Below are 67,543 nucleotides of genomic sequence, written 5' to 3'. Positions count from 1 at the left end.
AAAAAATAATCCAGAAATTAGGATCCTTTGGTCTGTTTTTCTAACCACCTACTCGCTACATCCACAAAATATAATTTTTTTACTTAACTCTTTCATTTTCAACTCGTAGCAGCTAAGTAGTGCCATTACAAGCAGATCTCATGGCAAGAGACCTTATGCAAAAACTAAGAGGAATGGGAGTACCTGCATGGCTCAGTTGGTTAAGCATCTGCCTTCTGCTCAGGTGATGATTCCAGGGTCCTGGGATCGAGTCCTGCATCGGGTGCGCCCTGGTCAGCAGGGATTCTACTTCTCCATCTGACCCTCCCCTTCTTGTGCTCTCTCTCTCTCTCAAATACATAAATAAAATCTTTAAAAAAGAATTATTTTAAAAATAAATAAAGGGGAACAAATACTTGTAAATATCAGTAACTTCAGGAGCTGTGGGCAATTTCAGAGCTTTGTATGAATCTCTAGTTTTAATACTTGCCTGAACCAAAAATATTGTCCTTTCTCCCACTTGATATGCAGGTCCTTTCCTTCAGCAAGGGGAGAAGGCCATCAAACCACAAAAGAATGCCTTGGTCGGTTTTAGGGACTCCATCTTCCCACAATGCTAGGATCCATTAACCAGGTCTTAATGTTTGCATAATATTGCCTAACCTCATTTTCTAATGTCTCAACTTGACTGCATTTCATTTTAATTTATTAAACTCTACTGGCAAAGTCTCAGAGTAAAATGCTGTGCTATCTTATTTTTGAATCTACATGTTAATCACGTCTAATTGGCCTTCATTTCCATCTGCACAGATCTCTAGTCCTCATTTCTGGAATTAGCAGATCAACCAACCCAGTCATGACCTCAGATGTTCATCTGACTTTGCCTCAATATTCTATCAAAACCTCAAAATGTAAGCATGAGGAATACCAGGCAATTAAAAGATGATATTTATAATATTTCTTGTTTGGATTAGAGATGTCGAAAGACAAGAGTTAAAAGTACTAGGAGCCCCTTATCCTCAGGGCAAGACCAACATAAGCTATACACATTCTTCCTTTTGTAGACCTGTCCTACAGTTACTTAAGATGAACACTTGGGCCACTGTGGATGGACAATCCACATTTATAAGAGAGTGAAGAGAAACCTTCAACTCTGTCAACCTACGAGTTTTTGCCTTAAGAGTGACATGTTCAACCTAGATCTAAAAAGGGAAGGGGGACTGACTTTATATGTCAGTGCTGAATTAATTATAATCCTAATTAATATAAATGGGGACCGTTCCATCTAAAAAAATAAAATAAGTCTTCCATATCTGCTCATATTTAATCTCAAGAAGTAACCCTTAACCTGAGGGAAATAATTTTGAAAGTGTCACAAAGGAACCCTTTTGCAAAATAATTTTATCCATCCAACAACTGTGTTTCCTTTCCTAACCACTCTTCTCCTGATGAAATGTTAATAGCTTAAAAAGCCATAATATACAAAGTCTTATCAGTTGTTTATCCTATGGTGTGAATGAATGAACAGATTCTATGAGCATAGGGAAGAGACTGGAAAGGAAAGGCTAAAGGAACTCAGGGAAAATTACAACAAATTTTAGCTGGCCAGGTATTTTCTGAATAGCAATGCCTTCTTCTTTCTATTTTATGGCAGCTTCTCTTTTCTGTGGCTGAAATGTCACATAGAATCTTTTCTTTAAAGGCTGCGCAGGAATTCTGTGTCAGGTGAGTAAGAAGATGAAGAGGTGGAGGAGACAGACCCTGGGGTTACATCTTCCCTCTGTGCCCAGAAAGGCATTCTGCTAATAGCATAGAAGCTGGCTGAGACAGCAATGAAAACCTGCAGCAACCTGCCAGCGTCCAGGGTTCCAGACCAAGGCAGGAGGAGGGCGTGCAGAACATTTCATTCTAATTATGCTGGAAGTCTGAACTAAAAAATAAAAAATAAAATAAAACCTTAATAACTCTAGAAGATTGTATGTGGCAGTCTAAAATGATCTGGAACTACTAAAATTTAGAGATGGGACAGTGTTTCTAGTTCTCCAGATATAATAAACTCATGATTGTTTATTATTAACAGCTAAAAGTCAGTGTTTCTATAAAATGAAGACTAGAAACCCAAGACCCTTGGTTGGTGGAGAAGCCAACTGTCCTTAAAAATATTATCTTCCCCAATGTAAAGAGCAGTGGTCATTTCAAACACATTGTTAGCTCTGATTCCTTTTGAGGGTCACTCTGGTTGACCCCCCCTTTGATTTAGCAAACCATATGATGAGCTTTCAGGATATGCAAAGAAGCACATTGAACCTAATCTGTGAACTAAAATTTCCAAGTAATATTATAAAAACTGGGGGAAGGGGAAATATACCAGGGGGCTTTGGGTGCTGAGAGTAGACCACCCAAGGCAGGAGTTTTAGGGCAGGAAGATCTATCCTCAAGTTCAAGGTGGTCTCTTTTGTGTGCCTGGTGTTGGTGCTGCTCTGGGGAATGAGAGAAGATGGGTGGTGGCCTTGTGGTGAGCAACGGCCTTGTGAGGGTAAAGCAATGTAGACAGGAGCTAATGGACAGAGTCAGCAGGATGCAGGGAGTAAGGAGAGAATTCAGCAAGAACTCAAGGTAAGAGGTGATTATGGGGAAGATGGCACTGAGCTTAGGAATACTTACTAATCTCAGGTAGAGTACTAGGCTTCCCATAGCATTTGGTATGGATGGTTAAGTCATTTCATTTGAAAACAGAAAGAAAAGAGTAAAGCTATGACGCCAGAGGATATTTTTCATACCTAACTAGTTTGGTCTTGCTGTCTAAGGGGTGAAAATCATTGGAAGTCACAATCTCCTCTCTCCCAAAACATGCGTCTTCACTGCTTATATTCTCAGATTAAGTACCATGTGGAATGGTTGGATTCTAAATCTGGTATCTCCATATAATTTAGTCCGATGGTGTGCTGGTAAACCAGCTCTCTGGGAATGATCAAAAGAGCTGGCCAATTTCTGTGGTGTAAAAACACCCACGTCGGTCAATTTCAAGCTACAAACTTTCTATCACTATATGTAGAGTTAAGGAGAGACATGGAACCAGCTCTCAGAAGCTCGTCTGGCTTAATCCACGTGAGAGTAATTCATTCCATTCTGTCACAGAATCAGCCACCTGATCTTCTTTCAATTCTCTTTACTCGGTCTACTTCTTCCCGCCACAGGATTCTGCATTTTCTGTTCCTTCTGCCAAGGATGCACTCTCCTTCTTTTTCATCTAGTCAATGCCCACTCATCTGCCTGTTCTCAGCACAACTGTGACTTCTTTAGACAAGCTTTCTCTGGCCTCCCTGGCCAGGGAAAGTACCTTAAGTCTAGCCTCTCATTGTGCCACGTACCTTTCCCTCCTAAAATTGTTGGAGGTATAATTTTACGCTTGTTCGATGGATCATTTGATGGATGGCTGTCTGTCCTCCTTGATGGTAAACCTCAGGAGGTCAGGCCCCATCCACTTTGGTTCACATTGCAGAGCCTGGGAAGTAACAGGTGTGTTTTGACAATTAATTGAATGAATGAGCATCCCAGATCATCCCCCAATCCTAGTAAGTCACCAGTTGGTCACTTCTCACTTGATGTTAGAAAGTGTGGAGCACAAGGGAAGGATTAAAGCTTATCTCTCTTCACATCAACACCATACCAGAGGTGGCATTCACTAGCTCAGACTCCCATGAGTATCAGTCTGCAGCGACTTTTTCCTATCTGAAGATCCACATAATAAACCGGCAAAGGTTTAGAAATCATTTTGTGTAATCTCGAGATACATAACAATGTCTTGTGTGGTTGCCTGATAGTGACCACATCAAATTACTATATTGTAGTATTCTTTTCTATCTATTCATACTTACTCAATACACGTGGATATATTCAATTCAAATTCACTTAAGCTGGAAATAAGAAGAGAAACTGGAACTTTTAAGGATCTATGTCGTTTCCAGTCCTCAAAATACTAATGTTTCATCAATGAAAAATCATGTGAGCATAATTTTTTATGATGACGATCAAAATAATGTGATTTTTAAATAATGGAAACATTTAAATTGTGTAGCAAGCTAAAAGGGCTTACCAAACAATTGTTAAATAATAGCTAAAATGTATGGGGTACCTACATACCAACTCCTCACAACAACTCTTGGAGGCACAGAGAAGTTAAGCAAAGACTCAAGATCATACAGCCGAATTCCGGGGACTTGGAAAATAAGGACTCTGACCCTGGAGCCCCCACTTCTGGTTACTAAGCTCTGTGGGGTAAGGAGAAAAGATCAAATGCAAAGCAGGTACAATGACCCTTCAGTCAAGGAAGATGGGATATGAGTAAGTTCATGCAAATAGGCTTGGAAGAAGGCAAGAAGAAATTTCAACAGCCACGCTAGGTAAAAGGAGAGTATAATAGGTACACTTTTGTTTGTTCATTTTTAAAATTTCATTTTAAGATTATTGTAAAGCAGTTGTTGAGGGATAAAAACCAGCTAGCATCTTTTGACTTATGGAACACACCGACCAACACACGGTCATTAGTACCCTACTAAGGATTCTAGGAGGAAGAAAGTAGATTTCATTTCATTCCTCTGTAGCCCTATGAATTGTGCCCTCACCTAGTCATAGTAGTAGGGGCATATTTTGGCAGTAAAATCATAGTTAAATTTAGTTGAACTGCTTAGCTATGCACCAAAAGTCAAGTTGCCTATATGTAGTTCAATATAACTTTTTGTAAAGAACCCATCGGGGCTAAAACCAAGATTAAGTAAAAACTAAAAAGACACTGAGAGTACAATTCCCTTGACCAACAGTTCCATCTTTCACTGAGAACTTTCTGCGTGCAGGCACTAGGGCTCCATGCTGTCTGTGGTGGGCCATGTAGTATTGCATTTAATTCTCCCAAACCCCAGGGAGCTACTTGCTATGACTCTTCTCATTTTCCAGTTAAGAAGTGAAATAATCAGCTCAAACTGACACATTCAGTGAAAGGGGAACAGAATTGGGAACAGAAGTCTATCTCATTCACTGTACACATTTCATTGAAAAATACAAGATGTAAAAAAGGAACTGTTCATCTGAAAGCTCTGATGGGCCATTCATGAGAATTGATCATTTGGCCTATCAATTCACGGCAATTTCTATCTGAAAAACTTTTAGAAACATGTTACATGAAGGAGCTTCTGATTCAAAGAAGCCTGACAAAGCAGCCCCTTTGTCTCTTGAAAACAAAACAAAACAAAACAAAAAACAACCCAGCATTAAGAAGTAAGTAACATTCTATAGCAGCAACATCCTATAGCAGTAATTTTGAGTTCCGGCATATTCAAGTCATCTGAGCAGTTTAAAACAACAACAACAACAACAACTATGCTTGGGTCGATCCTAGACCAATTAAATCAGAATTTCTTGGGGTGCCTGACTGGCTCAGTCAGAAGGCATGCGACTCTTGATCACAGGCTTGTGAGTTCAAGTCCCACACTGGGCATAGAGCCTACTTAAAAAAAAAAAAAAATCAGAATTTCTTAGGTGGGGCCTGGGCCTTCACAGTTTTTAAAAAGTCTTCCTAAGCCCTTCATCCGCCTTCTCTAACGCCTCTACCCAGCCACACCGGCGAAAACAAAGGTCAGTGAGTAATGGAGACAACAGCAAAAGCTTTCGAAGCTTTTACACTCTTTTGCTAATAGGTCTGATTTGTAAATGTATACGACTGCTTGTAATTATAATTTCTAAATTTACCTAATTTCTGCCACTGGCGTTTCCTAGTTTCAAAAGTCATACCAAAAGGCAACAGTAGGTGGCCCACCTCTCTCAGAAAGAAAGATCAAAGATCTGACCTTGCATCCTAAATGGGTTCCCAGACTTTCCTCTCAAATTAGCTTGAGGTAGAGAGTGGCTGGGGAGATAAAAAAGTGATGAGGAAAATGGGAATTCAGTGTCTTTTCTCGAATTATCGAAGGATGGGCTACAAGAATCGCGCACACAAAACTCTAGGGATGGAAATGAGCAAAAGTGATTCCAGAGTGTGTAGTCTCTGACACGAAAATGAAAGTAGTAAAAGTTTGAACAGGGAAGTAGTTAAACCAGACAAGTTGAGTTCCAAAGTTCCCCCATTCATAGACATCTGCTTCCCTCCTTTTTTGGTGAAAGTGAGAATGGAAGATTTGGTTTTATATGGACAATATCTGTGAGGAAACTTGATTATGTCTTTCCTTTGACTGTCAAAGGAGGTGCCAAAAAGGCCAGGAACTTTCCATTGCACCATCTATTCTTAAAATTGTTCTTATTTTCACTTTGGCCATCTATATTATACCTCAGAGACACAAAGTAAGCATACCCACTCATTAGAAATTAATGAAAATTAAAGCCTAGTTAAAGGCTGACTTCTATGTGGTTAGTCTTCTGATGCAAAGTATTTGTTATAATTGAAGTAGTGTAAGGGGATTGCCTTTTCTTTTTTATACAAGTATAATTTTTCACTAATGAAATAATAATGTACTCTTTCTAGAATTTTTCTCCTGCAGAATTCAGTACATACTCAGGGATATACATTTCTATGGAGTAGGAAAGAACAGATTTTCTTTAAGATTTTATTTATTATTTGACAGAGAGAGAGAGAGAGCACGCACACAAGTAGGGGGAGTGACAGGAGAGGGAGAAGCAGGCTCCCCACTGAGCAGGGAGCTGTTGTGGGACTCGACCTCAAGACCTTGAGATCATGACCTGAGCTGAAAGCAGATCCTTTACCACCTGAGCCACCCAGGCACCTCAAAAAAAATAGTTTATTATCCCCATTTTACAAGCGGACCAACTGAAAAGATAGAAGAAAAAGCGATATGATGAACATCCTCAAATGAAACTAATCTCTCCTAGTCCAGAGTTCTGCTCTTATATGGCTTTTTTCACTTTAGCACCTCTGGGCAGGTAAGGGTTTGAGGTTACATTTTTTTTTTAAGATTTCATTTATTTATTTGACAGACAGAGATCACAAGTAGGCAGAGAGGCAGGCAGAGAGAGGTGGGGAAGCAGGCTCCCTGCTGAGCAGAGAGCCCCATGTGGGGCTCAATCCCAGGACTCTGGGATCATGACCCCAGCCAAAGGCAGGGGCTTTAACCCGCTGAGCCACCCAGGAGCCCCTGAGGTTACATTTTCACCATTAAGGATAGCTGTGTCCTGGTTCTAGGACCTCTCATGACTAAAAGCTCAGAGCCCAACGTTAGTCATCAGTTTCAACTTTTGACCCCAAACTCACCCGGGACCCATGTAAACCAGAGACCCTACTTAAAGCTGTAATGGGGGGGCCAAGAAAACACATCTTTGCCACAGTACTTAGAACCCAAGCCAGGACTGGCTGCCAGGAACATTAAACTCCATTAACAGTCAGACTTCTCCGTACTCATGACCATGCATCATCAGAGTCCCGTTCCGGTATGCCTTAAAAGAAAGTGTTGCACTTTAATTTAGGTCCAGAATCTGACAGTGTGGGCAGCTGTTGTGTACAACGCATTGACCTTGCCCTGAAGCGTTGATAGAGAGCAGAGATACTGTTCCTTCGAGTCCCTTCATTACCCCATCTCAGTGAGCACAGAAGGGGTGAGTGGGGGTGCTCTGGGATAGGCAGCTGTGGCTAAAGCAATGCCCATAGCCATGGCTGTGAGGGCAGGTAAAAAGCAGGTTACAGCTTAACCACATCCTTCTGGCATGAGGTCACCCTGACTTGGCCCAGCTCTGCATACAACTAGGAAAAGGTCTAAGGATGTGTTCCGATTTGTTTATTCTACCTGTGCATGTCAAGTTATTTTTAGCGAGACTGAATCCTATTTAATGCTCAGACTGGAAAGTCAGTGGCGGTCTTTTTAACAGTGCAGAAAGTTCCAGCCCAGTGCCCAATTTACACAATTACATCGGCAAACACATGTGGTGGTGGTAGTAATAGAGTTGTCCTATGGTTCATTTAATTCCTGAGTGCTTGATTAACTCGGATTGTAACTGCAAACAAGTATTGGATCTACTCCTGTGCACGCTATTTCTGTGAGAAGAACAAACTCCAGAATTTGTTTTAAATTGTTTATAAAAACCAAGGGTGCCTGAGTGGCCCAGTCAGTTTAAGGGTCTGAATCTTGGTTTCAGTTCAGGTCATGATGTCAGGGTTGTGAGATTAAGCCCCAGATCTGGCTCTGCTCAGAGTGAAGTCTGCTCGAGATTGTCTCTTTCCCTCTGCCCCTCTGGTTTATGCTCTTTCTCTCGCTCTCTCTGTCTCAAGTAAATAATAAATAAAATCCTTAAATTTAAAGTAACTTATTATGAATATTTTCAAGAAATGAAAATAAATCTAATAATCATGGCATTTTTCCTACATAAAACTGTTCTATTGTTCTCGGTTACATTTAGAATGGAGTCCAAACTTCCAAGATAAGGAATTAGAGAACTTTTATAAAATATCTCCAACCTGTCTGCCCTTCTTTATCTTTTACAATTCTCTACCATCTCAACAACCCCCCCCCACCCAAAAATCTGCCTGCTCTTGCTACCCAAAACCAACCAACTTTGGAGTGTATTATTTGCTACGCAGATTATTAGCAGGAGGCCTATCCTACAGACAGGTTTTGTTTGGGCCATACAGTATTTTAAAAATTGTTTGGACATTTCATAGGATTTCTATCTTCTTGTGAAAAGTGTAGAATTTGCTAACAGTGTCCACATTTCTGTATGGCAGTGACTTGCTGACCTAAGTAATGGCTTTCTGCTTTAGACGAGGCATAAAGTCTCTATCTCTCCATAGTCCTCACCCCTTTCCAGTGAGTCACCCCTAGCCCACTCATTCATGTTCTTTATCTGCCTGGTCCCCACAGAGCCATACCCTTTATACTTTATATTTCCATGTTGTTCCCTTATTCTTGCTCCTCTTTAGGAGATGTTCTTCTGTGTTTCTTTCTGGCAGACTTCTACCAATCCCAACTTAATATCTCCTCCACTGTGAAGTCTTTCATCTGTAATCCCTTATGCACACAGCTCTCATAGGCCTGATCACAATGTGATAATGTTCATTACAAGCATCAACCCCCTGACCACCTGTCCCTTCAAGTCCAAGAACCTGGATCCATTCACTTCTTCATCGCCAGTATTTAGCACAGGTGCCAATGGATGAATAAGTATCCAAAAGAGTCATGACATGTTATAGGTAAGAGTGAACTGATTGCCATAACATTGAAGTAAAGAATGACTTCTTTCTGAGTCAGGCATCGGCTGTGTTGACAGCGGTTGAAAGTGGGGCAAAAAAGTAGGGTAGCAAGAAAGTTAAGAGCACAAGCAAAATCCTTACTTAAGAACAAATTCAGAAAGCAGGACACGATAATTGCCCATGCCTTGCAAATGCATAAAGGTGATGAACAATAATCAGAGTAATAGTATAATTGAGGAAAATTGTAAAGGGCACATATAGACCCCAAAATTATCTGTAATTATAGTCTCTAATCATGTTGTTCTTTCAGTTAAGAAAGGACAATTTCTGGAATTATTTATAAAACTATTTTTCTACATTATCAAGGTAAGAGGTTCTACCTTTCTAAATGTGTTGTGGAAGAAAAGACAAAAACAAAGAGTAACTCATTTTTCTGAAACTTTCATTTAAAAACTGAAAAGAAAGGGGGAAAAATACTGAATTTGTTAACATCTTAAAGGTTTGAACAGTCGGCAGACCAGAGGTCAGCTCAATTTTTCCAAAGCAATATTTTCCATTACCTGGTCATTAGAGCTCTTGTGCTTGCATCTTAAATGAATTCAGGTAAGCAAAACAAAACAAAACAAAACAAAAACAACAACAACACATGGGGAAACAGTTGAGTAGTCATTGCCTGAATGAGCCATATGAAAAATAAAAATTATTTGTACACATCATAACAAGACTAATACCATGTGCTAATGAATAGCCGTAGTCTGATTTGTGTAAGGGTTTGTCTTCATTAGTCTAAGCGGGACACATGCTCTCTTGTAGAATTCTAGAGCACTTCCTTTAGCTTCCAGCTCAAGTACTCTGACCAAAGTGTGCTTGCACACATTTGAAGTTATCTTTTCTATTATCTACTATTAGTCTACTCCTACTTATTTTCCATTAGCTGCTTAAAAGGAAGAACGAAACGTATAGTAATTGGCCTAGAAAGACAAGTTGCCAATTATTTAAATGAAAGAAAGGAAGTGTAGTGTCTGTAAGGTGACAAGTTTATGTGGGAGTGTTACTCTGAATGACTTCAAGGAACCTCGTATTTTTCTGGTATAACACCAAGTTAGTGGCAGGCTCCTACTTTTTAAAAAAGTGTTCTCTCTCTCTTACAAAATCCTGTTGAAGAAATAAAACATCCACTTCTAGGTATAAGATACTAATTTCAAGTATCTTCTATGAAGTTACAAAACTCATGATGAAATAACAACCTCTTTAAACATGTGTTCAGTATCTCTGACTTCAGTTTATGCCGTTAGAAGGTCCCTGGCATCAGAGCTTCTGTTCTCAATCCCATGCCCCTCAACCCCTGCCTTATAAGTAAATAAGGAATAGAAATGTTAAGAGGGGAAGAACTGAAATGTCTTATTCTGGGAGGAAGAAATTATGCTTCCACGTTATCATTCTAAAACATCTATTATCTTGGTCAAATCCTTTCCCGTCACCAGCTTTCTAAATTAAATGTTTTATTTTACTTGAATGAACAGCAAAATGTGTCACCCTCACAGTCAATAAATACATTTAAAAAAAAGAAAAAAGGAACTGGCTTCTTGAATTCATTTGCTTGATCCTAAGGAGCTAAATGACTTCCATTAGAAAACTGACTAAACAAGCGGAGAAAGACAACTATCATATGATCTCCCTGATATGAGGAAGTGGAGATGCAACAGGGGGGTTAAGGGGGTAGGAGAAGAATAAATGAAACAAGATGGGATTGGGAGGGAGACAAACCATAAGTGACTCTTAATCTCACAAAACAAACTGAGGGTTGCTGGGGGGAGAGGGGTTGGAGAAGGGGGGTGGGATTATGGACATTGGGGAGGGTATGTGCTATGGTGAGTGCTGTGAAGTGTGTAAACCTGGTGATTCACAGACCTGTACCCCTGGGGAATAAAAATATATGTTTATAAAAAATAAAAAATTATTTAAAAAAAAAGAAAAGAAAACTGACTAAAATGTCACCTGGATATTTAAGACAAAATGACATTAGTTATAGTCTTGTTTTCTTCTATTTCCGTTCTTTAGCCTAGGAGAAATTGACCTTTGACTTTTTAAGAAAAATGTAAAGTTCATTATCTCTTTTTCAATAAATTAGTCAGCATGAGATCTTGCCTATCATTTTTCATTGAAATAAACAACCTTCTGAGTCCAGCAATGCCTACTATAATTCAAATTACTTAATTGAGCATATGTTTTTAAAAGAATGTTTTGTTTAGTTTCTGTAACTTTAATCTATATTTGGGCTCATTATGTTTCCTGGTAACATGTAGTCTAAATCATTTGCAAATCATCCCATTTTTACACATCTATACGAAATATACAAAATATAGATTATGGAAATTAGGGATGAGAGCCACCTGAGACCTTTGGCTCTACTACTTGCTCTCAGTATGACCTTGAGCAAATTTCTTAACCTCTTTAACTCTTCATTTCTCCAACTGTAAAGGAGGATAATATCTCCATTCTAGTTTTGCTGTAAAGATTAGATGGAATGCTATATGTCAAGCTGTTGGTCTAGTCCCTGGAACATAAAAGCATGGTCAGAAAGTGATGATGGTATCGTGATGATGATTAGAAAAAAGAGAAGGGAGGAGTCTGAGCTATTCCATACCCAGCCCATATGTACCAGATAAAATTCATGAATGCTTTACAGAGGAAATGTTGGGAAAGAAATGGAATTTTTGAAGCTGTTCAAATGATATGGAGAGATGAGAGACAGTTTATGACAGGTTGTGGCAAAGTCACTGTGTCTTCCTTATTCTCTCACTCGTTCGTTAAATATTTACTGTGTGCCCAATATATGCCAGGCACTTTTCCAGGCAAAGGGAATACAGCTGTGAAGAAGTAAAACAAGCAAACAAACAAAGAAACAAGTCTTTTCCTCTTGAGCTTATATTCTAGTTCAAAAAGAGGCAATTAGAAAGATAAATCTGAACATATTGTATATCAGATGTATTTAACTGCTAAGGAGAAAAATTCAGCAAGCAAGGGACATTAGGAACTTGGGAATGGGGAACTGAAATATTATATTAGATGGAGTACACAGGAAAGTCTCACTGAAAAGGGAAATTTTGATGAAGACCTAAAGGAAGGGAAGGAGCAAGTCATATGGATGGAAGGAAGAATATCCAGACAGATGAAAAAGCAGGCCCTAAAGTGGGAGTACGCCTAGCATATTCTGGGATCAGCCAAGTGGTCACAGTGATTGGAGTGTCCTGAGCAAGAACAATAGGAAGATATGATGACAAAGTTGGTACAGGAGGCAAGAAGGTGGTGAAATATATTTATGTCATTGTAGCATCTTGGGCTTTTACTCTAAATTGGAGAAACATCAGGGTTTAAGCAGAAGAGTAACATGGTCTGATATATCTTTTTAAAAGGATTTTTTGGGACATCTGCACCCTGATGTTTATAGCAGCATTATCAGCAATGGGCAAATTATTGAGGCACCTGGTGTCTCAGATGGTTAAGCATCTGCCTTTTGCTCAGGTCATGATCGCAGGGGTCCTAGAATCAAGTCCCGTGTTGGGCTCTTTGCTCAGCAAGGAACCCGTTTCTCCCTCTGACTGCTTCTCATTCTGCTTGCACGCCCTCTCTCGCGCGCTCTCTCTCTGACAAATAAATTAAAATCTTTTTTAAAAATAGGCAAATTATGGAAAGAGCCCAAATGTCCATTGACTGATGAATGGATAAAGAAGATGTGGTACACACACACACACACACACACACACACACACACTCACACTGGAATGTTACTCAGCCATCAAAAAGAATGAAATCTTGGGGCGCCTGGGTGGCTCAGTGGGTTAAAGCCTCTGCTTTCAGCTCAGGTCATGATCCCAGGGTCCTGGGATCGAGCCCCGCATCGGGCTCTCTGCTCAGCGGGGAGCCTGCTTCCCCCCCCTCCTCTGCCCGCCTCTCTGCCTACTTGTGATCTCTGTCTGTCAAATAAATGAATAAAATATTTTTAAAAAAATGAATGAAATCTTGCCATTTACAAGGACATGAGTTAGAATCTATTATGCTAAGCAAAATAAGTCTGTCAGATAAAGACAAATACTATGTGATATCACTAATCAAACATATGAACATAAAGGAAGGGAAAAGAGAGAGGGAAGCAAAGCCTAAGAGACACTTAATGATAGAAAACAAACTGAAGGTTGATGGAGGGCAGTGGGCGGGAAATGGGCTAGATGGGTGATAGGTATTGAGGAGGGTATTTGTGATGAGAAGTGGGTGTTCTGTGTAAGTGATGACTCACTAAACTCCACACCTGAAACCAATTTTACCATATATGTTAATTTACTAGAATTGAAATAAAAAATTGAAATTAAAAAATTGATTTTATCACTTAATAATTAAGCAGTGTATGAAAAATTCTCTCTCTAAGCCAGAGAAATATATTGAAGGAATACTCAATACCTCAGGAAAAGAGAAAAAAAAAAAAAAAAGGATCGGGCTGTTGTACCCAAACTAGACTGAGGGTATTTACTGAGAAAGGAAAGACTTGGAAGGATCCAGAGATGAGAACCAGGCATTTAGCTACATGAGTCTGGAGTTCAAGAGACAGATCCAGACTGGAGATAAAATTTCAGAATTATAATTATATAGAAGGTATTTAAAGCCATTTATGAGAAATTTTAAAGCAACAATGTAATAAACAATTAAAATAGACTTTGAATAAGCAAAACAGAGGATAGTGGAGAAAAAAAAAAGCCTATGAAAATGGAAGGGAATTTGGGTTTGCTGCAAGGGGCTTTGGGGTCAAGGGAGCCATGCACAGCTCACTGTAACAGGAAACTGGTCGTCGGGGCAGGGCTGTGAATAAGATGAGCAATTCTGTCTCGTCTTTGCCCACCAGTGGGTCCTGATGATCTCACTTCACTGTCAGTTCTTACACCTCAGCCTACTTTCCACACTCAGTTAAGGGACACCTGTTTCATTATTTAATCCTAACCCAATTTTCCTATTAAACAGGTAACAACTCACCAAAAGACTTACTCTGCACAGAAATAATGTAAGAAAAAGTTTAGAAAAGGAATGTTTATCCATTCACTTCATATGCAAAGAAAATGCCATGCTTAGACTGACATTTGGATGTGCTTAGTAGAAATCATCCCTGTTAAAAAAAAAAAGAAGAAAAAGAAAGAAAGAAAGAAAAGAAAAAGAAAAAAGAAAAGAAAAGAAATCATCCCTGTTGATTGCTTAAAGCAAGATCTGGGAATGGGCTATCCCCAATTCTCGTATCTCAGCCTGTGACACCTTGAGCTCCTGGGCCTCTTCTGCCCATACTCTGCTCTTGGTACAATTCCTCCCACTACCCTAGTGACTCTCCTTTTGGCCAATTCTCTTTCATGTCCTATTCTCTCTCTTTCTCTCTGAAAGCTGAACACCCTACACAACCCCACCATGGGCAGGTGATGTGGACATTTCTCATATTTCCATGTTCTGGTACTAAGTCAATCATACTTCACTGGGCACCCCCCATCTCTCCCATCTCTCACAGGCATTCCAAAGGCCCCCAAATGTTCTTTTCTCCTCAAACCTTGTCCTCCTTTTCCAGAATCACCTCTCTCACAAGATGCACCATCCTTTATGAAGGGCCAGAAACCTAGGAGCGACCTAGACCCCCTTCCCAACCCCCTTTTCAGCCCAACATTCAGTTGGTCTTGTTAATTCTATAATTTAAAGGTTATTTCCTTCCCCACACCACTTCTGTAATTCCTGCTACCTTTTTTTTTTAATTAGGATATGGTATTTTATTTTGTTTTGTTTTTTCTAATGTTCAACTTTGTATCTAAATTCTAGTTAATTAACATATGGTGTAATCTTAGTTTCAGGAATAGAATTTAGTGATTCATCATTACATATCACATCCAGGGCTCATCACAAGTGCCCTCTCAAAACTTATCTCCCACTTAGCCCAGTGCCTGCCCACCTCCCTCTAGAAGCCCTCACTTTGTTCTCTACAGTTAGGAGTCTTTATGGTTTGCCTCCCTCTCTCTCTCTCTTTTTATTTTTTTTTAGCTTTCCCTATATTCATCTGTTTTGTTTCTTATATATGAGTGAAATCATGGTATTTGTCTTTCTCTGCCTGACTTATTTTGCTTAGCATAATACACTCTAGCTCTACCCATGTTGCTGCAAATGGCAAGATTTCATTCTTTTTGATGGCTCAACCGTATTCCATCATGTATATATTTATATCTATCCATCTCTATGCCACATCTTATTTATCTATCTGCAATACTTTGATCATTGTAAGATTTAGCAATGATTTATCTCTATGTCTGCACCTCCTATTAGCCTGTGAATTACTCGAGGGAGGATACTGGATCCTGCTATGGAAAAGATTTAACTAATTGCACATCCGGCAGAGTGCACCTAACTGGTAAGGGTAAAGCTAGAGACATCAGTGACTACAGCAAGCAGCAGTGAGAAGAAAGGGCCCAACATGACAGTAAAAAGTATTACAAAGCTGATGTTCAGTGGTGCCCCCTAGCATTGTGCATACCCAGCCTGCACAGCCCCATGCAGATGAAACACACTTGATTATTACACTTGACTCATTCATGGGAATTCATTAAATGCCTTCTGTATTACCAACACTGTGTTAGGCCCCAGTGGGGCATAAAGAAGTATCAGACACAAGCCTCCTTCCTTCAAGAGGCTTCCATCCAACTGGAGAGAAGGGATGGATGCACGGTGCACAACAGTGCAGAATTAACTGATTTACATGCATAGACTGTGTCCTGGAGGAGAAAGAAATTGAGGCTAATAGTGAAGGGTTTCATGCAGAAGGTAAACTCAAGAAGGACCTCCAAAATGGGTAAAATCCAGTAGAAAAGGAAACTGAAAAGGAAAAAAAGAACACACACATAGGTTCTGGAAAGTGTTCACAGGACACTCAGGAGACTGGCAGGGCCATGGCAGAGGCTTCCTGAGCTGAGACAGTGGGAATGAGGCAGGTCAAGTAAAAGGCTGAGAACAGGCAGAGGGTGAAAGTGCAGAGCATATAAGAGTCACTTGTTGGAGCAAACTGTAATAAAATTTAACCCAATACACAACTTAAGGTTGATACTTCTTTTGGCTCAGTTGAATTTCCTTACATCTTCTTACCCAAGAAGGACCAGGACATGGGTCCCGCAGTAGGTCAAGACAAAGGCAGGGAGAGGGCGGACCCAGGATCAATCCATGGAAACACAGCAGCTGATTAAGGAGGGGCATTATTTCGCTTTAAAAGCAGGCTCCTGCTTCCTCTCATGGACTAAAAGACTGATCACTTCAGTAGGAAAGGCAACATCAAAAGGAATTGAGCCCTGGGCAAACCATAATTAGAACTGCACAGTAGAACATCAATGACAGACCCTCCAAGGATGTGTTTCCCTACAGACAGAGCTCTGAGATCCTGATCCAGAGAAATGTCTTTGTACATGAGTGTGATGGATGAAAACAGAAGATATCAGTTAAAGGACAAGAAAGGAAATGAAAAAGATGTGTGAGATCTGTCAACCTCTTCCCTAAGTACCCTTCCCATCCTCAGTGAGCGCAGGATGCAACCAACGTGACAGAAAACTCATCGTGAAACTCGAGCCAGTGGCAGAACAGAATGAGCAATTTCATAGAACAACAACGGACATGAGGTCTGCAACTGAACTACAAAAGGAAGAAAAGTTAACTGTTAAACCTCCACCAGTTATGTTCTGCCTGGTTTGGGAACAACAAAATATAGAGGCCATGTCGTCTTAACTCTAATCCCCAGATGTAAATATTTTCCTTTTCTAAGCTTGCTTGAAAATGAACATGCTAGACTCCAGGAGACTTTTTTTCTGTAATTTGTTGTGCATTATCAGCTATTTACATAATTACTCTAATTAAGCTAGTTACAGCAGTTCCTCTAAATATGTGAAAGATCACTGAAACATGTAATTATGTCCTTATATCATTAATTAAACTGTATCAGCTGGGAAAATTACGGTAAATATGTCTGGAGGTGTGATTAGTCTGTGTAATGGAGACATAGAATTCTTTATTGAACTACAATAATGTGCTCTGCACCCATAATACATTTAAAACACCACTTGTGATGCTTAAAGTCTAGAATATCAGGCATAAAAGAAAAATGCATCTTTCATAGCTGTGATAGTTTGAAAAACTGATACAGGTTTTAGATTTCCTTCATTACCAACTCAGGGAGAATACAAATTGACAGGTGGGCCCTATGCCCCAGTGGTCATTCCTGGAATTGCAGCAGGAGCTGGTGGTGCCCGAGCCCTGAGCTCTTTTCCTGGAAGAGGGCCCGCCAAGACCCCACCAAGGGCCCACCAAGACCCCGGTCCCCATGCTGCCTCCCATGCTGGACCAGCCCCCGTTTGTTCCCTCCTGGGTTCTCATGACCCTGCCAAACAATCTCTTTCCTTAGCGTTTAGTACCCTCATTCAGTCATGAAAAACTGCAGATAGCTCTGCCAGGGGGTGGCAAACGATGACCACGGTAGCCCTTAGTGGCCCAAAGGATGGTTGCTGTGAAGGAAAAGGTAACTAGGACTAAAGAGATGAGGGGATCCCCAGAGCTTCAGAAAGACACACAGGAAACCCCCTCCCTCAGAAAATAACAAACAGAGAAAGCTTTCAGTTCTTCAAGTGCAAAAAATAAGAGCTTATGACTAGAATTCTGACTCGCTTCAGTTTAATGTTTATTTCTGGGGAGAGGAAAAGGTTAACTCCGTTCTTATACTCAAATGTTACACAAGGGCTCATCTTTTTTGGAAATCAAAAAAAGGCCCAATTCTTTGAAATAGAAATTTTTTTCAAGTTTTGGAAGAAAGTACATGATTTTATTTTTAATGATTATAAAAATAATATTTCCTCTTGTCTCTCATCTGTGTATGTAGCAGATGACATACTTGACTATAGTTTCACCAAATTCACACTTATGGACTGAACAGTTATTTAAAAACTAGATTTGGATGACGATTTCTGCCTGCTTTCCAATCCATGCCCTGAGACAGAATTAAACTCATTCTATAAAACAACACATAATCATCTAGCTCACTTGTAGGGTCCACCAATGACTTTGTGAATCAAATAACTGTGGAAATTTCCCCTTAAAAATGAAATGAATATATTCGTTATAATTTACATGGAGTTTAATGTGTCCCTTCAAGTCTACCCCCAGACCCAGGTCTGAAGCCCCAAAATAAATTTTGAATGTTTAGTATTTACTAGATTGTAAGTATTCTCCACTAGGAGCTCTGAAGTAAGGTGAAAAAAAAAAAAATCAACCAAAAACCTTTCATGAAAGAAAGTCACGGCTGATAAAATTATGTAAGACAGCATACTGGTAGTATTTTAATATAAACACTGGTCAGGAAATTAGATTGTACACAAATACTATGCATACGGCTGGTTCTACTCCCCAAACCCTCCTTCCTTCAATGAATTTTCATATAGGCTCAGAATACTTTATACGGATAAGCTATCTGCCAACATACTCCTAAGGTAACATTGTCTTTCCAATCATGCTGGAGCGTCGCATGTGACCCCGAAGAGAAGCACCCTCCATGGATTTCTCAGTTGGTTCAGTGTTGTCAGCTTTCTGTCTTTGCCTCCGGAGTCACCTACCTTCAGATCACCCTGGTTTTCTCAAGGGGAAATATGCCTCCAAAGGCAGCTTCCTTTCCAAGTCAACCCCAGTCCAAACGCCAGGGCTGGGGAATGTGAAGAGAAAACAGGGCATAGGCGAGATCTTGCTAGGTTTCTGGATCCCTAGGAGCACCATCCCCAAAGCTGTAACTTGCTAACCAGAACAGCTCAGCAGGAGGGATATTGTGCCAACCCCAAAGACAAGACCAGAGTCCCCTAGAAATCCTTCTCTTCCTCCTGGTGACCGCCAAGCTATGATCTCATTGGAAAGCTCTCTATTAAACTGTTTGGTGCTACTTCCAAAATCAAGGTCCTTTTAGAGCTCCACTGAGATGGAAGAGCAATGTGAAAATGGCATTTTTCATATTGACCCAAAGTTTTATTCCTTCTGGCAAGTAATTGCAGAAGCTAATCTCTTGGTCAGCCAAAGTAAATAAGCCTTTGGGATCACATGCTTGGACATGGAGTTCATCCCAGAATATGGAACAACACAGAGAGGTCCTAATAACATCAGTGGTTTAATGTTCCTCACTTGGGTAGTAGTTGCTCTCACAAGGGGCATCGGCATGACTTCACAATGAGGAAAACAAGAATCCAATATGTAATTTTAAAGACGCCAATGATATCCCAAAAAAGCAATGTGTTTGAAGAAAATGGTTTTTAAATTTATTTTATTTTATTGTTTAATTTTTTTTTTTAAGATTTTCTTTATTTAAGAGGGAGAGACAGAGAGAATGGACTGGAGGGAGAGAGGGAGGATCTGAAGCAGACTCCACACCGAGCACAGAGCCCAACACCAGGCTTGATCTCACGGTCCCAAGATCATCATAGGAGTCGAAACCAAGAGCCGGTCACCCAACCGACTGTGCCACCCAGATGCTCCTGAAGAAAATGTTTTCTAAAACATTTTAAAATGTGCTATCATGTGCACATTCTGGTTACTACATTTATTGGAGGCAGACTAAGACCTAAGCAAACCCAAAAAGTCCAGGTTACCTCTAAGTTTCTTCCCACGTCCTCCCAGTGGGCTGCACTCACTCGGATTTATTTCCTACTCAATGAGGCTTTCCACTCCAATGTCTCACCTGGGCCTATTCTTTCCCAACCCCCCAAGTCAAAAACAAAAACACACTACAGGGCACTAGTTATAAATGGATCAATATGCTTATTTAATTCAAGGCAATAGTTGCAAAAGGAGTCTGATAGCACCCTAGGATTACAATGTGCAGGTGGACGGGGAAAGCATCTGAATGGGCCAGTCGACTGAAAACACATTAGACTGGGCTCTACGAGGCAAGACCTCTCCAACATCTCCTCTGGTTGTTTTATAATTATGTGTAACCTAAGCTCTCTCTCAGGAACAGAATGCACACGGTATGGTAATCACTGTGTGCTGGCCTCCCCTCGCTAAGCTCTGTCAGGGCAGAAACTTGTCCCATTCATCTTTGTCACTAATGCTGAAGAACTTGTTGGTGGCTGCTCCCTGCTGCTGATGTTGTCCCTGCTGAGAGTGAAGGAGGTCCTCAAGACTTTCCCACTGTGTTACCCTCTTGGCTGCCTGGGAAACAGCTGAGGTGAGGGGGAACAGTGGAGGCTGGCCTGCCTGGCACCCTGGAGAAGGAGCTAGGGCAATGGGGAGACTCTTTTCTGAAGAGGCGATAGACAGGGTGACCCTATCTACCACGGCCATCACAGAGTAAGCCCAACGTTTGCTGGCCTCTGATGAAGTGATAGGATGCTCTGTTTATTTGAACACAGCGTGGCTAACATGATACTCTGCTCACTGTGAAACTTGAAAAATCTTTTCAAACCCAGAAGAAAAAATTGACATATATGATTTATTTCTATACACAAAAGCAACATAAATTTTGTAAACCACACTACAAGAAATGCCTTACCTCCTTTTGGAAGCAAATAGGGGCTCAAAAGGGTGTCTAAACTATGTGGCTTATCAGAGCCTGGCCTTTTTCATTTTTGGAAGTAGCCCACTTCAGCACTGGTCACCTCTGATGGTTTGAATATTTACTGTTGATTCCCTTTCTTCTCTGAACATCATGTTATATATTCCATAAAGGACAAGCATTTAGATTTACATGAAACCTGACTGCAGTACTGCTGAAGCCCAGTTGTTTTCTTTAATGAGCATATGTCTAATCGCTGCCAACTAATTCCTATGGCTCCAGGCTTGGCTCAAAGCCAGAAATGCCAGTAATTACCAACCTCAGAAGGTCATGTATTCCTTCTCTGGGAAATTATCTGGAGTAAATCCTTATTCAAAAATCTCTGTTGAGTTATTCTTCATTCTGTTTGCTGCAATGGGCTAACCACTTGGATAGGCCTAAAATTCCACAACCACTCTCAAAATGAGTTATATTCTTAGCTCACTCATTATTTCCAAAAATCATCATTGGATTATCTTATTTTATCAATTGAAAAGAAATGTAGGGACCTGACCTTTCTTACTGGGGGTGAAGGGAGGGAGGGCAGTAGAGTTAAACTTTCTAGGAAAGCCCCCAGTGTTGGGATCAAAAATGCCTGGGTTAAAATTCTGGCTCTGAACTTTAAAGGTCATGTAAATTTGCACATGTACTTAAACTCTAAACTGCTCTGTTTCTTTTTCAGTCAAACAGAGATCATATCACCTACCTGGCAAGGATGCTTTGGGAATTAAGTTAGCCCACAAAATGCCTGCCATATAGCAATTGCTTAATAAATGGTAGCTACTAGCATAGTGTTTCAATTAAATGGTTGTGAACCATATTTGTGTTCTAAAAATAAGCTATCCAAAGTTTATGAAATACTTTGAAATATATTAACCACTTGATTCTCACTTTGATTCTGGAGGGTTGTGCATAAAATAGGTTATCACCTCCATTCTATAGATGAAGATACAGGCTTAAACATTAAGCATTTTGCCCGAACTTGTACAGTTTGTTTGGGAGTGTTGGGAAAACTCAGGGTCTCAAACTCTAAATCAGATATGTATTTCTGCCCTCCTGCTACCTTGCCTACTGTCCCTGACCCAGTCAGCCTATCAGTCTTTTAAGGTAAAATTTTAAGGATTTAAGTAAAAGTCTAATGTTGAATAATTAAATAGAACCTATTAGAAAAAGTGTTCTTGTTTTCATTATTCAAAATTCTGCAAATCTGACCCTTAAGGAAACAATGAAAGCAAGTGTGAATAGTTTGAAGATAGCTTATTGATAAGTATTTGACCTTGAACAATTCCATGCTCTGTAGCCATTAGCTACATACAGCCATTGAGCAATTGAACTGTGTCTTGTGTGATCAAGAAACTGCAGTTTAAAGTTTAGTCGTTCTTCATTAATTTAATATTAAATTTAAAATCTGACTTTTGCTTCAGCTACTAAAATATTTTTAAGTATGTTTGAAACAACTGGATGTGTAAATTTACTTTTTGAGTTGTACATTTTATGAAACCTGTAAACAGAGCAAATATTTCTGATGAAAATTAGCATTTGAGTTGAGATGTGCTGTAAATATAATATGCAAACCAGATTTCAAAGACTTAGTACCAAAACAACGCAAAATATCTTCTTAATAATTTTTAATGCTGATTTATGCATTAAAATGATAGTATTTTGGATATATCAGGTTAAATAAGATACATTATTACAATTAAGGATATCAGTTTCTGTTTACTTTCTTAAAGCATAGCCACAAAAATTTTTTAAAGCGGATCCATGGCTGGCATTAAATTTTATTTGGTGGCAATGTTCCACAGGAAACCCAATTATCTATGTAGCTGGGGAAAATCACAGATAATATCACATTTCATTTTATAGATAAATTTAATTGTTCACTGGCCTGAGTCTCAGTTTCTTAATTACTAAGATCTTTCAAGGTGCTCCTACTTTGGAGACAGCCAGAGAAAAGGCAGGAATTTTTTTGGTAGAGAGGCAAGCAAAGGCCCGCCCCCCAAATCCTGAAATTGACATAACCATTGAATTAAAAGCTATGTTGACTTGAATTCCATGCCTCAAATACTTACAGAATGTCTGTGAAATAAAAAGGACCTGTTACATAGAAGGTACTCGAACCCAGAACTGATCTCTGAGGTGCCTTTGTCTTAAACCACAGCATCAGCATCAGCATCACCTGATTCTTTCTGCCTATTAAAAACGCAGATTCCTGGATCCCAGCAAGGTCTCTTGAGTCGACTCTGAACGATGGTGATTTAGGAGTCTGCACACTGAAGGGCAGTTCTTAGGCTTCTAAACTGTGAGACCCACTGGTCCAGCGGATGAGGGAGAGACATGAAACCAAGTTTAAACCTCACATAAGCACTCTGCTAGAGGCACTGAGACATTCGCAGCATTCCGTGGAAGACGTTCTCGAGCCAAAGGCGTCTAAACGGAGGCTGGAATGACAAGCAGGAATTAGCCACTATAAGAAGGAAGCAGGGAGAGGGCTAGCAGAGGATCAGAATGAGCAAGGTATTGGAACACAGATCCCCACGGCACGTGGGGTGGCACAAACAGTGGTCTCTGACTGGGGTTTCAACGTCGTAGGGGGCTATGATTCCTCCCCTGTAGGCAGGTTGTGCTTTAGGGTGAATGAGACACTGGCAGAGGTAGTACGGGAGGCATGTGCCCTCTGAAAACAGTTTCTAGATGACCCTGATAGTCTGGTCCACAAGCAGGATTTCAAGCCAAGGATCAGGTTGTCCAGGTCTCTGTTTACAAATTTGTCTGCCTGACAACTGTGAACAGAATGACTTTTAAGGAAGTTAACTAAGCTTCAGGGGCTAGATAAATGTCTGGGCTGAAGTGGTGGTAGGAGGGATTAAAAGGAGAGAAATCACTGGCTAACTGTTAAAGACGTAAACTTGGCAGGAATTTGTGCTTGACTGGATCTTGTGGCAGAGAAAATTTAGGGTGACTCCCAAGTCCCTGCTTTGACTCACTGAAAGGGCAGCTGTGCCATTTGCTGCGAGAGGACACCAACAACCAGGCAGGGTCTAATTTCAAAACTTTGTCTGGCATGTTCTTCTGAATGAGTCATTCTATGCAAAACCTGTTGACAGTCTTCAAAAGGACACAATAAATCCATCACATGGCACAAGACTATAGACCAGCACACAGGAACTGTATTGGGTTTTACATGAAGAAAATCTGTTCCCATGCTCCGTTTTCAAAGGAATCTATTTACTCTTTGGGATTTGAATCAACATTACCATCATGAACATTCTGAAACTCACAGACTTAAAAGTACCCCTAAATACATTGTAATGAGGTGTTTTTTTTTTTTAATTTGAAACAATAGTAACACTTCCTTCATATACCCATACAAACCAAATTGTTAAATGAAAGTGCAGAAGTCTAAAGATTAAAAGTAACTTCTTTCTCAAGGCAGTTTGCTTTTGTAGTTGTTCTATGAAGATATCTTTAATTCTCAGGTATTTAAAAGAAAGAAAAAGCACCAACAGGGCTTTCAGAAAAGAAACTATATATAATCCCGACTAAAAAAGAAATTAAAACTTTTTAGGAGAACTTTGATGTACCTAATATTTTTCAACAAAATATTACCTTCATTACAAAAGCTCTCTCACTCAGGCTGACCCTAAAACAGGATCAGATGAGCTTCCCCACATTCGCAAAGAGCTATCACTTTGGAAATTTTTCAGAAGTTTAATCCAAAGGATTAGAAGCAATTGGACAAAATTTTTCTAAAGGATATTTTCTTTACGAAAAGTAAAATGTTTTGCTTAACACAAATATTTAAACCAAATTAAGACAATTCCAAGAATGGCTTTTTTCATAGGCCAGTTAACTATTTTTATTTATTTCCTAGAATTAACAATGAGAGGTAAATCAAAATGTGTAATCCTCATAGATGACACAACATCGTAGTATTGGTTTTACACTTCTACAAACTTTTTATATTTCTAGCAATACATTTAAATGGGAAGAGAAGAGTAATGATATACTTTATCCTAACAGGTTAACATTGGAAATTATGTAGTCCACTTGATGTGATGGGAATAACAGTAATAACTATCCTAAAGCTATTCCTTTCTTCCTTCCTCCCTTCCTTCCTCACTTCCTCCCTCCCTTCCTTAGACTACGGGTTCAGATAAGGAGGGGGGCAGGGGAAGAGAGAGGAAGGACGCTCTTCAATTTATTATCTGTGTGGTCTTGGGTAAATCATTTCACCTCTCTCAACTTGTTACCCCCACCCAAAAATGGAAAAAGTAGTATCTAGAGGGAAAACCAAAAAAAACAAAAACAAAAACAAAACAAAACAAAACAAACCATAGGCAGAAAGACAAGAACTGCTATAAGGATTGAGTGAGGTAATATATGTCAAAGCCTGTTGCAAATTCTAAAACCCAAAGGTAAGGCATTTTTAAGTGTATTTTAAACACACACACACACACACACACAACAGCTCCGACTAATTCCTCATTAATTGTTATTGCACAAAACATTTATGTGCGTATTTGCACGCAAGACCCAGTCCTAGAACTAAGCATATTGAAAGATAGAAGAGGGGTGGCTGGGTGACTCAGTGAGTTAAGCTGCTGCCTTCAGCTCAGGTCATGATCCCAGAGTCTTCGGATCAAGCCCTGCATCAGGCTCCTGCTCAGCAGGGAGTTTGCTTCTCCCTCTCCCTCTCACTCTGGCTGCCACCCTGCCAACTTGAGCTCTATCTCTGTCAAATAAACAAATAAAATCTTAAAAAAAAAAAAAGAAGAAGAAGAAAGAAAGAAAGAAAGAAGAAAAGAAAAGAAAGATGGAAGATACTGTCTCTCCACTCTAGCTGATATTCAAGACAAAAGATGAGATAAGGCACATCATAATAATTAAAGACATAGATAAAGGAAGTAAATAAATAACAAAGAAAGGTAATAGAGTCGGATGCTCAATAAAAGGCAGGCAAGGTGGGCAGTAACAGGACTCACAGGTGGGAGCAGTGATTGTGGAGCGGGAAGCCTAGGAGAACTTCAGAATGCAGTTTGGGCTTCAGTGGCGCCTGAAAGATGGGGGGCAAAGAAGGCATTGCAGGCGGGAGGCGTGGTGTAAATAAAGACCCCGAGATTGCCAATGGCTTCTTGGGGAGGAAGCAGAATGAACCCCGCCTGGTAGAAGATAAGGTTGGAAGGGAGCCTGCGCTGTACAGCAGAAAGACATTGAGCCCGTGTCCCCCGGTAGAGCTCTCCAGGCTGCCTGTGGCCGAAGCCCATTTTGATTGGTCCGTACCTGAGCCATCCCAGTCATTACATACCATCACCCCTGAGGGTAAGGCTGTGTAGGCACAGAGGCCAAAGCCAGCTCAAACCCGAAAATGCCAAGTTAAAGAGTTCAGATCTGATCTTCCCAACATTAGGGGCCAGTTAAGGATTTTTAACCAGATGACTAAACTGCCAAAAGGGGTTACAGTGAGCTTGTGTTGGCAGAGAGGTGATGATAGGTTGGGGAGAACGAGCTCAGAGGGGAGGACATTAGTGCAGGGGTGTTGTGCTAGTTTAGGGTGAAGCAATGATCGTCTGGAAGGAGGTGGTGATAATGGACATGGAAAAGAGGCCCCGAACATGCAAGAATTCTCGAGCAAAGGCCCTCTCGTGTCTGCAAGCCCGTGCTCGCACGGGGGACACTGAGTAGATGGTCTCCATGCATTTACCAATAAAAAGGAACACCAGAAACACTGTCCAGTAGATAGAAGTAAAATAGGCTGCCCAGGTATTTTAGGGAGAAACAGAGAATTAAGGGCTGGAATTACTTTAAAGCTTTCTACTATAATCTCCACATTTTGAAAGTCTGGAATATGGGGCTCAGAGGAGTTGTATGCTGCCTGTACTTTCAGAGAACGGGGCTTGGGTATCTTGTAACTTAGTTACTCCAGTAAGCCTGTAGGTGTGACTGTTGTTGTTGTTAAAATCTCTATTAATAAAACTTGATATTTTGTCCACTGACTTTGAAATCTGCTATTTTACTTTTATAACATATGTGGGGGGAGTGTGGAGAGAGGAGGAGGAATTGGCTAGAACAGTTGTGAGAAGACATGGGAGAAAAATGACTTCTGTAAACAGGTTTTCAGGACTTTGTTTAAAACAGTATTTGACAGACAGAGAGTGCTCAGGTGCAGGAGCACAGAAGCAAGGGGAGGGGCAGGCAGAGAGAGAAGGAGAAGCAGGTTCCCCAAGGAGCTTTTATCCAGGACCCTGGGATCGCAACTTGAGCCAAAGGCAGACACTTAACCAACTGAGGCACCCAGGCCCCCCTGGCTTTCAGGACTTATCTTCAAAGCTTTGGAAAGATAGGACAATCAATTGGGAAAAGGTGAGAAATTCCCTAAAGCAGATTTCCTAAAGCAGAAAGAGGTAAGGCCTTCAACCTCTCAGCAGCATTTTTCTTTTCCTTTCCTTTTTTTTTTTTTAAAGATTTTATTTATTTATTTGACAGACAGAGATCACAAGTAGGCAGAGAGGCAGGCAGAGAGAGGAGGAAGCAGGCTCCCTGCTGAGCAGAGAGCCCCATGCAGGGCTCTGTCCCAGGACCCTGAGACCATGACCTGAGCCGAAGGCAGAGGCTTTAACCCACTGAGCCACCCAAGAACCCCTCAGCAGCATTTTTCAAACTATGGTTCAGTACCCATAACCAGGGCACAGAAACAAGGCAGGTTTCATTAACAGGATGTATTTAAAACAGGATGGAATAGAATCGGATGAGTGGGATGGGATAGGATAGAATAGAATACAATAGGGGCTCCTGGGTGGCTCAGTCAGTTAAGCATCTGCCTTCAGCTCTGGTCGTAGTCCCAGTGTCCTGGAATTGTGGTCCCAGAGTCCTGGAATTGTGGGCCTGGGGCCCTGGGATCGAGCCCTGCATCAGGTTCCCTGCTCAGCAGGGAGCCTGCTTCTCCCTCTTCCTCTGCCTGCTACTCTGCCTACTTGGGCTCTCTCTCTCTGCCAAGTAAATAAATTTAAAGAAAAAATAGAATAGAATAGACTGCATGGTTGGTACTATGAGGTAATATTGTTTTACAACATTTTTTTTTAGCTCTAAGTGAGGGTGTGTGTGTGTGTGTGTGTGTGTGTGTTGAGATAGGAGGTAAAATGGGTTTGCTATTAGAAGTCACTGTCAAATATGTTTGAACTGCCCAATAAATATTTTTTCTCAAAATAAACTTTTCAAAATCAGTTGACAAAATATAGAATTCTATCAAAAGAAGAAAAGACAAAGACATTTATGTATGCATGTCTAGAAAACTTTCTTTCCTCTCCAACAGGTCTCTTCACCTGGCCCCTACACTCAGTCTCAACCTGACTTTTTCAACTTCTTAAATATTCTCCAAAGGCTTTCCCTTGACCAACTCTATACACAAATGTGTATTAGCAAATCCACAATACAGGGCAACTATCGCCTTCATGCAGGTAGCTCTTAAATAGACTATTTCTCCAGCGTTGCCTTCGTAAATGTTTAACAACAGGTTTTCTGGAGGCTGGGGAGCCCTTATTTGTAGCTTTTGTCACTTTTTGTGGTATAAATACTCCAACCATAGCCAAGCCCAGCTACGCGCATGACTTGACTGAACACAAAATTGGGAAGATATGCATATTAGCACACATTACATAGTATTTCTTTCATGCACATGTATTGGGGAAATTACCCCAAGAGCGGACATATTAATAAAATGTAGTAAAAAGAAGGAGGAGATTATGACTTTTAAATATGTATTACCTTTTGGCATACAATATATTTAATTGTAGTTTTATAACATTTAATTTTTAATCATGTCTGTGTCTAACAACTGGCTCACAAAATTTTGCCTGGCCTCTCCAGCAGGCAAGGGTCCCACATTCTCCGCCACCTGCTGAAGAACTGTACCCGGATCACTTCCATAAGAAACCACAAACTTAACATACTGAAATCTAAACTCACTTTCCTCTTTGAATCTCCATAGCACACACTTCTCTTCCCCTCTTGACTTCCCTATTTCTATGAATGGTGCCTCCAATAGCTAGCCAATCAGTTGCTAAGTCTTGAAGGTTCTGCCTAGCCAGTGTTCTTCTGATCTACCCCCTCCTTTTCATTGCAGTTAGGGTCACTGTCCTAGTCCAGACCGATTAACTGAACTCTTCCCCTTCATCTTCTTCTGACTATGGTCTGTCTGACCATACTGTTAAATCAATCTTCCAAATATACGGTCCTGAAAATGTAGCTCTTGCATTCAACACACCACACTCTAATCCTTTAATCCAGTCTTCAAAACTCTCCTTGCTGCAGTCAATCTAGACAGCTCCTTGGTCCCTGGGCTTGGAATCTGCCTTGTGGGTCCTGACCATGTGCTTCTGCTCATGGTTTTCTCATCGTCTGAAATACCCTTCCCTTATCATGGAAAAACTCATTGCTTTTAACAAAGACTCAGTTCAAATGGTGATGAAAACAGGCAGGTTGTTTGTCCAAGGAACATATAATCTGGAGGGTGGAAATCCCAAATGAGGTGCCAAACCCAGAAATCATTTAAAGATAAAAATGTATTTGGTCACTATCTAATATACAGGCTCTATGAAACATATTGCACTAAAGTAGCAGTTCCCCCACTGTTATTACTAAAAAGCTTGCTGTGAGCTGACATGAGGTTTATCTCAAACATACGGATTCAATTCTATATGCTACAGCAGTCGTTCATTAACTGAAATGATCAAGAATCATGGGGAGTAACCATTTGGTGTTTACTGTGATTATGGTGTTTACTGTGATTTGGTGTTTATTGTGAACTAAAATGTGTTGAGAAGGTGAGGAGAGGTGGATTGTAGAGACAGGGAGCCCCAGAGGGCCGGTCTGTCCCCAACACTGACAAGCCTCTTGTCTTTGGGACACTGACCACAGGTACTAAAGACCCACCCCATGCTTGGGATTTCTCAACAGTCAGAAGCAAAAAAAGCTGACATTTGTACCTTTCATGCATGTCTCTTCCTCTCAGCCATTCTCTGATGGTTAGCAATAAAACAAAATGCTTTAAATGCTTGCTTTCTCACGGGGGGGGGGGTCCTAATGATGATCAGTGAGTGATGAGTGGTTCCTTTCAAATTCTAATCTGAGGCTGAAGTTTAGCAGTACATGAAGAAAGAGTCGGCTGCCATAGTCCTGTGGTCACTGGCATCAACCTTCTCACAGAATTTAATTATTTTGGATTGGAGAGACTGAATCTTTAGCTAAGGAGAGGTGCAAGAGAATGAGGTGGGGGGAAGGTGGTGAGCAACAATTCGCAAAGGTGAAATTGTATTGAACCCTCTTGTTGTCTCTCTCATAATGAGATTGTCCATGTGTTGTCTAGAAACCACGTCCATGAAAACCACTTGGGTACTTATTTAAAATGCAGATTCCTAGGCCCTACCTCAGACCTACTGAATCATGGTCTCTAGGGGGACTGCCTGGGAATGTACACTTTTCACAGGAACACTCAGTGTTTGTGACACACTGAAGACTGAAGACCACTCTTCTAGCGCTGGTAGACTCTGGCCTGTAGGCTGGATATGGCCCTTGAGTTAAACACGTTTTCTTACATTTTCAAAAAATTATTTAAAAAAAAAAAAGGAGGAGGAGGAAAGAAAAGAACACACAATATAGCCCACAAAGTCTAAAACATTTACTATCTGGCCCTTTACAGAAAAGTTGCTGACCTCTATCTGATGCAATGCAAATAAAAGTCTTACGTGAATTTAGCCCTTTCCCAACCCAGCCCCAGCTAAAATAACTGATGAGGCAGATCTTTAAAAAAAAAAAAAAAGTGATGAACTATATAAAGTTTTCATCTAAAAGTACACTTGTAATAGTTATAAGTGGAAGGGAAAATGTATAGTTGTAATAAACATTCTGTAACAGCTTTGAAGATATATTTTCATCTATACAAGAATTTATGGTAACTCCATTTGATTCTATCCTTCCATATGGTTATCAGGTGGCAATATATCCCCCATTAGTCTAGTAAGAATCATTGCACATATACTCTTTATTGGATTATGCTTATGTTACAAATACAAGGAAAAATACAAAACTATATTCCAAAATGTCTTCCTGGAGAATGAAAATAAAATAAATCCCCAAAACACATAAAATGATTTACAAAGTGAATAAAGGGAATAAAACTGATTTTGATATCTTTCTACCTAAAAGGAGTTTAAGAATCATAGGGCAGTTGTACCTCCTAATTATCTTGAGAAAATGAACTCATTTTTGGAAGGGTTTTTATACTCTGTGCCAAAGAGGCTCAGTTTGGGAATCACACCAGTTAGATTCATAAAGTAATCCCAAAGACGGAATGTAATTCCTTTTGGAGTAATTTCTACATGTTTGCTCTTTATTATTATTTATTTTATTTTTGATGTGGAGAAACTTTATTATAGAATCTACAAATAAATATTGGCTTTAAAAATATATTGACTTGCAAGTGACTTATCTCTCAGAATTGCGAACTGAAATACCTCACAATAATTTTTGTTTCAGGGTTGTTTTTTCCTCAGGAAGAAAGTAATGTTAAAACCTTGCTAGCAACTAACATTTTTTGATAAGGACTTGAACTATATTACAATTTTTAAGAAACAAAGTTTAAAACGCCAGATAAAGTCTTGAAACCTAGCATGCTTCACCATTTAATAAAATTATGACTCATTTCTGTAAGAAAATGCTTTTTTAGTAAGAAAAATGCTTTCTGAGCTAAGTTTAAACTGCCGGGGCACATGGGACACCCACAAACCCAGTCAGCAGAAGTCTCAACTTATAAGATTAAAGGAAAAATAAATTAAGTGTGTACAGAGAATGAAAAAAAAATCCCCAATGGTACAAGTCTATAAACGGAAGTAAAACTAAAACTCCCCTAAAATCCCCCAATCATCAATCCTTATAAATTCAGCACTTATCTTCTCCCTTTATTTCTTCAAGAGTCCCTAATTAAATGAACACAAAAAGTCTTCGATGATTTTATCTCGTAAAATACAGTCCCCAAACTACGCTAAGCCTGGATACCGACCTCCGTATCACAAACCGCTTAACTTTCAAAACCCTGCCAGCACACGTGGGGTTTCCTTAGTTCAGCTTGGAACTCCGCGGATTTTGCAGGTGTGCGATCCAGGGCGCGGGCTGTAGGGGTGGTGCGGGGGCAGAGGTGTGCGGTGGGCGCCGCCCGGGCCGGGCAGGGTGGGTGGGGCCGGGCGTGTGCCGGGTGAGAGTCAAGTGCTAGTGACCAAACGGCGGCGGCGCGTGGGCTGTGTTGGCTCCAGGATCTCGCAGAGGAGTGAAAGCTCCTCCCGGATGCCGCATAAGGAGCGGTGAGAACTGCAGCCCCACTTGCATTTAAGTGTCCTTTGTCACTAACAAGTTCAATTGGAGAGATTAAAAAAACAAAAAACAGCCCAGTGAAAACACAGGCTCCCGTCCCTTACTACTCCTCCCCACCCTCCACTTCATCTCCAGAGAGCTCAATCTTACACCCTGCCTAAAATTCAATCCCCAATGCAGTACTTCCCCCCGCCCCTCCGGCCCTTGCCGCCCCCAGGACAGTGAGTCAGAGCCCGGCGAGCTCGGGGCGCTGGTGCCTGGGGCACGCCGAGCCGGGCGACGGTGGCGCGGCCGCCGAGGAGGGGACGCGGCAGCAGCGGGACGTGGCGCGAGCCCGCGCGGCCGCTGCTCGGGAGCGGGGTTTGCGCAAGAAAAGGCGCCGCGCGGCCCCCGGCCGCCCCTCCCCGGCCCCGGGCTCCCCGCCCGCGCGCTGTTCGGGGCTCACGGCGCGCCAGGCGCAGCGCGGCGGCGCGAGAGGCGAAGGGGAACGGCGGCCGGGCCGGCGGCGGCAGCCAAGGCGACCGCGGAGGCGGCGGGCAGGGCGCGTGCGCACTGCAGGGGCGCCAGATTTGGCGGGAGGGGGAGTGTCCAAAGCTCTTTGTTTGATGGCATCTCTGTTTACAGAGTTTACATTTTAATATCAACCTGTTTCCTCCTCCTCCTTCTCCTCCTCCTCCGCGACCTCCTCCTCCTCCTCCTCCTCTTTCTCCCGAGAAACTTCGCCCAGGCGGTGCGGAACGCCGCTGCGCAGCGGGGGAGGGACGCAGGCAGGCGGCGGGCAGCGGGAGGCGGTAGCCCCGTGCGGTTTCCGCGGCTCCCAGCTGAGCCCCGCGCCCGCCGCGCCATGGCCCGGAGACCCCGACACAGGTAACGGGGAGCCCGGACGGGCGGCCGCGGGCGGGGGCGCGCGGGGCACCAGGCGCTCGGGGAGCAGGTGGGCATGCATTCCCGGATCTTCTGCGGGGCTGTCAGATCCTGCGAGGACCTAGAGCCCCTGCCTCTGCAGCAGAAGCCGTGAGTGGAACTGATGAATGGAAGAGCCTATGCGGGAAATATAGCAGGACGTCAGGAAGCATGCCCTGGGGTTCATTTTGCAAGTTGCACGGGGAGACGTTTCTCCCTAGGGGGTTAAAAAAGCAGCACCTTCCAGCCGGGGGCTGGGAGGTGACCACCAGCCCCGAGGAGCCCACTAGGTCCCCAGCTTGATGCCGCGGGCGTCGGCGAAGGAGTCGCAGCGTAATTGGTGGATGCTCTGCGATATGTTTGGACTTGGAAGCGCAGAGCATATGGCAGATATAGGGAAAATGCCGGATTGTTTAGTAGCTGCAGGTAGTTCCCTTAAATTTCATTCATTCCTTACGGAGGCGAAGAAGAGCAGCAGCTGACAGGCGGCTGCCAGGAAGATTTTAGGGAGAAAAAGGATCTCTACATTGGCAAATTGGTTTAAGCCCAGGTTTTGAAAGCTCTCATCATAGTACTCCGGGAGGCTTTTATTTCTTATGCAAGCACTTAACACGCACTCAACACGCGTCCGCGCCGCACATGTCCCCGCACTTGGGGAGGCTCGCCGGGATGATGGGCGAAATCCCCTCACGTTGTGGCTGCGCGGAGGGGAAGAGGGAAGAGGACGAGGGAAAGATTCCTCCGAACTGTCAGTCGTTGGCGCGCCCGCTTTCCCCTGGTCTCTGCACTTCCCGGACTGGACGCGCCGGAGTTCCCTGCGAGCCGCGGGGTGCCGGGACAAGCCCGGCGGCCGTCGCGGTTGCCACTCAACGGAAAAGGACAGAGGCGGGCAGCACCCAAGGCCGCTGCCGCGCAACCAGGACGCAATCCCCGCGGCGCTGGGGCAAGAGGTCCCGGCGCGGCGCCGCGCGCACACGTGGACGCGGCTGAGTTGCCGCTCTTCCCCACGCCCTGCTCCAGCCGCCTTAGGTGGTCGGTGCAGAGGAAGGGTTGACCGGCCGACCCTCGCTCAGAGGTTCTTGGTATAAGCCCGTGGAGGCAAAGCAAAGCCAACCTCTTTTCCTTCTGGTTGTTTGCTTTTCATGTACTTATTTGGTTTTGAACCGGCTGTCGCTTGTCCCCGCGCCGCGTTGGGAAGTTGCAAGGAGCGTGGGTGTGGGCTTGGGCCGTGCAGCAGCACCCTCGGGCCCGGCCTGGCCAGGCGGGGAGCAGCGCCTAGGCCGGCCTCGGCGCCCAAGAAAAAAGGAGGCGACCTGGGGGGGGCCCTGGGCAAGCAACGCCTGCCCTGGGCCCGGCCACGCGGCACGCGGGTGCTGCCCCTGAAGTGGTTTCACCTTCGCCTTTGGGACTTAACGAGCAGAGCAGCCGAGGGCACCTTTTTTTTTCCTGAGAGCAGAAACTGGGAGGAGGAGGAGAAGGAAGCTGGGAAGGGGTTCTGGGAGGAGGCGCGGTGCAGGCTCCGCGCCCCGAGATCTCTGCGGGCCGGGTGGGGCGGGGCTGCTCAGTTTCCTTGCAGCTCCCAGGTAGCGGAGGAGGGTGGCGGCCGGGAGGGGCGGGAGCCTTGAACCTGCCTCAGGGGGAAGAGAAACCCCGCTGCGGGCTCAAAGCCGTTTCTTGCTGGGCGAGCGTCACAGGGATTATTAACCAGGTCAGCGAAATGAGTCTGAACCCCTTTTCTAGAATCACAGTAGCGGCTACAAGGCACTTCCTCCCGCTCCCCTCCCTCTTCCCAACCCCCAACACCTCTTTTCTTTTTCGTTTCTTTGCACGGTTTGTTTCCTTGACAGAATGTAATATTCATAGTTGTACTCTTGTAACCACACCAGGTCTAGCAGGTGGGGAGTCGAGTGCATCAAGCTTGAAATCAACCTTTGAAAGTCCTCTAACTGTTGAGTCTGTTTGTCAGAACAGATGAAGGAAAAGTTATTTCAGGTCCTTGGTAGAAATTAGTCGTGCTATTTAGGCTACCGGGACAACTTGGAGCCAGGGCATCGCCTGCAAAGCTCAAAAGTTGGGCCAGGTGCCAAACCTGTTGATGGCCCCGGGAGGAGACTGGGAGCAGCCTTGGGCTCGCCCTGCTCCCCTTCTGGTCTCTTCAGAACCTGCAGAAGTCCCACGCCACGTTTTCCCCCCAAGACTCTGGTTTTGCACATCTCTGCTTCCGTGCTGAAATTTGAAAAAGCCCTGAAGACGTGAAACCATCATTTATTAGCGCTGGAAAGTACCTTACTAATAAAATCCAAGCCCTTAGGTATAGGCGAGGAACTAAGGTCCTGAGAGAGAGGAAGTGATTTGTCCAAGTCGTGCAGGGAAGTGGAGGCAAAATTAGGACTTGCACCTTTGCCTCCAGAACTTGTAGATCTGTCTGATGCCTATCCTTTCTCACCTGACGTTGACTGCCCCCTATGGGCGGCCGCATTTGTTGCTTGTTCCTGTGAGGTGAGCTGTTTCCAGGAGGAAAGTGCCCAATTACTAGTTTGGAAAATGTAGTTTCTCACTTCTGAAAATCTCCAGATCCAGCCAAACTTAAAACGTTAAAGTAAATTGAATCTGTGGCTCCTTTTTCAAATTATTCTGCTCTTTTTGGTATTCCTGATATTTTTGTAAGGAGGCTTTCCAAGAAGCTCCATGTGAACCTTTCCAAAGATGCTGACCGACAGAAATATACATATATATACACACATAGATATGTATATATATACACATACATACATATACGTATGTGTATATGTATATATATATTTACAGGAATCGATTCTATTTATTAATCAAGTTGTTTAGAACCTCTCCTTGACAGTGGGGAACAGGATGAGATTCTTGTTTAAAGAATAGACGCTAAATGAAAAACTCATTGTAGCTTATAAGTACAGCTTAGTGATCTCTTTTGTGGTGGCGTTTGAAGTTTGGATCACATGCTACTTGTCACTATGCAACCTGGACCTTCATTTTGTGCCCAAAATAATAGTTTTAAATTATAAGAACCTCAAATTCAGGATTTTTGGGAAATACTTCTGCTTGACTTGTAAGGGGTGAGTAATATATACTTGTTAAGTTAGTTTGGGAAGACAAAACCTGATATAAATACACATTTTCTTTTTGAAAATCATGATTGGCACTATGATGTTGCTTTGTGTCATGATTTTTTAACTGTACTCAGTTTGCTGGATTTCTCAATATTACAATGAAAAATTTTAGTGAAGTTTCTAAGATAGCATAATTTCAGATAGTTAAGGTGCATTTATATTAATATGATAGAATTTAAGATAGCATATCTTATACACGGCTGTAACATTACTGTCATCTACTTAATATATGATTAATAAACACTTAGTGTAGAGTTACTTCAAAAGTCATCAGAATTCAGAATTTGGTCTACTAGGTAAAAGAAAAGGCTCTCCTCAAAATATTAATGCACCACCTGGGGGAATCCCTCAGTTTTGAATTAGGTGCATCTTAAGAGTTGTCAAATACCATTCAGTCAGGGGAAAAAAAAAAAAAAAAACAAAACCAAAAAAGTAAGTAAGAGTGTGACTACCAAGTGGCCTAATTATTCATTTAGTTACTTAGGAAACTGAGTATTGTCATCGCAGCCACAAGTTGGACCAACTGGCCTGCAGTTTTGAGCTATTGGATCTTAATGTTGTGCATAAAGCAGTCTGATCACTCGATGGCCTTATCCTTCCTTGGGTTTTTAAAATCCTCTCCTTTTACATTTTCTTAATCTTTTCAATCTGTAAGGGATAACTATGATTGTATTGTCAGGTGTATCGCTTCTTGAATTCTTTCTCTGTCAATAAAACACCAACCGCGTTGGAGTAACATAATTGAGTTGCTTGTCTTGGAGAAATTTTATTCCAATGCTGTGATGTAAGCCAAAGGTTTCAAGCATGTGCTTATGTAAAGGACACAGGCTCTCCCGTTTCTTTTATTGTCCTTAACATTAAGTTTTCAACTTAAACCTTCATTGGTTGGAAGGTTGTGAAATGTGTAACTTGTCGCTGGCCTAGGAGTCTCAGCAGGTTCAAACATGCAGAGCAATAAGCACGTGCCAGGTCCTTGGCCGTATCTGTGGATACCACTACCAGCAGAACCAGTGCACAATGCTAGAGCAACAGAATGCAGAAAACAATCTTGTCGTGCAGGTTTTCCAAATTTTATCTCCGTAACCTTTGAAAAGACCAAGTCTTCGTGTAAATTTTGTAACCCAGTAGTTTAAGTCTTCCGGTTTCAGTCCACGTCTGCCCATTTTTTATTCCTGCAGCATATACAGTAGTGACGAGGACGATGAAGACATTGAGATGTGTGATCATGACTATGATGGGCTGCTGCCTAAGTCTGGAAAGCGCCACTTGGGGAAAACTAGGTGGACCAGGGAAGAGGTAACTAATTGTGTTATCAAAACATGGAAGTGTATCAATTTATGAAAAAAAAATGTTTCGGCTAAACGACAGGTGCTCAAACTCATTAGCAGGCTCTTTGAAGTCTTAGCCTAGCCTGCCTGTGCAGCATGCTATCCTCTCACCCCTTCCCCACGGGTACACTCTACCATCCACTTCCAGACTCTTCATAGTTCTTTGAATGTCCCCTCCTTCTCACTTTAGATTTAGTCTGTGGTTTTCTCTGTGCCTATTCTGTTCTTGTCCTTCTGCTGCGCTGCTTCTTACTACTTCTTTATCACTTGTGAAGACATTGCCTTTTCTTTGAGGCCATCCCTGCCTTCCCCAGGCAGGTGGGCTGTATCCTCCAAGCACTGGATACACATTCTTACTTATTAGTGCTGGAACATGCGTGCCTCCCCCAGTAGACTGACAACAGATCTGCTGAGAGCAGGGCTAAGTGTCTCTTCCTTCTTGTGTTCCCTGAGCCCAGAATCACTTGATGCAAAGGAAGATATTAACAAGCATTCTCTGTACAAGTGAATGAATTGCTATTTCCCGAAACAAAACAAAAGTTTGAAACAAAATACTCACAGAACTCATCTTGTCATAATGGATTGATTAAACAGTTGTGATATATAATATTTTACAGAGCCATATACATGAATGTCTATTCAGCTTTCAGTGATGGATGGATATATGTCTTCTTCCCACCTTCCTTTTTCTGCCTGCTTAGCAAAAGCTTGATCTTTCTACGGCAAAAATTATTCATGTATGGGGAAAATTGTTTTCTTTAAAGTTTTCCAAAACAATTGCAACTGATTTTAGAGGATTTTATGTTAGAATAAATGATATTGATTCTTCTTCAGTTTCATTCCACCCTACTTCACTTAAACCAGAACCCCTGTTGATAGGCAAGTGGGATTGGCAGTGAGGTCCATAGGAAATGCTTAGTTTATCTATGGAGTGATCTTAGAAGATCCTGGGAGGTACAGAAGTTTTGTTGTTAACACTGGTTTCCTAATTCCTGTGTCTGTGTCCTACAAGGACCCACGCTGTGTGTGAAAGTTATCTTTGCAGGAATGTGGCGTTTTTTTTTCACTTGAAGGGATGTGTTTAGAAAGACACTTGAGACCTGAAAGATTTCTTCCTGAGGTTTAGTATCTTCTGTGTTCTGATAAGTTTGGCCTCGTTTAAATTGTGACTATGCTGATGCAAAAATAAAATTATTTTCTTGTATTATCCGTGACTTCAAATTTATTCTAAAAAGTGATCTTCCATTTTTTGCATGAAAGAGGTTGAACTAGCTAAATGTTAAAATAAAACTTGAATTATTTCTTACTCAAGATGCTGTTTACTGTCATAATTAAATGTCTGTTGACTCTAACATTGGAGTTCATTTTTTTTTCCCCATCAAGCGAACTTTGAATAGTTTTCATATACTAAACATTCAGCGAGCCAGGCATTACGCTAAATGTCTTGCATCGCTATTTCATGTAATCTCCCAAAACCCACATTGACATCAGCATTCCCACTGCATAGAAGATGACATTAAGGCCCAGAAAAATAAAATGATATACCCAAGCTCGTCTAACTATTCAATAGCTGAGTCGGGTTTCAAACTCTGGTGTGTCAGACTCTAAATAAATCTGTGCTCTAAACCAGTATATTACATTAATATCTGTTGTATTTGGATATTTTTGAGGGTTTTTTTCTGGATTGGATTATTGGTTTGGTTCCCTTTTACTCTTAATTGAATAAAGTTATACTGTAAATGACTGATATCCTAGATTAACTTTAAATGTCTTAGGATGAAAAGCTAAAGAAGCTGGTGGAGCAGAATGGAACAGATGACTGGAAAGTTATTGCCAATTATCTCCCGGTAAGTCTGTAATTTTTTTCTTTCTGTAAAAGGAAATCTTCTCCCAACATTTATGTCCTGGAAAAAGACATTAAGATATTACACATTTGCTCATATATAAGAAGTAGGAGGAGGACGGACTCATCCATAACTTATAGTTTATAGTTTCTATTGTAATGCATATAACTGGGGTTTCTAGAGAGATTGTAAAAAAAATTTTACAACAATTTTTTTTAAACTTTGCCTCTTGTTTTATCTTTTTATTGATTAGAATAATATAAATTAGGATTCTGATGGTAGGATGACAAAATTCCTGATATTTTCTAGTTAGCTTCTTTAAATTTCCTATTTATTTAGATAGCCATATTTTTGGTACCCTGGCTGAAAATTTTGGTTTATCCTTTTTGACTTATCCCACTTCCCACCTCCTACTTCCAGGCAGTGACTGTGGAATCTGGAATTCCTTTGTCAGTCAGCCCCTTCTTTCCAACCTCCTTGCTGTTCCACAGGTTTGGCCCCCTTCCCTCTTCTCTGGACAATTACAGGGGCTTCCTAACTGGCTTCCCTACCTGTAGCCTTCCACTCTGCCATCCATCGCAAACATTGTTAGCTCATGGAGCTTCCTCGAATGCAGCTGTCCCTGAACTTTTCAAAATCCACAGCAGTGACATAGAATCTTACAAATTAAGGGGCCCATGACCTTCCACATGGTGCCGACATACAGCTCGGGTTCTGTTTCCTACTTCCTCTATGTGAGCAGGTTTCACTGAATTCATTTCTGCTTTCCCTCCTTTGGGCTTTTGTCTCTGGTGATGTCTCCAACTAGAATGTTCCAGCTATCCTTCCAAGTCCCTATCAAAAGCTTTTCCAGACTCTTCCTTAGGAAACATAATTTCTCCTCTTAAGGAGAAGCTTCTCTTCTCAGTCCAATATCCTTTTGCTTTGGTTTCTTCTTACCTGTGAATCAAATTCTGCCTTCTATTAGTTGATAATATATTTGTCTTTTTTTCTTATAAGATCACCCTCTCTTATAATATGGAGCCTCTATTTATCTTTGTGCTGTAATATTAAGACTCAAGGCCGTAAATTGAAGCACATCTCTTAGTTTGAATGGGAGGCAAACTTTAGTTATTTGGAATGGGTTTCCATGAAAGCCTGACTGTCACGTGAAATCACTAACAAGTCTTAGTCTTAGTCCACAGAGGTACTTCTACGGGCTGAGGATAAGGTAAGTTAAACTGACATCTGTACAAAATGATGTTTTGTACTGTTTCACAAAGGAGGCAGAGCTTCTAATTTTAGATACAATTTGGATATATTCTTTGTATGTTCAGTAGCTATAAGTAATGAGCGATCGGTAGGCTTTCCAAACATGCCCTAAAATGTTCCTGAATGTGCGTTTTTGTCTGTGTATGACTCATACCATGAGAAAGCCTTCATGTGCTTATCACATCATACCTATATGACAGTGCATACTTTATTTGTCTAGAATCGAACAGATGTGCAGTGCCAGCACCGATGGCAGAAAGTTCTAAATCCTGAACTCATCAAGGGTCCCTGGACCAAAGAAGAAGATCAGAGAGTAAGTTCTTCCCTCATTGGTGTGTGAATCACAAGTCTGACTATTCCCCAGACATCTTTATTGAATGTTTCCCAACTTGAGGAAACAGGTAAAACGTCAGGAAGCTGAGGATTCTATTCCCATATTTTCAGTGAATGAAAGCAGATTCTTAGACATTTTCTAAAGGTCTTGTAACACTGAAGAATGATTACACTGAGTCAATACATAACATTAAAACATAGGTTATTTTTGTGTGTTTATCTGAAGGTGATAGAGCTTGTACAGAAATACGGTCCGAAACGTTGGTCTGTTATTGCCAAGCACTTAAAGGGGAGAATTGGAAAACAATGTAGGGAGAGGTGGCATAACCACTTGAATCCAGAAGTTAAGAAAACCTCCTGGACAGAAGAGGAAGACAGAATTATTTACCAGGCACACAAGAGACTGGGGAACAGATGGGCAGAAATCGCAAAGCTACTGCCTGGACGGTAATAATATGTCAAAAAATATATTGATTGGGAAGAATGAGGGAGTGGGTATTGAACATTTTGTTTTAAATGTATGGTGAGTGAATTACATTCCAATGACCATGTTTCATGAGATATGCCAGATCCATAGGTTTTTAAATTGGAGAGCTCTTAGCATTTCTTTGGTCAAGTACTTCCAGAATCCACCCAGCAATGCATTCTGGGCCAAGTCACTGAACCTTCCTCAGCTTCGATCGCCCCACTGGCAAAATGAGGAATAGCCTCCTCCACCGGGCCAATGTTCATATCAAATAAAATGGATGTCGAAGCACTCTGTAAACTATAAAACCTCTAAACACATAGAAGGAAACTGAGAATCGACATCTTGTCTCTGGTCTGAGTTCGTGCAGCTGGTGAAGTGACCAGAAGGAGCTCAGCTGTCATTTTCCTGTTATTAGTGTTTGTTTCATTATACCACGTGGCTTCATTTTTCTTCCTTTGAAGAAGCAGAGCATTTCTAGAATTATCATACTGCTTCCAGGTTTTTAAATAATGCCAGTGTTATGCTTTCTTTAAATGGACAAGGCACAAAAATGACCTCATTATGAGGGATATCTATAGAAGCTCATTTTTGTCCCACTTACCCCACTGGAACACTTTATAAACACATTTTCTTTAAGTTGGAAGATACCTTTCATTATAAATCTTATGTAAATAATGTAAGATAGAAAAAAATTAATAGATTTTTATCCTTGAGCTTCAGGATTGGAGAAAGGGTCCTTTCAAAGAAGGCCATGGCTCTGATGGTTTAGGTAGTGTTCTTGTGTGACCTTCCAGAGCTGTTCCTCCCTCTTGGAGGGTTCAGGATCAGCTTAGAAAATCCAAGAGGCTGAAGAAAGTAGGGCTTTTGTCCCATTTGGCCTGAGAGGATATGCTGTTGATTCTTGTAAAAATTTAAGGGGCAATTGAACTTCCTCTTTCTTTAGCATACATTTCCCCACCCCCTTCAAGAGAGTAAAAGGGAGGCTTAAAACGGTTTTTGTTTTTGTTTTTGTCTTTTTTGAATTGAGAAACTGTTTTCCTGAGAATTGAAAGACGTTTTAGTAAAAATGCTTTGCAGTTGGAAAGTACACTGGGACTTAGCATCTTTCCCTTCTGGATCCCATTTTCCATTCTCACCTCTGGTTAGAGAACAGTTTGAGGTGGACTACAAAAGGTGGGCATTTCTTTCTTTTTTCTTTTTTCCTTTTTTTTACTCAAAATTTCGGCCTAGTGCTCTCTGAGATAAAAAGCAGACAGTGATGGTGACATCGTTATCATTCACCAAACTTTATTGTGTGCCCGTTGTGGTGGGTAGGCCCTGCTAAGCCACACTCAAAGGAGAAATTTTCTAGAACAGCTGTATCTCTAAGTTGTGTGTTATAGCCTCATACCATGAACAGTCAGAATAAACACGAAGGGTGGTTGTACTTAAAATATTCTTTTATCAAGGAAACAAAGTGGTTCAAGAGTTTAAAGATTTCTAGAAGTCCACGTATGTTCCATATGGGATAATGAGAAAAATCTGTGGATTTTCAATTAGGTAATAGGGGAAGCATGACTTTTCAGAGGTCTAGAAGACTGAAACAGTTAAAACAGCAACAACCCCAAAAGACCAGAAGAAAAGGTCTCTGAAACAGTTTTCTGTCAATTAACTCTAACCTGAATTGAAATTTTTGTTTGTAAAATCCTTATGTGATCTATTTCTGTGCAGAACTGATAATGCTATCAAGAACCACTGGAATTCTACCATGCGTCGGAAGGTCGAGCAGGAAGGTTATCTGCAGGAGTCTTCTAAAGCCAGCCCACCAACCGTGGCCCCCAGTTTCCAGAAGAACAGCCATCTGATGGGTTTCGTTCATCCTCCACCGTCAGCTCATCTCCCACCGGCTGGCCAGCCCTCGGTGAACAATGACTATTCCTATTACCACATTTCTGAAGCACAAAATGTAAGCCATTTCTGAGACGTTAGTTTCCTGACAGGGATGATCAGTGATTTTAGCTCTAGGTAGAAGGAATACCTCACACTTTTATACTTTTCAGAGAACTTCCACAAACAGACCCCCTTCAATCCCCACCTACAGCCTTTGAGGTAGATGTGGGGAGATGTTATTATCTGGGGGCACATCCCCTGAAGCCAGGGGGTTCAGTGATCCACAAAGAGTCACCCAGCTCACAGGGCAAGACTGGAGGAGTCCAGGTTGTTGGATTTTAACTTAAATGTTTCAGATCAAATTAGCTTTTGCATGTAAATTTACTTAACAAGCTCTTGCTGAAGCAGAAGGGAGAAATGAAAATGTATTTCCCTCTTCCAAAATGAAAAGTGCATGTCATATTAAAGAGGAGATCGTTTGACTCTAAAATTCAACAAGTTGGATTCTTTAAGTTTGATTCTGGTAGTGATCTAGCAGAAATGTCTTAATTTATTCCTTCCCAGCATGTTTACCTTCTTACTCTGAGTCAGGAGCAGGTTTGTGACACCATTATCTGATTTCTCCTTTCATTCTCCTTTGGATCAGTGTGATTCCTTCCTAATTGTCAGGTATTTCTATTCAGGGAAGGAAATTTCCATAATGGTTGGGAAAAGAAAAATAAGGAGAAAGAAGATAATAAGATCAATAAATTAATCTTACAACTAACAGTAACAGATGGTGAAACTTAGCCAAGAATATGGAGCTCATATGCAAATTATATTCAAAATATATTCCTAAAGAGTTTTCACTCTTCTCTATTCCATACATTTGACTACAGACTTACCAGAAAAGTCTCAGATGAATGAACTATCATAGGCAGTTCTGTGCTCTTTACTAAAACTTATAATTATTCCAAGAAAAATATTTCTATTATAAACAGCTAGAGCCATCAGTTTTTTTCCCAGTATGACTTCTTTCATACATTCATGAATGATTTTTAGGTTATGTTTTCATTGTGCTTAATTGTGCTTTACTCTAATTAAGGAATACTCACCAAGATCAATGAGAACTTTAAATCTATGTTCCTTCAACTACTTACTTAGCCGTTTTTAAAGGCTTGACTAAATTTTCAAATTAGAGGGTTGGGGTTTTTTTTTTTCTTTTTTTTCTCTGTGCCTGAATTTTATCAGTAGAGTTTTGTTTTGTTTTGTTTTGTTTTCTTCAGTCCTAGAGCAAAACCTCAGGAAGCCAAGTCCCCTAATGCCTATGTGATCATGAATGACTCGGCCTTTGTTTGTCTGCCTTTTTGATCTAGGTCTCCAGTCATGTCCCGTATCCTGTAGCGTTACATGTAAATATAGTCAACGTCCCTCAGCCAGCAGCTGCAGCCATTCAGGTAAGATCATTTGAAGACCTTTTCCTCAAGAAACTCATGGGCTGTTCAAAGCAAACTTTTTAAAGACGTGCTTTATTTCTTTCATCTAAACACTTACTTTCACTTGACCAACTGAAGTGAAAGAGAGAGAGAAAAAAAGAGGGCAGGCCAGCAAGCTACCAATCTTCACTTCTAGAGGAAACCTGCTCAGGAATTCTCTGGTTCTCTGACGTTGTCAGCTGAACCAGCACATCAGTGAGTGCCCACTCGAGACTCAGATCTCACATCACTCCCTTACATCTGGAAGAACCTTCCCAAAGCTTTGTAAAGTGGCTGGATTCAGCTGGCATTGGTCTCACACTGAGGCTCACAGAGCCCAATGGTCCCTCACGACTGTGGGCCACAACCACTGAATCTACAGCTTCCAGTCAGGCCCTTGAATTTTATTCTCTCTTAACTTTTAATTTCAGAGACACTATAATGATGAAGACCCTGAGAAAGAAAAGCGAATAAAGGAATTAGAATTGCTCCTCATGTCAACTGAGAATGAGCTCAAAGGACAGCAGGCGCTACCGGTAAGAACAGAACCATGTGCTTCAATGGGGGACAGACAGCATCGTCACCCCCATGCCCTCTGACTCTTTTCCCTTCTCTTCTAACTACTACATTAACCATGACTATAGATCCATTGATAGTGTTTGAAGAGAAGTTGTTTGTGCTAAAATGCAGTTGGAATCCCAATGTATGTTGACCAAATTGAAGGTGGCCTTTTTGTGTGGCAGAGTCCACTTGTGGGGGGCACCATCGATTCTCTTGTTTTCTCAGGACTGTTATCCATTCAAAGACTAACTAACAGATATAAATGAATGAAAATCTGCCATTTTTTACAAAGCTCTGTCTCTGGTATCTATTCATTTGACATTTTTCTTTTTCTATCATTTTTCTTAACCTAGATTTTCTTACTTTATCATTTCACATATGATCTGATGCCTGTTCATATATACATGGGAAGAAGGTATGGATAAGTGCTCCTTAAATAACAGGACTGCTCTCTTTTTTGCACGCATGAGAACCGTGTGGACCACTACTGATTTTTTTGGTGGGTGGGCTGCGAACTGAGAATGTGACGTGTACTTTGTAACCTATGTAGTTAAACAACAAAGAGAATAAAAGAGATGTGATACCCAGTAGGAATTCATGGGGGTGGATTCCTTTGTGGTTAAATAGTAAGACGATTATGTGCATATGTTAGTTCAGCCACTTTTTTTTTTTTTTAATTTTTTAAAGATTTTTATTTATTTATTTGACAGAGAGAGATCACAAGTAGACAGAGAGGCAGGCAGAGAGAGAGAGGAAGGGAAGCAGGCTCCCCGCCGAGCAGAGAGCCCGATGTGGGACTCGATCCCAGGACCCTGAGATCATGACCTGAGCCGAAGGCAGCGGCTTAATCCACTGAGCCACCCAGGCGCCCCAGTTCAGCCACTTTTTAACTTTAGTTCTGTGCATATGTTAGTTCAACCACTTTTTAACTTTAGTTCACGTTTTGCAATGTCTCTTGTTGCGTGGTCATGCTGAAAGGCAACTTCTGTTAGTGCGCTCTTCTGCTTTCCTAACCACGTTGATCTGGCAGCCCTTCAGGGCCTCAGTGCAACTGGTAACATTCAGAAGGGATAGAAGCAACAAGAGTATATGCAGATATAAGGAACTCTAACTCTTGAGTCTCCCGGCCTTTCTGTAGGTTAACAGGACAATTCTTAGTTTGCATCAACTATATGTGCCCTTTTGGAAGTTATGTTAAAGTAGATCTTGAAGGTGGCCTGTGTGAGACTTGTACTTTGTGACATAGTCCCTCTGTTTACAGTTTTAGCAAAATGGTGACAGTGAGGATGCTCATGGAGGTGACAGACCTTAACGCTATTAAAAAGCAGGGTCTTGCATCGATAAAAGGAAACATCTTGACAACTGTTTCATAGGCGCAAGTTTTGGGTGATGCAACTACTTTTATCTTTCCTCCAACAGCATCTGATACCTTGTGCAACTTCATTGCTAAGTTCCTTCTCCCTTTCTTCTCCCCGCTCTTTCTTTGCCACCCCCCAACCCCGCCTTAGACCCAGAACCACACATGCAGCTATCCCGGGTGGCACAGCACCACCATCGCTGACCACACCAGACCTCATGGGGACAGTGCACCTGTTTCCTGTTTGGAAGAACACCACTCCACTCCATCTCTGCCTGTGGACCCTGGCTCCCTACCTGAAGAAAGTGCCTCCCCCGCAAGGTGCATGATCGTTCACCAAGGGACCATCCTGGATAACGTCAAGAACCTCTTAGAATTTGCAGAAACACTTCAATTTATAGATTCTGTAAGTAGAACTGGTAAGACAAGTTTATGTTTTTGCAGATGGATTAGGAAACCCATTTCTCAGGTGATAGCCATTTTCTGTTGCAAAGATCATGTTAGCATATATTAATGTAAAAGTATGATTTCAGCCTTTGCATCTATGGTTTTTCAGAGATCTGAATTCATAGACTACCCAGATAAAAGGTAGCTTTTCACGCATTTCCTTCAAAACGCATATTTCTTTTACAATAGTAAAGTTAATTACCTATAAGTAGATCCTGGCTTATGAAATGAGGTTTGAGTTATTTGTAACTTATTTTACTTTGTTACTTCTTTGTGTTTCTCCAGAACTGTGCTTTGCTTTTGGATAGCACATTAAGAATTGTGTTTACTCAGAACTTAAAAGCAGTCTTTCTATGTATCTGAAGCAGGAAGGAGTTCACTGGTGGTACATGGCTGTCACCACAAAACATTGATTATTGATTCCCAGTCCCAGCTGGTTCACTAAGACAAACTATCTTTAGTGAAATACATGTGAGTGCAGCACCCAAAACGTAGACACTCAGTTCATTTCCTTTGTCACTAAAAAGCATATTTATGGCATATCCATCAAATAGGATGCCCCTTGCCAAAATGTGCCATCTAGAACAGGCTTCCTTTTTGCTTTGGATTGCGTGAAGTGAGAGAGTTTGGGGGGTTCCCTATGGCATGTCTGCTGGGACTAGCCTGCAGGCAGCATGGGAGACCCGCCATGCAGCGTCCCAGAACAATCATGAATCCTGAAGCCATTTCTCAAGAGGACCAGGTGTTTTGTCCGCCGTCAGCATCTCTTCCTCAGTGCTGTTTCAGGTGGTGGCACGCAGCAGGCACACACTGTCTCAAAGTTCTGCACCTCCCACATTGTTTCAGGATTCTTCATCACGGTGTGATCTCAGCAGTTTTGAATTCTGTGAAGAACCAGAGTTTTCACCTAGCCAACAGCATGCAGGCAAAGCCCTACAGCTTCAGCAAAGAGAGGGCAGAGTGACTAGCCCTGCAGGAGAGCCTAGCACGAGGGCGCACAGACTCAAGTTGAACGAGGGTTCCCTTGACCCGCTCAAGCCCTCACCTCCTTCGAGGCACAGCACACTTCCACTGGTCATCCTACGAAAAAAGCGGGGCCAGGCTAGCCCCTTGGCCACTGGAGACTCTAGCTCCTTCGTATTTGCTGACGTCAGCAGCTCAACTCCCCAGCGTTCCCCTGTCAAAAGCCTACCCTTCTCCCCTTCACAGGTAGAGCACGGTTTCTGCACGGCTTTTACTAATTTTCAACAGCCACTCGAGCCTTAATAATCTGGACACTAATCCTTTGGAACAAATGACTAATTACTATTGCCCTCACTGATTCTGTTCCATCATTGACTCTGGCTGTTGCCACGTCATACTGCCTCCCATAGCTGGAGCCGTCTGTAGGCTGACTGCTGATTGTGTCATAATGCTCTCTTTCTTGCGGGTAATTTGAAACACTGTTAGTTGCATGGGATGTGCTTTTATTTCCTCCAACGTTAGAGTTTAACATTTCTATCCCTTCCTTTTCTCCCATCCCTTCCCCCTCCTTAAAAACTTTAGCAGATTTTCTGCCTGTTTGTTCACTTATTATTTTGTGATTCACTGACCCAGGGAGGAGGGAACCAAACTGGGTTTGGAGAGCATTTGGGTTGCAACCAGAAGCTTGAGAGGTTCTGATCCATACTTCAGTGGGGAAAGTTTTGGGAAAGCATAAGGAACAAATACTTAAGGAAAACAACTTAGGTTTTAATTTTAATTTCCTCAACATTGGCTTCTTTAGGTTATGCCATACTATTTTATCAACATGGTTTTTGCCATGAATATTCTCATTGCATAGAGTTTTTTCAAGGCATGGAAATTATAATTCTTATCAGAGACTTGTAGTCCTTAATTGCTAAACTGATTGAAGTTATTAGATAATTTGGCACTTTAACACATTTTCCCAAGTACGTCTATTGAGTTTATTTTAAGGAGAGCTTTAAATGTGAGCAAATGAAGCACCCGCCCCCCCAAATTATCTTGTTATTTGTTTGCATCTTCCAAATTGTGTTCTGGAGAATATTAGTTCTGCAAGGCTTTAGTAGATGTTCCAGAAAAAATCTAAATATATAAGAATATAAGGTTGGGAAACACTATGTCACAGTTAAAATTGGTTTCTTTACTACAGGACCTCTCAGAGTTTTTAAAGACACTGATGCACTTTGTGAATATCCAGGAGGAGATTATGATATGTTTGTTTCCCAAACTTATTTTACCTTAGAACTTTTTGAGGAACACCTATGATTGCCCCAGAACAATGACATTCTGAGAAACATATCTTATTATTCAAGAACTTTCCATATAATGCAAACCTTCCATCATGATAATTCGTAGGTCATTAAAGAGAAAAAAAAAACAGCATGAAAGAAAAACAATAATTACTTTCCAAAAAATCACTTTAAGGCTATAATCTTAAAGTATGTAGCTCATTCTCTTTAATGACAAATAGTATTTATTAAGAATATTTTCATAGGATTTTGTGAATTTTTCAGAATGACCCTAGATTTTATTGCTTGGAAATTGCACTCCAAATTGCACTCCAACTGAAATAAAACAATACCCTGTCCAACATTATGTGCCTATTAATATCGTTATTATTTTACAGAATGGGTCAGTAACACATACTCACTTGTTATCAGTGTGATATTTAAGTCGGGCTGAATAAAGAATCAGTGCTTATGTAATTTTTTTTCTTTCTTTCCATATTTAGTTCTTAAACACTTCTGGTAACCATGAAAACTTAGACTTGGAAATGCCTTCTTTAACTTCCACACCTCTCAGTGGTCACAAATTGACTGTTACAACACCATTTCATAGAGACCAGACTGTGAAAACTCAAAAGGAAAATACTATGTAAGTGCTTGGTTCAAGAATAAAATTATTTACTTTCATTTAATTAATGGAATTTAGCCTCCAAATGTCTGACCCATTTTTATGTATCTAATCATGGATATTCCCACATTGACTATATCTGTCCTAGGCACATTACAACTACCTAGGGGTGGCAAGTCAGTAGGTAAACTCGATTACATTTTGTAACTCACTTCAGAATGTCCTATTCAGGGATGCCTGGGTGGCTCAGTGGGTTAAAGCCTCTTCCTTTGGCTCAGGTCATGATCCCAGGGTCTTGGGATCCGCCCCACATCGGGCTCTCTGCTTGGCAGGGAGCCTGCTTCCTCCTCTCTCTCTCTCTCTGCCTGCCTCTCTGCCTACTTGTGCTCTCTCTCCCTCTGTCAAATAAATAAATAAAATCTTAAAAAAAAAAAAAGTCCTATTCAGAAGGACTATGTAGGACCACATGTAGAAGTGAGATCATACTCATATAACTTTTCCATTCAGTTGTTCCATTTGCTCAGTAAGGCTTTTTCTTCTTCACTAAGGATAAGATTTTCATCCTCCTTTCCTCTCTGATTATAAAACTCAGAATAACAATGGTATGGTTCTTTGAGTAGTGCATATGCTTTAAGCTTATATTTCCTTTTTTTTTTTTTTTTTTTTAAGATTTTATTTATTTATTTGACAGGCAGAGATCACAAGTAGGCAGAGAGGCAGGCAGAGAGAGAGGAAGAAGCAGGTTCCCTGCTGAGCAGAGAGCCCGATGTGGGACTCGATCCCAGGACCCCGGGACCATGACCTGAGCCGAAGGCAGCGGCTTTAACCCACTGAGCCACCCAGGCGCCCCTTATATTTCCTTTTTGAAATTTATCTAGAGATAGGACTTCTAAAATCCCCAGTAATATCATATGATCAGAAGCTAAGGAGTGGTTAAGCAATGTTTATATTTTAAAAAACCCTTCCCCAATTCAAAGAAATGGCGGAGAACATCAAGATGAATTATAAGAAACCTTTAAAAAATGATATCTTACAATTTCCCCTTACAATAAGTACATTTTAAAAGGTTAACGCATGTTTTCTGTTGTGGGCCTGTTTCAATGAATAGATCAAATTGATTTGTAAATGACAACAGATCTTTATAAAGCTTTTAGTCATTATAAAAACCTAGGATCACTGTGTCTCCAGAATGATGAAAGAAAGATGAAAAAAAATAGTTTAATCCTCTTAAGAGTATCCTAATTTGAACTATTTGGTAATATGTGATATATATATATGTATATTATCTTTTTCTTAACAACACATATATGGTTAATTCACATACCCAATTGTATATCAATAACAGAGTTTATTCAGTACAAAAATATTGCATTTAATAGATAGAGTGATGGGAAGGACAAATGTTCTTCTATAACTGAACCAACACTTGTTTTCTTTTTAAAGTTTTAGAACTCCAGCTATCAAAAGGTCAATCCTAGAAAGCTCTCCAAGAACTCCTACACCATTCAAACATGCCCTGGCAGCTCAAGAAATTAAATATGGTCCTCTGAAGATGCTAGTAAGTCTGGGCCAAGTTCCCAAGGTTAGCCAGTTGATTAGCACAGACAGAAATTGTCCTCTGACGCACACGTGCCCACTCTTCCTTTCAGCCTCAAACACCATCTCACCTAGTAGAAGACCTACAGGATGTGATCAAGCAGGAATCGGACGAACCTGGCATTGTTGCTGAGTTTCAAGAAAATGGACCCCCTTTGCTGAAAAAGATCAAACAAGAGGTAAGCACAAGATCCTTTGGAGGGAGTAAGATGGGAATCCTGCTGCCTCTGTTCCTTGTGGCAGCCTTATATATCTGGCATCAGGACTGGGGATCAACAGCACTTTTTGTACAAGATTTTTCTACAAGATGCAGCTAAGAGGTACTGTCAGACTGTAATAGGCATGGGACCTCTCATCTGGGAGGCCAAGCCACCTCTATCTACTTCGTGTTTGAACAGAAAATGTGTTAGGGAGGATTTAAAAAAGAGAGGAAAACATTTTACTGGACTTTGTCGGTTTGTTTTTTAAGTAGGCTTCATGCCTAGCATGGAGCCCAATGCAGGGCTTGAACTCACGACCCTGAGATCAAGGGATGGATGCTCAGTCAACTGAGCCATGCAGGCACTTCTTTTCTGTACATTTTTATCACTGATACTCAAACACATAGATAATTAATACACATGAATTTTAATTTCCAGATGTCATGGAGAGTTGAAATTTAAATTAAAATAATAGTATCTAATAGTGTCTAGTATAAAAGAAAAAGACACTAACTTGCAAGGATCAAAGTTTTAGTTTTGGGGGAGCTGGGTGGCTCAGATCGTTAAGCATCTGCCTTCAGCTCAGGTCATAGCCTCCAGGTCCCGGGATCAAGCCCTGAGTTAGGCTCCCAGCTTAGCAGGGAGTCTGCATCTCCCTCTCCTTCTGCCTCTCCCCATGCATGTACTCTCTCTCTCTCTCTCAAATTAATAAATAAAATCTTTTTAAAAAAGAAAAAGTTTTATCTTGGGTGGCAAGAAGTATTTCCAATAGGTGGATATAGTGCCTCTGGAATTTTTTTTTCATATAAGGATAAATGTTTGAGAGACTGACCAGAGATTGACTCATTGAGATAAGATTGACAAAGTTGTAAGAGATTTAAAGTGTACAACAAGATGATATGATATACACATACATTGTGGAAGGATTCTCCCTCACTGAGTTAATGGGCACATCCAACACTTCACATGTTGACCTTTTGTTAAATTTTTTTTGTGAGAACGTTGAAGTTCTGCTCTCATAGCCCATTTCAATTATACAGTATAGTTTGATTACAGTCAACATGATATACATTAAATCCTCAGATATTATTCATTTTATAGAAATTTACTCTCAAGGGTCAGTGTTCTGTGGGAAGTTCTAGAAATAACGAAGCACTTCCTGTTTGCTTTTAGGTGGAATCCCCAACAGATAAAGCAGGAAACTTCTTCTGCTCCAACCACTGGGAAGGGGAGAGCCTGAACACCCAGCTGTTCACACAGACATCGCCTGTGACAGATGTGCCAGTAAGTACTTGCCCATTTAGGAGATGTTGGTGCCCCACAGAATTCTCTGCATGGTGCATGAGGCTCCTGTGGTTTTAGCACTATTTAATAACATCCTATTTCTAAATGTTCTCTGCTGTATGACTATTTTCTCATGATTATTAATGCTGAATATAGAAATTTTTGTATATGTATTGGAAATAGATTCTTTTCCATGCAGATTTTTTCATTACTTGTATTCTTATGATTTGAGAGTCCCTGCCACTTAAAAAATCTCCTGCGCCAAAATACATATTTCCATGAAAGCAGAACGTTAATTTTACATTTTCTTTTCAAGTGTTTGTCTTCTAAGGGTAGTATTTCCTCCTTGTTGCATTGCCTCCTGTTTGGTTTTAGGTAGCATCTAGCATGAGGTCAGTCCGTGTCTATAGCAGACACCCTTTATTATTCTTACTACTGCATGACTTTGCTTGCCACCATTTTTTAAAATAAACTTTGTTTTTTAGAGTGGTTTTGGGTTCACAGCAAAACTATGAAGCTGCCAAGATTTTCCACACCCCCCCTCCCCGTGCCTGCATAGCCCTCCCCATTGCCGACACCCCCCACTAGAGTGGTACCTTTGTTACTATTGATGAACCAACATCATTGGTCCTTCCTCCCCCAAAGTCTATATTAGGGCTTATATTAGGGTTCACCTTTGGTGCTATACATTCGATAGGTTTGGACAAATTTATGACATGTATCCACCATTAGAATAGGATAGATACACAGTAGTTTCACTGTCCTAAAAATTCTCTGCGGTCTACCTATTTGTCCCTTCACCACCAACCTCTGGCGCTGCCAACCCCTGGCAACTGCTGATCTTTTGACTGTCTCTATAGTTTTGCTTTTTCCAGGACTTCATATCATTAAAATCATACATGGTGTAGCCTTTTCAGACAGGCTTCTTTCCCTTAGTGATATGTACTTTGTTTCCTCCATTTCCTGTCATGGCTTAATGGCTCCTTTCTTCTTAGCACTCAGTTACCACCATCATTAAAGTTTGGAGTTTGCAAACGGTTGTCCTTTATGGAGAATCAGAGCTAATAACAATTGTTAATCTTTATTCAGTATGTACTAAGGGGTAAGTGCCATTCTAAGAACTTCAGATGTATCACCTCATTGAAGCCTCACAATAGCCTTGCAAAATTGGTAACATCATCTTTGCCATTATTCCAACTGGGAAACAGGCACAAGGAGGCTTACTTACTTGCTTAAGGTTTTATAGCCAATAAGTGGTGGTTCAGGATTAGAACTCAGAAAGTCTTGCTCTAAATTCCATGCTTTTAACCATTATACTGCACTGCCATTAATTTGTAGCTCTAAAATATTTTGGTACCAATATACAAAATAAAGAGTTCTCTAGCGCTAAGTAAATCTTTCATTTCTATTTTTAGAAAATATTTATTTCTTTATTTTAGAAGAGCAAGAGCAGGAGGAGGGGCAGAGGGAGAGGCAGAGAGAATCCTAAGCAGACTCCCCACTGATTTCAGAGCCCAAATCAGGGCTTGATCTCACAACCCTGAGATCATGACTTGAGCTGAAATCAAGAGTCAGCTGCTTAACCAACTGAGCCACCCAGGTGCCCCAGTCTTTCACTTTTTTTTTTTTAATTTGAGAGAGAGAGCGTGAGAGTGGAGAGGTCAGAGGGAGAGCAGACTCCCCACGGAGCAGGGAACCTGATGTGGGACTTGGTCCTGAGACTCCAGGATCGTGATCTGAGCTGAAGGGAGTTGCTTAACAAACTGAGCCACACAACCGCCCCAGTCTTTCGTTTTTAAAAGCATGGATTTACCAATTCCTTTAGCAGATTTTTTATTTTTTTGAGTGCCCACCTCCTGCCTAGAACTGTGTCAGACCCCAAAGCTTTTTGTTTTAGAAGTGTTTGCCACAGTGGGATTAGGATTGGGGCATAGCTAAGGTCTTCTCTAAGCTCAGCAAGAAGAGAATTTCTGGCAGGTTCCCACACTTGTTCCTGCTCATGTGTATCACTTCATATAATCTCCTCTCTACAGTGTCAAAATTGTGTCAGCTCTAATGTTTTCCAGGGTCATTTAAATTCCAAATTGTTCTTTCCCTTTAGAATATTCTCACAAGTTCCGTTTTAATGACGCCAGTATCAGAAGATGAAGACCATGTTCTCAAAGCATTTACAGTACCTAAAAACAGGTCCCTGGCGAGTCCCTTGCAGGTAATTACTGTTCCAACATTGGTGCCTTAAAAGCCATTCACCAAAACACTCATCTGGAGGGTTTTGGGGGGGTTTTATTTTAAGACGTTAGTTATAGAGGAGTGATGCCTTTTAACTCTTGATGTCTAAAATCTAACAATTCCTTATTGCCACTCACATGAGACACAGCACAAGCTTTTATTAGAGCAGGTTTTCAAAGTGTGATGAAGTGAAACATTTCTTACTGTGACTGAGGGCAAGATCAGTGCTTACACGTGTCAATATCTTCCTCTTCTGCTCTTAAACATGTCATAAAAAGTTTATGGATACAGTTTTTTTTTGTTTCCCAATTTTTACCTTTTATGCTTAATTAGTAAGCCATCAAAACTCAGGCACTATTTGGGTTTAAAATTAAGTTTGATATTAACTAATTGGAAAATGATTACCATCTATTTGACTACCAGAATAAGAAAGTCAGCTGCCAGTGTTGTGTGGCTAAGCCGTAGTTGATGGTCTGCTCCTGGGTTTTAATATCAAAAGAGATTTCCCTTATAACCCTGAAGTAGGTGTATGTTGATGAAATACAGCAAATGCCAAATTAATCCTGAGCCAAATGTAAAAAAGAATGCAAATTTACTCCCCTAAAGTATTTAAAGCAGTTCCCAACATGAAGTAGCCCAGCATCCAGTCACCTGCAGAGCCCTCCCCTCCACGTCTCTGAGCTACCCTGAAGGAAACTTCACAAACCCTAAGATGTATAGAAAACCTAGAGACAGAAGTGGAAAGTGCTATTTGTACTGTGAATTAATGTAACCAGAATAAGTTGGTGTGCTTTGAGAACTTGTCTTTTTTTTTTTTTTTCCTCTTAAGGGCTTCCCTATCATTGTGGTAGGTGTTCTCCCCCCCAAATTGTGAGAATCTTAAAACTTCCCCTTTTTAAGGATTGGTGATATTTGGTATTATTTTTTAAGTAATACAAATACAGCTAGAAGGGCTGTAGGCACATTTTGCTTTGTAATCAGATTGTTTTCCTGTGGCCTCTATCTGATCCAGCTGCTCTGGTGAGAGACTGATGGTTGACTGGAATATAGGACACAGAAGAGGGAAAGCCAGGGTGTGGGGGGCTTCTGGAGTGTTCCTGAGTCAGTCAGGCCTGTGTGTCACCAAGAACTGGGACAGGAAGAAGAGAACAAACTCCATTGAGGCCAAAGGGGGCCTAGAAAGCAGGTTAGAAGAATGTCAAGGCGAAGGTCAGCTCTTTCAAAATTTAACCTAGACTGATCCTGGCTCCAGAAAGGCAATGCATTCTTTGTGTTTCTTTCCATCTTCCTTCCAAAATACTTGGCCCTAGGTTTCCAGAGCCTAGAATTTGACCGTTGTTGTTAGTATAGTAAGCTTGAGTAAATCTTACATATATTTTATAACCTAGTCTGGGATTCAACCTATATTTACAGTAGTACAGAAAAAAGGCATTCTGAATTTCAGAGAGTGAACATGTAAGTATATTTGAGGACAGATATCATGATGTGAGTAACTGTCATTGGGTAAGTTGAAAACCCCAGGTTACTTTACTAAAATTGAATCCTAGCTCTTGGGCCTAACTGAATAGTGTTTGGACAAAACCATTAGGGCTGAACATGGAACTGATATAAAAGATATGTTATATAAAACTGGCAAGTTGTCAGTATTATAAAAAAGTAAGTTGTCAGGTTTTTTAATCTAACATGCTAATGTATTTTTAAAAAAATGATTAGTATGGAACTTTATCATTAATGTATTTATATATTATTTAATGGAAATATTAGTTATCTTTGAGACTCAAAATTAAGTAGAGCCCTGTTTCATTAATCTATATTTTCTGCCATATAAAGGAGTCGTGTTTGGCACTCTACAGATTCTAATATCTGTATAATGGGATTAAGCCATTCATATAGATCATGTAGTGAAGGCAGTATTTGTCAATTCCTCTAAATGAAATAATTGAGATCCAGAAGTTAATTTTAGAGTCAATGTTTCTATCTGCACTATATGGTTTACTGATTCATATTGCTTAAATATATCTTAATAACCTGCTGTAATAGATAACTAATTCATTTTAAGAAATACTCACTAAATGAATGAATAGTACACACCAAGAATTTCCATTGTTTTGTGTCTTGGAGCTTTAGCTTCTGATACCATAGAAATAGGCGATTTCTAAAATGTTTTAAACTACTGTGATAAATATTGGGAAATTCATCAAGTGAATCTCAATATTTAAGCATATATTGTTTCTATTTCATGTAGTCCCAATTCAACAATATTTGCATAGGTTCTTATGCAGTTTGGTAATTTTGTCTGTTTAGGACATAATACTTTATCAGATATTTCCATTGATAATTCAATTTGACTTATTTAGGCAGATTGCTTGTGAATAGCATTACTGAACAAATGCATTTCTTACATGGTCTGGCTTTTCAGCTTAAGAGTACTTTATATAACCTACAGCTTTTGTACTTAAAATAAATCACATATTGAATGGGATTTTAGCCAAATAGTCTTGATATTTTTATCATAGTGTTTTTAATTAAAACAACTAGATATGATTCCTTAAAAAGTTTAAAATTTTGATACTTCTAAAATATAAAATGTCTGCCACTTATATAGGGCAATTGATTGTCTATCCTATCCACCCAGTAGTCTAGGTAACTTAAACACAAGCACAGTTTATTGAAGACTACAGTAATTCTGTGTTCTCTCATTTCAGTTTTAATCATCCCTGGCTTAATTATGGCAATAACACGTTAGGCAGAGCAATTACTATTTTTGAGGCCAAACTACTGGACCTTTGTGGTTCTAGCTTCTAATGTACATAAGAAATGCACATGCTTATACACATTTGATATTCTAAAACTAGAAATGCAAGAAGCTGTGAGTTTGACATTTTATTATGACAAGTTTCAAACATACATAGAATTATAGAAAATATTCTGATTTAGATTTATTCTGATTTATTAACATTTTACCATATTTACTGCATCTATTTTTATCATGTGTTAAAATTCCAGACAATACAACATTTATTCATTTATGTACTTCCAGATGTATCTCTAAAAATGTTTTTTAAATGACCTAATACCGCCATCACACATTGTTATTTACAATAATTCCTTAATATTCTAATTCTGTGGCTCTATTTAAGTTTCCCCCATTAATCCAAAAAAGATTCTTTTTATTTTTCTAATCAGAAATGAAAAAGTTTCATTTTGTTGTTAAGTCTTTTAAATCTCTTTTAATCTCTAGACCAATGTTGTCCAATAGAACTCCTGCAGTGATGGAAATGCCCAATATGCTGTTGTCCAGTTTGATAACCACTAGTCGTATGTGGCTAGAGCACTTGAAATGTGGCTAATGCCACTGAGGAACAGAATTTTCGGATTTCATTTAATTTACACTGCTATAGCTTAATAGTCATATTTCCTTGCTCTCTTCCTGGAATTAACCATTTCCCCCAAGAGCTCTGATCCTTTCAGTGGAAAAAGGTGTGTAGAGACCAAAATCAGGGTGCTAAGTATGTCCATGTGTTATGTGGGTTGTCATTGAGAAGCAATGAATTTTAACAACTCAGAACTCCGAGTTACAATCCATAAACTATAATGCTTACATAGAGGCTATATTATCCATTGGGCACAAATAATGTTCTTTTTGTTTTTAAAATTATTTATGCTCAGCCTTCTTCCAAAAGGAATTTGTGGCAGCTGCACAATCTTATAATTGTTGAATTTCTTTTTTCTTTTTAAAGGTGCTTTAATTTTACATTGTACCAGTGAACAGGTACTCATAATAAAAATGTTCTGAGATATTTTTGATATTTGTGTCTCTTTCATGTAGCTCAGAATATGTGAGATCTTCATGTTAGACAATTATACCATGTTTTTCCCTCATTGTATGGGGGTAGAGGATGGAATCTAGAAGGTTATAAAACTATCTAATTTGGGGAAATAAAAGTTGGCTTAGAAAGCTTGCAGTTTGGGACACACACGTATGAATGCAAAGCTCCCTCCTCAACAAGGAGAAAAGAGCTACCTCTTTTCTTCAAAATGCTTTTTAATTAGCTTTACATTTTGAAATAACTTTATTATGCTAATAAACATTTCTTGAGGTAAACATTTTCAGTGGCAAATCCGAAACTGTACTTAAGTTATAAGCCTTCTGAACTTCTGTATTTTTCTCTTAAATTATAATTTCCCTTTATTCCTATTTAAAACCCAAGTGTAAAAGATATGTTCATATGCTGTTTTACACACGCACTTTCCGCTTTTTTTCTAACCACAGAATGACAGCTTTAAATTTTAATTTCCTGACTTGGCTTGTCATGGCCTTACTTTTGTAAAACAGTGAATTTAATTTAAGTGACTTTCTCGGGTCATTATTATTTAAACACATTTACACAGCATTGAGGAATCTTAAAATATTATTGCAAATAGATGAGACTCCCTTTTTCAGTTCCATGTGTTTTTGATTGCTCCTATCTTTATATGAATTGTTAATGAATTTTTTTAAAAACAGGGTGAATTTTTTTTGTATGATCAGCATTGCTGAAGAGCACGATAAACTAGCATGCAGACAACAGGAACCTGGGGTCTGGTTTAGACTCCACCATTTTCTGATTATGTGATCCTAATTCATTAACCTCTTCAGACCAAAATGCTCTTGTCTATAACTTGAGGACTCTAGTATGTCCTCCACTCATCATACAAGGTTGGTAGGACGATGAAATGGAGATAACATTGCTTTCAAAATGACAGCACAACTGCCCATGGACATTGGTGTTATCTATTATCAGGCAAAGGCTGTACACAGTCTCTGTCAGAAAGAGGCAAGGAGGCCTCCCCTATGGCCAGGGCTTCTTGCCCTGTGGTGTACTATTTCCTCTAGCACATTCTTTCTCATTCCCGGTTCCACTCTTGCAGAACTATGTCAGTGGGTCACCCAAAGAGAGAGCTGACTCAACTGATTCCTGAAATAAAGGTAGTCAGAGCTACCTTTGGTATGATGGAGATGAAACAACTGATTAATTGGTTTTCTCTATTTTTCTGCTTCTTGTGTTGGCATGTCAACAGACATGGAAAACAATCTGTCTACACACGACATAGGTCTTTCTAGGTATTTCTTAATGTACTGTGGTGTGGTTGATCTGCTCCTTTGGATACCTCTGTACTCATTTTGTTCTCGCTTGGGTCACTTTTTTCCACTTGCCGCAGCAAGTATTCACATAGTTGTTGGTAGTACTTCAGTGACCTGCTTTCTATATATGTCTTAAAATAAGCAAGTTGGCCATATTCAGCTTTTGGGTTGAACTAGAAAAGGCTGAATAAGGAGGGAAAAGGATATCAAGTTCAAATTCAGGATGCCCTGCCCCAGACATTACAAGACATGGATTTGTTTGTTTGTTTGTTTGTTTTTGTTCACCTTAGTAAACACTATGATGCTAACTCTTCCTTGGGCCAGTAAAGATAGAATTGCTTTGGAGCAATTTGGCACTTGTCTTAATCTTAATAGTCTGAACTAATATGTGACATCCTAGCCTATAAATGTTTGCAAAGTCTATGAACATGTAAGATGGAACCATAACCCTGAGACATGCAGGGAAAACTCCAAACTGGGGAAAATTATAATCACATTAGCAACAGTTAACTTGGCTTTGGGTGGGCAGTTGAGGCACAAGTGGATGGGGCAACTTCCAATCACTGCCTGAACCTTTAATTCCCTAACTTTTAAGGCTTTTTTCTATGAGAAGTTAAAAACCCTGAAGTTGGGGTCATTTCACTGTTTTGTGCAGACAATGGGAGGCCTTCATGCGTGGGAGAAGTTGACCACTGACCTTACCTTAGTGACATTTCATCGCTGGTCCATCCCTGACGTTCAAGATTCAACAGTTTTCAAGATTTTTACATTATGTCTTATAATTGATACATCTTTAAATGATGCCCTTTGGGGAAGGAATTTTTGACTTTTAGAATTTTAGTCCAGAGCAAATCTTTTCTTCAGATGGGTTAAATAAAATAATTGGATAATTCTTGTCCTTACTTGTTAGGACACCTATTTCTTATTTAAAAACAGAACTAAAGAAAAACAGTACTGTCTCATGAGTTGCTTTGGTTTGTCAAAATCATTTTTTTTATGACTGATGCAAATTTTTTATTAGAACTCTGAATTGGAATGCACGTAGCTTGCCAAGATTTTTGAACATCAGCTATTGTGTGAAGTTGCAGTGTGAATATAATAATGTTCAACATGATGAAAAAACCTGTATTCTAGAGGAAAACGAGAAGACAATCTAATTCTGACAGAAAACCACCTGTGGACATGGTCTTGTCTCATTTTATTTCTTCTATTTTCCACAAAGGATCCAAGTATTTATTTCAAGTGCCTTAGCAGGATATCCCAGTTAAAGCTTTGACAGTCTGTTTACAGTTCACTTCTGCCCCGAGGACAATTAAAGGCCCATCACAGGATAAACAAGGTGACTCTCAGGCAAGAGGAGGAGGATGTGTAGTAGGATTATTAATGTTGAAATGAATTAGCATTTGAGTGACAGGGCTGCATTAACACGAGAATTCATGTGCAGAAATCCATAATTCTAATCAATCCTGTAAAGGAAGCTAAAATTAAAGACGGAATCAAGGAGGCACAAAGGTATATATGACAGTAGTAAAAAATATTCTTCTAGCATGAAGACATTTAATCCCCCTTTGTCAAAACTCTTCTGTTTGCTTGAAAAGTTGGCCAAGGGCCACAGGGCTTCAAGGTAGGGAGAGGGAAGGAAGAGGTAAGGAGAGAGAAAGAAGCAAAAGAGGAGGCCATCGTCATTTCAGCTGCTGGACCCGAGCACCTCTTCTCTTACCTGAGTACTGGTGCCTCTGCTCTTCCATAACTCTCACCCTGTTGGTCTATGTCTGCTCTAACCAGGTTTTTCATTCATTGTTGTAAGAAGTACTCACACCCACAGAAGAGGAGATGCCTGCTCATGGTGCCCACTGGCTTTTCTACACACAGTGGCTACTGGGTCCTGGTGTTTGTCTGCACCAGGACAGTCATGTGTTCCAACCGTCTTGCCCTCCCCGGGCTTTGAGCTACAGGGCTTATATGCCCTTGAGATGCTCCATTTTCTGGAATTCGATTTGTTTCTTGGAAAATTCTATTTTGACTTAGGAAAAACTGACTGTTTGAAAAGTTTCCTTAAAACACTAATTAAAAATATAGGGTACCTTTTTCATATTGATCTTGTTTTAAATATCTACTCCTGGAGAAAGAGCTAAACATGGATAAAGTGTTGAGCCATGTAGGAGAGCCAATTAGAACACAGTCGAATTTCAAGAAGATACATAATTTACATGTTTAGAAAAATTAAGTCTATATTTATTGAAGCACAGCTAAGAAAAATTCTTTAAAAAAATTTTTTTTATTTAAATTCAATTAACTAACATATAATGGATTATTGATTTCAGAGGTGGAGGTCAGTGATTATTCAGTCTTATATACTGCCCATCACGTGTCCTCTTTAATGTTCATCACCCAGTTACCCCATCTCCCACAGACCCCTGCCCTCCAGCAACCTTCAGTTTATTTCCTATGATTAAGAGGCTCTTAGGGTTTGTTTCCCTCTCTGCTTTCATCTTTTATTTTTTCCTGTCTTCCCATACGATCCTCTATTTTGTTTCTTAAATTCCACCTACGAGTGAGATCTTATGATAATTATCTTTCTCTGATTGACTCATTTTGCTTAGTATAATACCCTCTTGTTCCATCCACATTGTTTGAAATGGCAAAATTTTTCTTTCTTTTTTTTTTTTTTTTTGGATGGCTGAGCAGTATTAAGTAGAAAAATTCTTCACCAGAGAAAAATAGAAACATTTGTCCCTGTTTCTCACTTTTCTCTCCAATCTCACCTTCATTCCCCCTTCCCCTCCATCTGTTTGTATGGATTCTCTCAAAATAGGTATTTTGAGGTTTTGCATGTGTCTTATGTGATTTGGGATTTACATAGAAGATATTGGCATATGAAGGTATTTCCTTCTGTAGCCTCTTCACTCACTTGTTTTTAAGACCCATGCCCTTGGTTCTGAGCATTGCGCAATCCTTCATGCAGCCGTCCGCCATATTTCCCTCTTCAGTCTGGAGTAGTGACAGGTCACACCGTGGCAGTGGCAACAGATGCTAACTCAGTCACTGAAACGGTAACATCAACTTTTCTTAATTGGGCTTCATGCCTCAATTTGGTGTTTCAGCATGGCACTGAACAATTTAGCAACAACATGGAAACAACTGACTTAATTGAAATATGGAATTTGTACGGACAGATATACACTAGAGAAACGTGTGTTTAATCTGCTTGTTTGAACCTGGAGAACCATCATTTATTCAGAACTATTTCAAAGGAATACTGTAACTACTCTGGTGATTTTGTTTAGGAAAAAAATAAATGTGACCCAAGGCAGAAGTCAGCCCCAAACAAACACCTGTCATCCTTATGATACACAACTCCAGGAAAATATTATGATAATCCATCTCGCTATATAGTATTTCAGGGTAGGTGCTGAGCTTCTGAGCCTTCAGAGCAAACGTGTGTAAACTTGGATGATGCCCTTTGCATTAGTGGTGAGACTGCGTGGCAGGTGGGGCAGAAGCCGAGAAACCAGCTTTGTGTCTGTGCAAGCTCCCAAGTTAGAAACATGGCACCATAAGCCTTCTGTCACTGACACTTTGTTCCAGCCATAGGCTAGGAAACCCCATCACTGTACAAACGCCACGTTCATTCAGAATGATTCCTCTTTGCTACAAAGCCTGATGATTTTGACCTTCACTCTGCCCCCCCACCCCACCATCTAAACACTTCTTCCTGCAATCCAAGACCTCACTGGACTGAGCCTGCAATTTTCCACTGTTAAGGACACTAATGGCAGGGGCGTCCTACACTCCCAAGGGCCTAGACTCAGCCCAGCTTCGCTGCTTCTTAGCTGGTTAACCTTGGGGATGTTGTCCACATTCTTTCTTCCTATACCGTTGGCCGGTCTGCAAAACTGGGCCACCAATCCGCCCCTGTGCCTCTGGCAACCTGTGTCAGGATGACGTGCGTGAGATTAAAGACGGAAAATGCTTGGAAGCATGGCTGGCGCATGGTGACCCTTGCTGAATGTTGTCACCAAATCTGTCTGATCTTCCTCTCTCGCAGTCCCTCCCATAAGCAGTGTACAAACTGCAGCTTCCTGGTTCTTTTGAGCTATTTCTCTACCCAGGGTACGTTCCTTTTTTCTCTCCTCCCCATCTTGTCCTTCCCGGGCAGTGTCTCAGTGCACCATCCCCCCTTCACCTGGGCACGGCCCCACGAACCTCCCACAGTGCCTCTTACCCCACCTGGTTCCCATGCATTCACTTTGTCCTCTACAGGACCTTGGAGGCTCTAAAAAGGAAAGGCCTTTTTTGGCTTATTCTTTTGTCCCATGGAAAAATCCCTCTTGGGTGTCCATAGCGGGAAGAGTTGGGCTTTTGTTAAACTACCGGTTTAGTTTTGAGCTCACAGACCCCGAATCTGCTTGTGTTTCTGTGTCTCCCTTTGCGGTGATGGCTAGAGAGCTCAGGCACAGGCTTGAGGCTGACACCTAGCTGGCACACTGTATTTCATGACAAACGTTTTATGTACAAATATCACCCCATCGTCGTGTTATTTATTTTTTCCATATTTCCCCATGACCCTGCCTCGGCTACTGTTTAATCCCTGTTATCTTATATTTATTTTGTGAGCATCATAAATCCTTTCAGGAACTAAGTAGAGCAAAAAAGTACGTATTTCAGTTGGAAGCAATATGGAGGGAAGGCAGGGTCTCAGACTGTGCAGGAAACAAACCTGGGCCCAAAGCCACTCCACTCCTCACCCTCGGAGCAGCTTTGGGCAGGTTATGTCCACTCTCTGAGTCTCCATTTCCTGCCAGTTTGAAGAGAGAAAGAACCTCCCCCTCAGGGTGCGTGTGCTGTGTCAATGAGATCATGACTGTGATGTGTTGAACACCAGACCCGGATATTGATGCTGCCTAGTAGATCTTTCAGCGTGTCTAACCTGGACAACAGAGATTTCTAAATTAATTGATATTTCACTGATAATACAAAATACATACTATGTTTAGTAGTGAGTCGATTGCAGGACCTGTGGGAGCTTTTTCTCTCAGAGAACTGAAGCCCTCCCCCGTTTGCATAATGAGTAAACGCCCTGAGAGACATCTTAGGTATCTGGGAGGATTAGTCCCATTCCTGTCTCCCAACTTTGCAAAAATCACCCTAATCAACAAAAGGCGCTCAAGGGCCAAGATGCAACTGTAGCTTGTGATCTTGTCTGAAGTGGGGTTTCCTCTCTCTTAGCAATAAATGATTTCTGATCATTAATATCCCTTCATAATGCTGGAGTCCCGTAAATCAGGTCTTATCTGACAAAGGCTCCCTGGTATCTCCTTTTGCTGTCTGAGGATCAGAATTCCATCAGCTGTCCTTGCTGGGATTGGGAATCCTCGGGCTGAAATATGGGTCTCCTGTCTAACCTCGTCATTGGCCTCTTTCCCCCCATTAGCCTTGTGGTGGCGCCTGGGAAGCTGCCTCGTGTGGAAAGACGGAAGATCAGGTGACGGCTTCTGGTCAGGCTCGGAAGTATGTGAACGCCTTTTCAACCCGGACTCTGGTCATGTGAGACGTTTCTAGACAAGCATTATGGTTTTCAGAACACTTCAAGTTGACTTGGGATATGTCATTCCTTTACATGAGACTTTTCATGAATGGGAGAAGAGCCTATTTTTGTTGTGGTACAACAGTTGAGAGCAGCACCAAGTGCATTTAGGTGGATGAAATCTTCTGGGATTTCACCCCACAAAAAGGATTTTTAAAAAATAAATAAATAATAGTCTTACCTAAATTTTTAGGTAATGAATTGTAGTCAGTTTAATATCTTAATGCAGATTTTTTTAAAACATAAAGTGATTTATCTGTTTTTTAGAGGACCAATGGACCAGTATTTTTTTCCATGATGAGGTTTTTGAAATTTTACACACACACACACACACACACACACACACAAAGGTATTCCAATATATCACTTTTCTCAATCACTAAACACAATGCATTACTGTAAATGTTGGCTTAATACCATGGGATCTTTAAATCAAGATTGTAAATGCTCATTTATGGTTAATATCATTGGAGGTACATTTATTGTACTAAACCATTTTATGAGTTTTTTGTTAGCTTGCTTTAAAAATTATTACTGTATGAAATAGTTTTATAAAAAATTATATTTTTATTCAGTAATTTAATTTTGTAAATGCCAAATGAAAAAATGTGTTTTGCTGCTATGGTTTTAGCCTGTAGACATGCTGCTAGTATCAGAGGGGCAGTAGAGCTTTGGATGGAAAGAAAAGAAACTTGGTGTTAGGTAATTGACTATGCACTAGTATTTCAAACTTTTTTATTTTATATATATATATATATATATATATATATATATACACACACACACCTTCCCCTCATCCACCCCCCCCCCCATTGTAATACATTGAAAAACTTGGTTGGGAGATTTTGCATTTGTTGTTGTTACTGGTTTGGTTTTTTTTTGTTTTGTTTTGTTTTGTTTTGGGGTTTTTTTTTTTTTTTATGTTATTGATGGTTTTTAAGAGCATGCATTGCACTTCTTTTTTTTTGGGAGATCTGTGTTGTTGATGTCCTGTGTTTTGTTCTGAGTTTGCCCTCATTGTTTTTTAATTCAGGGCTTATGTGTTTGATTGATGTCCCCTATGGTTTCTGAGCATATGGGCTCGGAACTGCCGTACATGAGACTTTTCATGTGTGTTTGCAGTTGGGGCTTGTGTTTGCAGTTGGGGTCAGGAAACTAGGAATGAAAGCCAGTGGCTGCCTTAAGAATATTTGGTGCCAGATGTCTGTCACTGAACTTGGAGATGACAGTGTACTTACTGCCTTGTAGAGAAATAAAGCTGTGTCCTTATTTTACTTACTTTTGGTATGTCTCTTGTGATTGTGGACGATAGTCATGCTTTTAAGAAAATGGAGTGAATTCAAAACATTTTCTTGTGTTAATAATTTGTGCACCACCTGAACTTCATGTGAAGAAACCAAAAATCCTTACTTTAGAGAACGAAGGACAAGGAAACCAAGTGCAGTAGTTGACAACATAATCACAAGCAGAGGGACAGCTGGGAGGAATCCTGCAGAATGTGTTAGTGTTCCAGCAGCATTTGAGCGGGGACAACGTGTACTGGTACCACAAATGTGG

General features: G+C 40.7%; 1 protein-coding gene across 3 annotated transcripts; it reads left to right on the top strand.

Moving 5' to 3' along the window:
• The first annotated feature begins 32,721 nt into the window (after positions 1-32,721).
• MYB (MYB proto-oncogene, transcription factor) lies at positions 32,722-67,260 on the top strand. 3 transcript variants are annotated; one of them, XM_004740252.3, is made up of 16 exons: positions 32,722-33,017; positions 37,375-37,492; positions 39,300-39,371; positions 40,840-40,932; positions 41,179-41,399; positions 43,132-43,366; positions 44,646-44,726; positions 45,176-45,280; positions 46,814-47,068; positions 47,956-48,318; positions 49,844-49,986; positions 51,409-51,523; positions 51,615-51,740; positions 52,935-53,045; positions 55,147-55,254; positions 65,834-67,260. In XM_004740252.3, the coding sequence occupies exons 1-16, from the start codon at positions 32,995-32,997 to the stop codon at positions 65,948-65,950; spliced, it is 2,286 nt and encodes a 761-aa protein (XP_004740309.1). In that variant the 5' UTR covers positions 32,722-32,994; the 3' UTR covers positions 65,951-67,260. The 3 variants fall into 3 exon arrangements, with proteins under 3 accessions (XP_004740309.1, XP_004740312.1, XP_044922268.1); XM_004740255.3 differs by lacking the exon at positions 47,956-48,318 and having other exon boundaries at positions 32,728-33,017; XM_045066333.1 differs by lacking the exon at positions 55,147-55,254 and having other exon boundaries at positions 32,867-33,017.
• The last annotated feature ends 283 nt before the right edge of the window (positions 67,261-67,543 follow it).

Source organism: Mustela putorius, unplaced genomic scaffold (assembly GCF_011764305.1).
Source record: "Mustela putorius furo isolate JIRA1106 unplaced genomic scaffold, ASM1176430v1.1 tig00003863_pilon_pilon_pilon, whole genome shotgun sequence".
Taxonomy (NCBI): domain Eukaryota; kingdom Metazoa; phylum Chordata; class Mammalia; order Carnivora; family Mustelidae; genus Mustela; species Mustela putorius.
This window is presented reverse-complemented; position numbering and strand designations above follow the sequence as displayed.

What these genes read in the sequence shown, in the direction of transcription:
- MYB (XM_004740252.3), top strand. Translation starts at nt 32,995, where the DNA reads ATGGCCCGGAGACCCCGACACAG. An exon ending in GCCCGGAGACCCCGACACAG is followed by an intron (nt 33,018 to 37,374) that starts GTAACGGGGAGC and finishes TTATTCCTGCAG; the next exon opens with CATATACAGTAGTGACGAGG. An exon ending in GCAAAGCTACTGCCTGGACG is followed by an intron (nt 41,400 to 43,131) that starts GTAATAATATGT and finishes ATTTCTGTGCAG; the next exon opens with AACTGATAATGCTATCAAGA.